The sequence below is a fragment of the Melitaea cinxia genome, chromosome 12 (assembly GCF_905220565.1).
Source record: "Melitaea cinxia chromosome 12, ilMelCinx1.1, whole genome shotgun sequence".
Classification (NCBI taxonomy): Eukaryota; Metazoa; Arthropoda; class Insecta; order Lepidoptera; family Nymphalidae; genus Melitaea; species Melitaea cinxia.
In genome coordinates, this window is record NC_059405.1 from 2,050,125 (window position 1) to 2,122,213 (window position 72,089).

Below are 72,089 nucleotides of genomic sequence, written 5' to 3' on the forward strand. Positions count from 1 at the left end.
TATTCGTTCAAGATTATATCGATACGTGGGTTGAAGCGCTGTATTTTTTGTAGTCAAACGCTGTAGTTTTGCAAATTGAAAATTGTATGCGGAACATTGTACAATCAAACATATTTAGAACCTTATAACATACGTATACCTGAATCAGCGGATTCGATCCCCGAAAATGACAAACTTTGGTATTGGCCATACAGATGTTGATCTCCCTACAGTGCTTCGGAGAGCAGAGCCTTTACTCATAGCAGGGAATATATCCACCAACCCGCATTGGAGCAGCATGGTGGATTAAGCTCTGATCCTTCTCCTTCCTTCCTTCACGAGGAAAGAGGCCTATGACCAGCAGTGGGATATTACAGGCTGAAGCCTACCTTAATCTAGTAACGAAGTGTACGGAGTTACGATTATATCATAACATTCGCAACGTACAATATTTGCAAGAAATTCTAACAAAATAAACACTATCTTTCTAGTTTTTGTAAATCTAAAACGCTTAATACCGAGCGTTTTAACATAAATAAATATGATGTGGATGTATTTTTGCTTTTATTAACAAAACCTTTGCCTGAAGCAGCTTAATTTTTAATAAGTACGGTCTTACATGATCATCATCTTCTATTTGAAGGACATCTAATATATAAAATTCTCGTGTCGCGATGTTTGTTGCCAAACTCCTCTAAAACGGCTGGACCGATTTTTATGAAATTTTGTATGCATATCGGGTAGGTCTAGGAATCGGCCAACATCTATTTTTCATTAATTAATTAAGGATTAATTATTTAAGGGATTAACGCCGAGTTGCAAGAAAAAAAATTAAAATTTAAGTAGAAATTAAACTAATTTAATCACAAGAAATTCATACAATTCTTGCGATTAAATTAGTTAATCACTACTTAAATTTTAATTTCTTTTTGTGCAACTCGGCGTAAGTGATTAAGGGATTAAAGGATTAAGGGAGTTAATTGTATAAATGGCAAAACAATGTTTGCTGGGTCAGCTAGTATATTTATATATTTTATAATAAAAGGTTTTTTTTTAAAGAGTAACTGACTAACATTAAATATAATAATCATTTAATCAACTACGACTAATACTTTAAGAGTTCTTTATGAATAAATTAATTTACTATTTTGATTATAAAGATAATTGCTTTTTAACCCACTCTAAAATAGGAGAAGGTAGTCAATTCGACTGTATTTTTCATGTATGTTGTATGTATGTTACCTCAGAACTTTTGACTGGGTGGATCGATTTCGAATTTTTTTAAACGAAATGTGGTTCCATTAAAATTTGATCGAGATCTGACTAGTTCTTTAGGAGTTATTTCTAATAATGCGCATTTACTTGACTATGTTTAACCAACTTTAAAAAAATGATGAGGTTCTCAATTTCGAAGTTGTATGATCCATGTAAATTGAAGTCGATTTTTTCTTTCACAAGCAAACATATAGCTGATACTGGGCAAACCGAACGCTTTATAATTTAACAAGTACAATTTTTTAACAACCGAAGACCAAGTAAATCAAAGCGACCACAAAACATAAATTCCACGTGAATTCCACAACAATAACAATTGCAAAATAATTGGCACGATGTCTCTATCTAACGAATTTCTAATTTATTGCCTCAGATAGCACGCACCGTGCATAAATTACGCCTCATCTAATCGACGCGGGCGCTATCTCGCGGCGCCTTTGCACACTCAGATGCTAAGGAGACCGACACTCGCCGTAATTCTATTTGCATTCTCTATTATCTAGTGTAGTGCTAGGTGGCGATAATGGTATTAATTGTACTCTCTATGGTAGCGGGGTATCTGATCGGTATGATGGTGCTTATTGGTTGGTGGATAATTAGGAAGGTTTAATTTTTTATAAAGAATAATCTAGCTTAATTGTTTTGAGGTTCTTTTTATTTTAATTTTTTTTCTTTGATTTAGAAGGTATTGTGTGTTGGCTGGATATTGCGGAAATGGCTGTTTACGTACTATTTATTACAGTTAAGATTCAAATACTTACTTGAAGTCTATTTTTTTTAAGTTTTGAGGCTTTTAGTAACTATTAAAAATGGGTTTGAAATTTTGATAAGTCAAACAACAGATTGTAATTTTACTAAAACATATACATACTGCTGGCTTTGACACAGGTCGAAGACGGGCAGCAGCGTCTTCTGTGCGACAAAGCCAGCCATGCGGTCACCAACCCGCCTGCCCAGCGTGGTGACTATGGGCAAAATACATGAGTTCAAGCCATTTTTGGATATATATATTTACGGAAAGGTGAATATAAATAAATCGAAAATTCTGATTTGAACACGGAAACACCTAATGGTTATTCTTGTATATTACTTGGACATCTCATAGTAAAAAAGTTACTTAAGCCAAAACAGTCCCGGTTGTTATCATGTATACCTAATAGCGATCGTTACTTATAGTAGAGAATATATCCGCCAACCCGCATTGGAACAGCGTAGTGGATTAAGTTCTGATCCCTCTCCTACATAGGGAAAGAAGCCTATGCCCAGCAGTGGGATATTGTAGGCTGCAGCGTTAGCGTAGCGTTAAGCGAAAAATGTTTTGTTGTCTGTTTAGTAATTATTCAGTATATTTTTACAAACACATTATTACGCTCTATTGTGTTCAATATAAATAGCTTATAATTATATTTCAAGGCTCATAAATCACTGAAATCGCCTTCTGCGGTAAAAGGTCACGGATTAGATTTCTAGTGACACACACTTATAGAGAGGTGTAACAAGCTGTGACTGCAATGTAAATGCTTTCTTAGGAGCAAACTATATTTAGGACTTGCTCAAACGCCATTTTGGATCATTTTACAGAACAGTACTAAGTAAACAAATATCTTAATAAATAAAAATTATTTCCAAACACCAGCATTAAATAAAATAATTATTTTTTTTTCGTTCGTAATTATCAGAGGAAGCTATAATTATCTGCTAGTAATAATAATTTGACACTATTCAACAACCGCTAATACAATATAAATTTCTTCTTGAGAGCCTAAAAACATAGATAACATAATCGCTGAAACAAAGGGAAATACTGGTCACGTGTGGAGATCGAAACCGCGACGGCTAGCGCATCAGCCAGTAACTGTAGCCACAGCGCCAAAGCATGTCAGACACAATGACACGAAGCGTGAAACTTTCTATTTTATACATCACACTGTCTGAAATGTTTTATGTTGTACTTAATTTTATGTAATGATCATCTTACTTAATTTTTTTTTTTTATACAACTAGATCGGCAAACAAGCGTACGGCTCACCTGATGGTAAGCGATTACCGTAACTTATAGACACCTGCAACACCAGAAGCATCGCAAGCGCGTTGCCGACCTAATTCCCAATACCCCCAGGAGCTCTGGTCACCTTACTGACCAACAGGAACACAATACTGCTTGAAAACAGTATTATTTAGCTGTGATCTTCTGTAAGGTCGAGGTACTACCCCAGTCGGGCTGCTCCATATTTTGAGCAGGAAATTCCTACTGTGCCCTAGCTCAGTTAAAAGTCTCAGTAAGCGATTACCGTAGCTTATAAGCGCCTGCAACACAGAAACATCGTAAGCTGGTTGCCGACCTTACCCCCAATCCCTCCCAGGACTCTAGCCATCTAATCACCACGGGAACACAACCTTGCTTGAAATTGTATTATTTATCTGTGATCTTCTGTAAGATCGAGGTACTTCCCCAGTCGGGCTGCTTCAGATTGAGCAGAATATTTTCTGCTGTACCCTACCTCTATTATTTATTCATAGGCACATACTTTCACACTAATGACTTCATCAAGCAAACTGCGTATAACGTAAATATATTTCTGCAATAGGTCTTGGTGTTCATAAAATACGCATTCTGTTTAACCACGGCTTTGTTTGTGCTCTAAACACAAAACATATATTATTATATATTTAAACAACCTTTTTTTATAGTAAAATAACTTTAGCGTAATTTATTTACAGTTCCATATTTTTAAGTTAATATAAACTAAATAAACAATTTAAATGATAATTATTTAAACAAAAAAATACATCGGTCACAAGCCATTTCCTACGCATTAACTAATTGATAAAACATTTTCATAAATATTACTTATTTACCTTAAATGTCACGACATTTGAGGAGATAACTTTACATTATTTACTTAATGAATGTTAAATAAATTTATTTATTAAATAAGTAAGTACAAAATGAAATATTCACAACGAATTCCACAAAAGCTTATAATAAGATAGATCCGAAAATATTCATACGATAGTAGCGTAAAATAGTGATGCGCAGCGCATGATTTAGCGTGTCGATATCGATAACTTTGTCGGATAGTCGATAAATCGCTGTACGCGCCCGTGCACCTAACGAAGCGACGCGTACATACCCTTTCATTAGCGATTCGATTACGTCCTCCCGTATATTAATGACTTTTATAAACAACTTACAAATATTGATTGTTTGTGTTAAATTAAAAACATCGAATGATGGTTTTGGGGTTTGTCTGGAATGATATATGTACACACAAATTTGTATGGAGACGACAGTTTTATTTATTGCGATTTTGGTACGAAATGGTTCATAATAATTAGGTTAAGATTGCATTTAATTTTTTAATTTTTATTGATTTTAGTAATGACATGTATGTCTCTCTCTTTTTCTCTCTTATGAGGAAGAAAAAAGGACAAAAATGAGATAAGAAGTTTTATTAAAAGCTATTTACTGTTATGTATTATATGTTTATGTTATTGATATAAGTAACGTAGCTTGAAAAAACATACTATTTTTATTGACATGTCAGTGCTATCGTCACGACTAGTTGTTGAGATTTTTTTTTTGTATAGGTCATGGATATGTTTGTCATGGTTTGGTCTTGACACAAGATAATACACCCTACTGGAGGCCGTTGACTCTGAAGAGCTTACGTAAAAATAACAAAAAAATAATTTAAACCGTTGCCTTAGTCCAGTTCCAGGTCAAAAGCGTTTAAATAATAATAATATCAGTTACCTCAGCGGGCCGAAGTAGTTAAATTTGGCACTATCGCGGCGGGCGGCGTCTTTGATATTCACGTAAAGTAAACGTGACGCTCATCGCATGGTAATTGTATCGCGTAGTGAGGGGAGATTTGTTTATCGATAGTGTACGAGTTTCCTAGTTAATGTCGTACGAAAGATCAAACATATTGTGACATAGATTGACGTGAAGATGACTGTGAACTGTCACGAAAGATATGGAATGTTTTTTTTTTTTTTTTTTAAATACAAAACAGTTGATAAATAAGAATTAAAACCGCCTGATGGTAAGCACATACCGTATATGGACGCCTACAATACCAGGGGTATTGAAAGTACGTTTCTGACCCAATTTCCGATCATCCCAAAGAGCTTTGGTTACGTCACTCACTACAGAAACACGACACCACTTCAGAAAAGTGTTATTTAGCTATGATTTTCTGAAAGTTGAGGTGCTCCAAATTTTGTGCAAGATATTCCTTACTTTGCTGTACCTCAATGTTTATATGTGATTTGTGTTGTGTGGGTATAGTAGTCGTTAGCTTTCATGCAAGACATATGACAGTACTGTTTACAGATATGATGGTAGGTATTTGTGGTTGTTAAGGTTTTTTACCATTGTTTTAATATGGAGTACAATGTAAGGCAAAAAAATAAATTTTAATTTTGTGATGATAATTTAAAGGGCTTTGATATTAAGAGCCATTTCACAAAAATCGGTAACAATCCGCGAAATTGTAATAATTTGACGTCGTTAATCTCAGTGTTGGATGCAATAATGTAATTTATATTCTTGAAATATAATAGAGCAACCTTTGTTGTAGTCCATAGTCAGATCAGAATTTTGATTTATATTATGTGTATAAAATTATTAACCTTTTCATCAGCCTCCTCCCTGGGTAAACGGTCGCAATGTATACTTTGAAGTCCTACTTTTCAATAACCTCTACGTTGAAACCATTTTAAAAAAATATCATAATATGTGGAATATAATTTTGTTGTCCACTATCATAGATTTTTATTCCATTTGTATCTCTATTAAACGATAAAAAAAATTTAAAGTTACGAATATTTTCCAAATAAGTACAATTTTAAAAGCGATATTTCTCTTAGAAAACTAAGAAATTTTAACAAACTATCTTCATCAAAGTAAACTTACATCATTAAGGAATACAAAAAAAATAATTAAAAGATGTAATTATTTTTAATACATTTTATATTAAATAATAAAAAGATAGTATATATTGCCACGCATCAAGCCCGGTAAATCAGTCGAGCGCTAGCGCTCTTAGAGGTAATGTCCACGCCAAATTCTGCGCAGCCGTCTCTTTCGCTCACACGCGCCAAGCGCCTGTTGTTATAGCGGATAAAACGCATTTGATACTTTCATAATAAAATATAAATAAAATAAACATATTACGAAAATGAATGTAAAATAATATAATGATAATTTCTGTAAACAAATGTATAATTTAATTTTCTTTTCTCACACTATCAATACAAATAGGCATTTCAATCTGTTTGTCTTGTTATTTGTTAATTAATATGTTTGTCGGTGTCGATGTCATTAAATGCTTTTTTATTCATATCGTAAATATTAGATTCATTCGTAAACTGAAAAAACTAAATCAATTTAAAAAAATTGTTTCATAAAATTGATTTTTTTAATTTTATTTTAAATTTATTGACTGTTGTTATATAACATACTTGAAATTTTTAACAAATTAATTATGTAAAAAACATTTTATACCATAGTTATAATTTTTATTATACATCAGAAAATGATCACGATGGTCTTTTGGTTGTCACACTATACGTACTAGCACAAAGATCGCGCGGCTCGTACGACTCGCGCGATGCGACCAAATTTACCTAAACTTGCAGAGCGTAAAATTGTGAAATGGCTCTTAAAAATTTTAACTGTGAGAATGTATTGAAGTACGTACATTTAACAGTTTCCTCATATTCTTACACATTTCGCTATCTTTGAAACATCTTTAATACAGTAAATACCACTTAAAAGTCGCGTCACCACTCTTCCCAAACATAAAATATAAAAAAACACCTTAAAAATTGCAATTAACACACGTTTTAAACAAGTGCTGGTACATAATCATTATCGATAATCGTCACAACAGCCAATAAAGTCATCAAATTATCGATACAATCGCATCACTAGCTCGATAATTACGCGTAGTATTTCGTTACATCGCGGTCGCCTCGGGCGTTACTCGTAATTCTCTTTATTTCCACGACATTACTTTCTTTTCGTATCGTCTTCGTGAAAGTACGAACGATAAATTGATTAAAAAAAAAAACCATCTCAAGACGCGAGGCGTATTGTTTATAAGGGTTCTTTATTATGGCGAGTTTGAGGATAGTTTACGTCAGTGATTCTTTTTTATTATAACTGTATATTTTCGTTTTAATTTGTTTTATGCGAGATTTTCAATAAACCGTACGCCTTTTATTGGATGTCGGGAGGGTATTTATTGAATGAACCAAGGATAACTGATTACGTTGTAGTATTTATTGAACATGTCCGTCCTGGCACTTGCGGCTATATACCTCTAAATTACTACTATACATACGTAGATGTAGGGTAAGCAAGTACATATTATAATTTATTACTGACAGATCACTTCAAGCAGTAGGCACTGATTTTATTTCTGTCTGTACTTTCAATTGTTAAAGGTTTATAAAAAAATATTTACTTAGTCAATATTTTCCTCACTCAAATTTAAAGCAACAACATTGTTAGAAATTTGCAAGTGAAAACTTGTAAAACTATACATATTTTTTGGCCTCTATTCCCTCATAAAATCTGAACCAATAAAAAACACAAAACGACATACACAACATTTTAATCTATATTTTTCTTTTTACCAATTGGGCATTAGCTAGAATTATTACAATAATATCTAAATTTCCTAAAGAATATACATTTTACAATCAAATATCACTGATATAAATAGTGTAACGTGAGCAGTTAAAACCGGTTATTACTAGTTCAGACTAGTTTAAACTCAAATCGCATCATTAGTACACACTCAATGGAAGTGTTAAATATAAAACTATAAAAAGTATCATCTTATCGTGTGTAAGACTTATCATTATTCAAATTATAACCTCCGGAATACTGTTTAATGGTATTTTTTACTGACGCCCAGCGCCGAGGCGTATAACAATGTTTGTTTAAAACTATTTAGTTTATAAGACCATTAGCATGGTGCAAGTGACGAGCGAGTTAACTAGAAAATAGAAACCACGCTGTTTATTATTTACTGCTGTTTTCAACTACGTTATATCCAATATCTTACATTTAAAAATACAAATTATACAAACTAATACAAATTCATTTAGTGACTGCAAAAGTGAAAGTAAATTAAAATATTAGTATTTCATATGCATCACGTTTTTTTGGAAATTGTGTTTACTACATTTTAACTCAAGGAACAAGACATAAAATGTTAAAAGGGACTGTTCAAATTCAACAAAAAAAAAAAAAATTTTTTTTAGAATATCCATATAAACAAACTTTACTAACTAGTTTTTCCCTATTAATAAAAACAAAATTATGGTTTCATTTGCAATAATGAAATGTAAAAATAATGTTCGTGTTCTTTTGTGTAATACACACACACATATGAGGAAATTATAAACATTTAACCAATACAGTGAGTCGGTGGTGCAGGTACGATCCCCGCTGGAACGGTCGGTATTTTCGATATTAAAAATGTGAAAAGTTATAATTTATAGACCTTCTATAACTTAGACCACACGGTAACAATTTTTACGAATGAGTAATAAGAATCACTAACTACTTGACGGATCATTAACGTGTAATTTTATCGACAGATTTATCGATACGTAATCACATCACTAGAGGCGTATCGAAAGCATTGGGAGATAGTGTTGATAGTATAAACACTGTTATTAGTGTTGTTATCATCGATATATTAGTTGAGCCTTTATTATATAACGGTATGTATTATATGCATGTATATATTATATGAACATTTATATTATTTTTATTAATTATTTTTTATTTATTTATTTTATTTATTTATTTATTATAATAATTAAAGCGGTTTACACCAGTTACATTAATTACTAATTTTATACATAAAACAAAGTTTTGACAAATGTTAAGGTAACAAGCTGCACATGACAAATATTTGTATATGTTTATCGTTTTCTGGGATGTCGAAGCCTCAAAACGAAATTTTTATTTAACAGATTGAAGTTTTAAAGGGAATAAAAGTTTTATTTAGTTCTTTACTAAACAATTTAACTTCACGCTTCATTACTACTATTTCAACGAAATCAATTAACTTTAATATTTATTTATTTATTTATTCTTAATTTACGCCAAAATACAGATACATATAAAGAAAGATACAATACAAGATGTACAAAGGCGATCTTATCGCTAAAAAGCGATTTCTTCCACATAACCTTTGGGTACTGGACGCGATACAGTAGCAGCAGTTAGAATTGTGCACATATTAAGGAGGAAAAATCAATAATAAATAACGTCAAACAAATTGTTTACATGTTTAATACTAAAATATTATCAGTATTATTGCGTGATAACTTTATATTATCTTATTCATCACTTCATCATCATCATCATCTTCACTTCAGCCTATCGCAACCCACTACTAGACATAGACCTCCACAAGCACTAAAAATGGCGTGAACTCATATGTGTTGCCCATAGTTACAACGCTGGACAGCGCGTTGGTGACCACAGGGCTGGCTTATCTTATTATATTTATATTTTGTGTATTTAAGCGCAATAGAAATGGTACAAATATCATAGGACCAATAGAAATAAAGTGAAACTTGACAGTATACTGCAAAAGAAAAATGTCTCAAAACAGAAAATTCTAGAAAAGTAGTCATAATAGTCAGCATTATAATTAATTATAACGTTACGGATCGGTTAAAATAAAGTGGTATCGATTAGCTAATATCTTGAGCAGATTTTATCTAGACAGAAAATAACTGGATGCTGGAGCTATCTTACTTTATGAGCCCTATATAAGTGCTCAGATGAGCTAATATATACTTATCTATCTATATATATAAACAAAAACTGGGCGTCGAAATGTATGTACGCGCATAACTTCCGACAAACTGCACTAATTTGGATGATTAAATATCAAAATAAATCAATATCTTATAACGCACATAAGCAACTGAATGATTGTGTTATAGGTAACAGCCGACTATTATAATAAAATTTTCTTTGGTATACATGCATAGAAATAATACAAACATTACACCCAGACTCAGGAGGGAATTGAAGCCGCATCCCGCCATAGGGAAAGCAGGGCCACTACAATCTGCGCAAACGGGCTAGTCGATTCTTTTGTGTATTCTTTATTGTCCGAATGAGTATGGTATAAAGAAAAATTCAAATAATCGATATAAGTACCAAAACAGCTAGTCTATCTATGAACATAAAAAAATAAGGCGCCAAAATGTATGTACGCGCATAACTCTTTTGTGTGTTTGTTATTGTCAGGATAAATCAGCTTTCTATATATATATATATATATATATATATATATATATATATATATATATATATAAATTGTTATCAATTATTATTAATCACTTCAGCCTATCGCAGTCCACTGCTGGACATAGGCCTCCACAAGTTAGCGCCAAAAATGGCGTGAACTCATGTGTTTTTTCCATGGTCACCACGCTGGGCTGGCTGGTTGGTGACCGCGGCTGGCTTTGTCGCAACGAAGACTGCTGCCCGCCTTCCGTGATTTATTATTTAATACAAATTTATTATTTTCATCAAAGCTTTCGAAATTTAAAGGAAAACCGTTCCTTATCAAAGTAGAGAATAATAGATTAGAAAGTCTAAAGTGAAAAGTTTTGTTTGTTTGTTGATAAACTTGGTAACTATTTAATATTAAATAATATATTAATAATTCACAGTTTAAAAGCCACATTACTGCCAGTGAAATATATGTAAATCAATTATAAGTATTTGTGATTACTGATGGTTGACAAGATAATTACTTTTAAATGTCGGCCAATCAAAAGCGCATTAAAAATTTAAGCAGTTCATTGATAATTTAATCCATAATTTTATATATTTATTTTTATAAAACCAGGTCGACAAACAAGCGTACGGCTCAATTGACGGTAATCGCTTATAGAAGTTTGCAACAACAGACGCATAACAAACGCGTTGTTGACCTTACTCCCAAGTCGCAACACTCCCTTGCAGCTCTGGTCACCTTACTCACCATAGAAACGCTGCTTGAAATGAGTATTATTTAGCTTTAGGTATTTCTTTTCCTAAGGCTTTGCTTAATGTGTTATAGGTAACTGCCGATTGATACACATGTTTTGTAAGAAACGGATATAAATATAAATGATACAATTTCAATTTTATAACTCATCCAGACTTTGGAGGAGAATCGCCAGCTTATATACCAGAGTGCCAACTTTGCGTCAAAATTCATAGTCATAGGGGATCTTATAATCTCGTACGTCAAATGTACGCGAAAAACAAACAAACATCCCAACTAAACTAGAACGAGAAAATACAAAAAAAAAAAACAAAACTCATAACAAAAGCGTAAACGTTTAAAAAATTCAAAACTTTAAGAGCCGTTTTTACGAATCAAAAAACAACGTTTCCGAACGAAATAAATTCGTAACTCTGTTTTCAAACGTAAAACTTTATCAATATTTAATTAGCTTGAGAAGGGAGAGGTTCTTTCGTTTGAAAATATTATATCAAATAACTTAAAAACAAAAAAAAAAACAGTGTGTAAGCATCGTGTAAGAATGTACACATACGAACGTTTCTTTACTCGAGCTTCTTGTGAAACTGTAAGCGTGTGTATTTCGTGTAAAAACTCGTATGAATTAAGTGTAACTTGCAGCGGGCGCCCGCTGAGTTTGACGTGTCATCGGGATACTTATTCTGTAAAATGGAATTGGAATCGTATTACGATGGTTGATCAGTGGACATCAGTTGTGGCTTGTTTGGATACTTTTTAAATAATTAGTAAATACTCTGGTTAAAAGTTGTGATACGATAATGTTAGTAAATTTGATGCTCAGGTATTAAGTTTACCGTGGCTAGCAGTAGCTCAATATTCGTCTTTTAGCAGACGCCGTACAAATATACGTAATGTTATATTATTTGTATATGTATATAGCTTTTATTGTTTTATTATTATTTTTTACTATAATCATCATCAATCACAAAAGTCAACGTACAGAGAACGGCAAGGATAATCCATTCCGATTTAAAGAATTGCTATATTTTGCAACTATTTCGAAGTCTAGTAAGTTACAGAATAATTGGCGTGTAATCCACCACACCGCTTCAACATTATTTCTTACTATATTCATGCAATAGGATGGAGGATATCGCAGATTTCATATTTAATTTAACTGTATCTCTGTGATTGAATTGATAGCAATTCATAACTATATACTAACATATGTATCCTGCATTCAAAAGCCTGTACTTGATTTTACACAACTTTCTTTATACCTAATGGATTATATAAAGTCCGTTGTTTATTTTGACAGTTCAGTATTTTTAATTAATAATAGTTTAATTTTTCTAATAACTTAATAACGAACTAAGTTCCAGAATAACTCCGTTCCTACCCGGTGGTCCGCGATCGTACGCATAAGCTAAGTCAATACCGTCGCAAAATTATTTTATACTGCACGCAGCTTTATTAGATACAACCTTTAAATATTAAGCTTCGATAACTGATTAAAAGGACTTTAAATTGAATTAAGAAAGTAATATTTTACTATCATAGTTCCAAGTTTTTTGTTACGATACTTTGCAAGAAATATGCTACGCTTATCGCGTTTGTTATAATTCATAAAGCACAGAATCTATTAAGGGGACATCCATTCATTACGTTAGTTATTTTTCGATCAGTTTAGACCCTTCGCCTCCCTTAGGTGAGATTTAGTGAAATTTGCCTGGACCCCCCGTCCCCTTAAGTGAGATTGACGCTGAATATAATAGAAATTGACGGGAAATAATTAACTGTTCAAGTATATACTTAGTTAATTTATTTAAATAAAATAAAATTCAAAGCATTGCCTAGATTGATTTTAGCGACCAAAATGAACACTCAAAATATTTTTATTTTTTTTAATAACTGTAATATTATACATTTTGAAGTTGATGTGAGATTTTCGATTTAATCCCCATTTTCGATTTATGAGCCCTCGGCTTAAATGAGATTTGGTGAGATTTCATTGGATCCCTCTGAGCCACCTCTGGACCATTCTGAGCTTACGTAATTAATAGATGTCCCCCAATTCAGTTTAAAAAAAAATATTTTCATAAGTCCGTTTAGTAAGTAACGTCGTAGACTATTTTACATTATGCTATGACCTGTTGAATCTGAGTAAGCATGGGTTGTCTGGAAAAAATGGCTAATTAGCCATAAGTCCGCCCATTGTACTTCACTGTCTGTAACTATCTTTATGCTTTGTTTGTAATATATTTGTGGTGTACAAAAAAGTATAAAATAAATAATAAATAAAAATAAACTTAGATTGAAGCAAACAAGTCATCAATTTCTGTATAACTTATTATATTCAACACTTCCGGCTGAGAATCGAACTTACAAATGAATTAAATTATAACCGGTAAAATAATTTCCATCCCTTCTTAAGCAATGCTTGTGTAAACAAAAAGTCCAATTAGATGAATCATCGTGTCACAATAGTAATAGTCGTAATCGCGGTGACGTCACGTAATAGCGCTCCAGATTGCGCAGGAGTGCCTCCCGATATGGTCCTCGAGGTGGTTGCAAGCATAGCTACAGATGTAGATACTAATTGTTGTTGTCATTGTCTAAGCTTTGTTTTACTTAAGGGAAGTTTAGACTGGATATTTAGGTTGATTTTTCATTAAAATTTTGAATTTTTTAACCGACTTAAAAAAAGAAGGCGTATTCTGTTGTTTCAATAAATGTCTTTCTTTCTTCTTTCTTTCTTTCTATTCTCAAATCGACAGTATATATGTATATTTTTTTGTGTGTTCGCGGATAGCTATGTCATTTATAAGCCGATTTTTATGATTCTTTTTTTATTGAAAAGGAGATATTCCAAGGGTGTTACCGTTATAAGGAAACCAGGATCTGATGATGGCCTCCCAGAGATATCGGGGGGAACCTTCGAAAATCGTAGTGGCGACTAGGGCTTTTGTTAATTTTTTTCGTCTACTTACGTTGTATCACTTGGCAATGTAATTGAAGTCAGTTTTTTTCGTTTGTTAGGAAACACAATTGTTTTATAAATTTTCGTTGTTGTTATTGACGAACATACACATCTAATTCAATATCTTTATCTACTGACTAACTATTATAAAAAGTAATGTTTGTATTCTTCTGAAAAGTTTCACAGCAATTAATTCATTGTTTCTAAGTAAAGCAATAACAAAAAGTAGTCCAGTGTTGTCATGAAGAATAGTTCTTCTGCAAATAAGTAAGTAAGTTAGCGAGAGTTTTTGGTGCTATGTTAAATTCACAACGGGGCACAGTTGGCAACATTGTAATGTTTCTGGTGCTGCAGGCATCTGTAGGCTACGATGACCATTTATCATCAGTTGAACCTTTGGCTTGATTTTCACAGTAGAAAAGAAAAAAATCCACATATCTGCATTCACAAACTACGTTATTAATTGTATTACTAGTTGAACCGTGTGTATAAGTCCTAACAATTTGTAAACTTAAAAGGAAATGGATATTTGAAAATTTTACTAATGGCCACAATATCTAATTGGAAATAAACAATAAACAATGTTAATCTATTTTTTTTTGTAGGTATATGTATAATTTGTGTAATAAATATAAAAGAAAAAAGAAGAAAGATTAAAGTGAAGTAAAATAAAAAAAATTCTATTAAGAGTAATGATTGCTGTCAGGGTTTATCTTTTATTTTCTTTAACTAAGTTGGCAAACAAGTGTACGGCTCACCTGATAGTAAGCAATGACCGTAACCTATAGACGCCTGTAACACCAGAAGCATCGCAAGCGCGTTGCCGACCTACTCCCAATTCCCCCCAGGAGCTCGGGTCACCTTACTCACCAACAGGAATACAACACTGCTTGAAAGCAGTATTATTTTGCTGTGATTTTCTGTAAGGTCGTACAGTACTACCGTACCCCAGTACTACCGTACCCCAGTACTACCCCAGTCGAGCTGCTCCATTTTTTGAGCAAGAAATTTCCGGCTGTGCCCTACCTCAGTTATAATAACAACCGACTCTAAACGTGGTCTTCGAAGCGCTGTGGTGTGACACAAAAATCCAGACCAGGCACAAATATTTGCATCAACATAAATATTACTTCCGAGATTAAACCCACGACAAATTTGTTCGTTTTTAAATTTATATGACATAAATTTACATGGCAGCGGGGTTTTTTTTTTTATCAAAATGATTTCACTGCTTACTTTATATTTCAAATAACACTTCGAAAGTCGGTAACGTACCTGTAACAAGAAAAAGATACCAATTAAAATGTATTTAATTATAAATGTTCAATATTTTTGTGATACAAGATAAATTTGAAAAAAAAAGTATGACGCTTCATTCAGACCAAGTATAATAATGACAAGCCCCAGAATTTTAATAAATAAAGAATCATCAAAATCGAGATGTACTGACTAAAAAGTTATTAGATATAGGCGTTAAGGCAAATTAGCAACTTCCTCATTTTTTAACTTGGTTAAAAAAAAACTGGGTCACATTTTTCACATGGGGCAGAATTTTAATTTCGCAACACAATCAGTGTTGAAGTAAATTGTCCGATAAATCAATCGATGGCCGAGAAATTGGTTATTAAAACTGTTACCTTACGAAATTACAATGTAGCGAATTAACACTTGAATATTTTAATTACTACCCTCCATTATACAGCTATCGACATACTTTTGAACGTATAATTTGTGTCTTTTCTTGAAATTTATAACTAGTTATCATATCATGCGGTTTCACCTGTGTTTAATTTTGGCACTTATACTAGCAAACTTTTGTTATGTTTGTTATTATAATAAGCAGTATATTCATCATAATATTTATCGTATAATATCTTCAAATTCACTTTTTTTTTTGATTTCTTCCCAGTTTGGCGCGCCGTCCGAGGATCTACGTAAGATTGGCGATGGTGACAGGATGAAGATTGCGGGAAACCGGGATGTTTGGCGCGAACTTGGGAGGCCTAAGTCCAGCAGTGGACTGCGATAGGTTGAAGTCTTTTGATTAAGATTTTTTTATGCAATAAAATGGCAAAAAGCTTACGGTCCGCCAGATGGTAAGCGGGTACTGTCGCCTGAAATGTCATGCGAGTGCGCGAGCAAGCGCGTCGCCGACCCTAACCCTTTCCTCACCATAGGATCACAGGAAAACAACTTCTGTGAGATTTCGCTAATGTCACGTAGAATGAAGAATATGCAATCGATGTTGAACATCGCGGAGGAACGTTTTTAAATGAAAAAAAAAATGAAAGGACAGTAATTTTGTTTAAAGTCTTTCATCTAAAACAATACAAAGCTTGACATTTTACGGGCGACAACCTCCTTAGATAACAGAAAATTAATCTATTAAAAGGGTTATACAACACCAAAAAAATACCTTATTAAGTTTCGATTCAAAATAACTATCACGTGAAATGAGGCGAATTAGAGACTAATTCCACACATTCTATTTTACTTATCTCCACAGTAGAATACAGTAAGTACCAGTGTTAGTGCAGACCCGTCTACTTGCGCTAACCAAAACTTCCCCGCCGAACAAAGGCGAATTAAAATTTATCGTTCTTTAAGGTTTACACTGAAGCGAGCTTAAACTTTTTACTTTAAAGCTTTTGAAGTATAAAGTTTAGTGCTTTGCTAGAACGTAGAAGTATGAAAATTCTAGGAAAATTTCACGTGAAACCGGTTTTAACTAATTTTTACTCAAGTTTTTTTTTCTTATGATCGTACAAAAGACATCGAGAAAACATGTTTTTTGTACGTAGTTCGATTTTTAGCTTTATTTTATTTTATATTTGTCGGCATAACCATGATAGTATAATATTCTGAGAAAATGGAAAGCCTACTACAGCTCATTATTCTATTGACTTTTGGTACGGTATCTTAAAAATAATTAAATCATTAATAAAGAAATTTGTTATAAAAGGCGACATCCATTAATTACGTGAGCTCAGAATGGGGTGGGGAGACGTGTCCAATGAAATCTCACCAAATCTAATTTAAACCGAGGGGGGATAATCGGAAATCTTACATCAACTTCAAAAAGTATAAAATATTACAAATAATAAAAAATAATAATTTTGAGTGTTCATTTTGCCCGCTAAAATAAATCTCATGGCTATTAAAATTATTTAATTGTTGTTGTGAAGTTTATTTAATTTAAATAAATTAACTATAGTATACTTGAACAGTTTATTATTTCCCGTCAATGCATGTAATGAGGAGGGATGAACGCTATGTTGGTAAAAGAATGTTAGGGATGAATGTCGAAGGACGAAGAGCGAGCGGGAGACCGAAAAAGCGATGGATGGATTGTGTGAGTGAGGATATGAGAAAGAAAGGAGTAAGCACTGAAGTGACGAATAATAGAGAGGAATGGAAGAGGAAAACATGTTGTGTCGAAGTGGGATAAGGGCAGGAAGATGATGATGAATCTTTATTAAATTCAGCGTCAATCTTACGTAAGGGGAGGGGGGTTCAGGCAAACCTCACTAAATATCACCTAAGGGGTCTAAACTGATCGAAAAATAGCTCGCGTAATTAATTTTTTTTTAATATATAAACTAGCGCTTGACTGCAATCTCACCTGTTGGTAAGTGAAGATGCAGCCTAAGATGGTGCGCGCTTGCCTAGGAATGGATGCCGCATAACTTAGTAGTGTTTTAGCGGCATTTAATATCTTAGGCACCTACAGCACACATTGACAGAACACGACTGAAGACACTCTACTAAACAATTATTCCTCACTTTAAATCTATAATTATTCATTCACAACACACACTTTTGACTACATCGAATAATTTACCACACTAATAACTTATACGCCACTTATCGAGCAGCAACGTTAGCTGCGCAGTAATTAAACAATTATTTTTTTTCGCTTACACATTATTATATTCATAGGACAACAATCCCAACAATATATGACTAAGATGGCGACAGACCAATCAGAAAATTAGTATTAACTATTAGAAACATGGTGTCACCATCTTTATGCTCTTCCGGTACTTCAACAAATAATAATCACACTAATAACACTACAATCTAATGAAATTACAATCAATACAATCTATTAAAATTATTAGAAGCATAAATTTGAAGGATAACAGTATTTATTGGGCAACTACCCTACAAAACAGACAATAAAGATGGCGACTGACTAATCGTAAATTAATATTAACCATTCGGAAGATGGTGTCGACATCTTTGTACTGTTTCGGTATTAAACAAATAAATCAATTGTTAGAATTACAAATTTAAAAGCTAACACATTAATCTTAAAGGTCGTTCAACTAATCGTTGTATACTGCTGTATAAATGTGTGCGTGTACTTGTAAATACGGAACTTTTATTTGATTGACAGTGACGTAGCAACCGTGGCCCGAGCAACACGTCTTATTGTTTGATGTGCTGATATAATAGAAAATATTTCTTATTTTAAATTTGGAAACAACATAGAATGTACATATCTTATTACATTCACATACCGCTCTTACATAATATTGACAATCAATTTGAAATTTAATTTGTGTTTTTATCACCTTTGTTTCCAAATACCCGCAAAATCTGATTTGGATAAAGGTATGAAGAGTCAATGGTAAAATTCTTTCGTCTTCAAATTATAATTTTATGTTGCCTGTGTTTCTAGATAGCACAAAATAAATAGTACAATAAATAAGAACTAAGCGAAACAACCGTGGTATTCAAACATACAACATACATTCATACATACAACATACCGGCTAATCCGACCACACAGACAAGTTAATTATATTTTCCACCATGAGATAATTAATAATTATAAATAATGCCAGCTCCCCACTGTTTTACAGATTCCTTGAATTTTCTCGTTCGACTTGGATAAATCTTGAAGTGGTAAGAAGCACATTATACGTTTAATTTACTAGTTCGCAGGTGTTTCCGGTTCTTGTTGATATTTTTAATGTGTTTGTTTATTATTGATATTACTCTCTTTTGATTTAATTTATTTCTGGCAGATTTTATTTTATTTATTTGAATTAATAGATTCTAATGCAGCTGGTGCCAGAACATCACGAAAGATTATAAAAAAAATGTGGTTTAGAGACTTCGAAATGTGTGTACGATGATCTTCTAACATCCCACTGCTGGGTATAGACATCTTTCTCCATGAAGGAGAAGAATCGAAGCTTTATCCACTACGCTGCTCAACTGCGGGTTGGCGGAATATAACTATAGATAAAAAATATCCGTAAGATATAAATCGATGAAAAATAAAGGTAATTTCGTAACATAAGCTTCTTAAATCTATTCACATGGGGAACCCTGCCAGGATTCTGACCTAAAAGCTTTTTTTCACTACAAAAGTAGCAAAATAACGTATGATTTGCCTGATATACCATATGCCTGCAATACCATAAGCATTGCAAGCGCGATGCAAACCCCAACTACCTTTCCCCGGAAGTCTGGCAAACTTTTTTTTTTTAATATAAGTTTTAACATCCATGGGCTCTTAAGTGCCCATGCCTTTTTATTTACATTTTAATTTTTAAAAACGTTGAGGCGTATTATTTCCAACACTACATGCTTCAAATTGCGAACTAAAGCTTATTTTCTCTAATTCGATGGTGAGTCCAAAACTGACCGTGAAAGATATATATCACTCTGGCTAACTTAACACAGAAACACAACCGTAAACTTCTGATCAAAATCATCACAAAACATCTTTCATTTTTCATGGAGAAGACGCTAAGGAGATCAATCGATGGGGTCGAGATTACAACCTTAATAGAATTATGAGGACTGTAGTATGTATACTCTATTCCTTTAAATGTAGATGTAAATATACTAGTATTAAAGGAGATACGCTATCTTGTCTTTCTTTATCTGTTACTTTTTCAACTTTGTACTTACACAATACTTTTAGTTGTAAAATTTTTAACTTTAAATATAGATACAGATATAAGGTTTTTAATATGTCTCGTCTGTCATGTATATGTCTCGAATAAAAAAAAAATGTATCGATGATTTTTAAATATTTTTATACGAGAAAGCACTGCGAGGAATGTATTGACCAACGAAAATATTATCAACTCACGATCTTATTACGTAAATTTGTCACTTAATTACTTTTACGCAATGGTTTTTTTATAATTGGAGTTTTTTTTTTAAATATAATTTAAATCCCTTGACGAGAACTCGTTCCTTTGATTTGAATAAGGTGGAGTTGTAGAAATTATGAATTAAATTTATTACTTAGTAAAAATGCTTAACTTGTACTTACATATTTCAGGGTTATGTTATCTCCTTGGTTATTTATCTATTGGATATTTATTGCAGTTTGATTTTTTAGTATCTTTCAATATACATATTATCGGTATCTAGGCAACGATCCTTGCTGGATCCATAGAAAATAATTTTAAAATGTTAGCCAGAATCACTGGTTTTCTGGGATCAAGGCAGTGTAAGAGTTGTAAGCAGAAAGCCATAGTCCAGCAATTAAAGACAATTGACTAAAGTGTATTTCGCAATTAACAGAGCAATCTCGTTTTAATATATCTTTAATACTCCCGTTAAGTTCCCAATAATTTAAACATATACTAGTTAAAATGAAAATAATTGTTATGTCCTACATCGCACATACACTGCAAAATAACAAAGGCTGATAAAGGAACGCTTTAGCCTGTAGTATCCCACTACTGGGCATAGTCCTCTTTTCTCCATGCAGGAGAAGGATCAGAGCTTAATCCACCACGCTGCTCCAATGCGGGTAGGCGGATATATTCGCTGCTGTGAGTAACGATCGCTATCAGGTGTACATGATAACAATTGGGACCGACAGCTTAACGTGCTCTCTGAGGCACGGTGGGGAGACCCACAAAGACTAACAACCATACTGGGAATAAATATTTGACGACGCGTTGGCGCAGCGTTCACAGCAGTGTCTGTTGCACTGCCCGCCACGGGTTCGATCCCCGCTCACTACAAATATTTGTATAGCCATTTAGATGTTTGTCTTGGTCTGGGCGTTTGTGCATGTGTATTGTGTGTTATCAGATCCCACTGTAAAAATCCTACTGGGGGCCGTTGAGTGTGAAGCGTTTATTTATTTATTATTTATTTAAATATTTGTATAAACACAATCCGAGCGGGAATAGAACCCGCGACCGTCGGTGTTGAGGTGCCGCTGACACAGCACACGACTATTACACTAGAGTGGTCGTCATAATATCGTCACTACTTTGTTATTACTTTAGGCGGCTTTTAAACATTATGTTCATATTTTATACAACTGGTCTTTAAAAGGACGAAAAAAATCACATATAAATACAATGTAATATGCTAAGATTGAGCTTTAATGTTGCGCAATTGGCGACCTTATCGCTAAGTCGCGATCTCTACCACGCAATCATGATGAAATGGATATGTTAACGAAAAATAAGGTCTTGGGTGACTTTCATTACTTCTAACATGGATATGTATGTAACCAGTGATGTATATGGTTTAAACAGTGACTGCTACTGTCAATATCACTTAACATATTATATATAGCAGAACCTAATATTGCTGACAAAAGTTCCAGCACACTGATAACAATCAAGGACGTCATCTAATTATAATTGTCTAGTTCCAACTTCCTTTCCTCCTTTTTTATTATTATATAAACTGTTAATACTTATTCGTTCTACACAGACAGGCCAGTCCCATTCTAACTTTTAGAATGATTACTAGCGACCCGCCCCGGTTTCGCACAGTTGCAAAAACTACCAGTATTCCTCTTCTATATTATGCATGTATTATACATATAAACCTTTCTCTTTAATCACTCTATCTATTAAAAAAAACCGCATCAAAATCCGTTGCGTAGTTTTAAAGATTTAAGCATACATAGGGACAGAGAAAACTACTTTGTTTTCTACTATGTAGTGATGATTCACAACACCTAAAAGAAAAGAAAAAACTTTTCATCCTTGAATTTGATACAATTTTGTACTATCACTATGTATTAGAAAACTTTTATTTAGGACATTTAGAGGAGTGTAATACTTGTAGATAAATGTAAGTTATTTTATAAAACTGAACGCATTCAGCCCGTAACATCCCATTGTTGGTCATAACCCTCTTTCTCCATGTAGGAGAAGGATTGAAGCTTAATCCACCACGCTGCTCCGGGTATTCGGATATATTCCCTACTATGAGGAATGATCGCTATATATATATATGTGATAACGACGGCTTCACGTGTTCTCTGAGGCACGGAGCCCCACAAGGACAGACACTAAAACCGGAAAGAAATATTTTTACAAATACAAATATCCATCCCGAGCGTGAATCGAACCCGAAACCCATCGGTGTTTGAGGCGACTACGCGCACTATACCACAACTGTTGGTATAAAACTGAAACTGTAATATTTTATTCCTGTCTCTACATTTATTAAGACTGTATACTTCTTGATTGTGGACTAAGACGAAATTGATAAATTAAATTAAGTGGATATGGCATTTTTGAGTTCACACTGTGAACTAGTATAACGGAGATTTTTTTTTCAGTACAGGCGATATGTAGCGGCGAAATAAGTTAAATGTATAAAATGCAAGTGAAGTGAAGATTGATTTGATTGATTCAAGCTGTAATATCCCTCAGCTGGGCATAAGCCTCTTTCGCCATGTAGGGATAGGTTAGGAGCTTGATCTAATATCATCTATCTAATTTAGGAGCTTGATCTAATATCATCTATCTTGATCTAATTCTCTGCGTTTTTTGCAGAATGAAGTTATAAGTTAGGTATTTATAGTGATAAGTAACTTTTTACTAAATTAGTTTTCTTTTGGAGTTTACTCCTCAAGAATCGATTTTCATTTTCGATATAAGTAGTAAAATGTATAAAGGTATGACCTCGTTACATTTTTTGGTAACGACATTTAATAAGCCGATAGATGGCGTTAGTTGATATTTACCATTTGATATGGTATTAATCTTTTTCTTAGACTAGTAAGCCTTGTTTGTGCCTAGTTAGACAGTCGATCTGAAGGAGTAAACTCCAGTCGTGCGTCGGCGCTGATACACAAACTTATTTGTATTCTTTATAAGATCAAAGTCGAGAGAAAAGTATAGTTTAAAATAAAGAAAGTACAATTTTAATAAGCCTTTATTACACGTGGAGTAATTAAAATTTAATTATACTTAAGGTACGATAACAATTTTGTTTTTATACTACTCCGGTATTATAAAGAAAACCTTAATTTATATAAATATCGCATTTTAAGGTTAAAATTTTAAAGTGTTGAATTAATTAACATTACAGGGCAATAAAATTGTTTTTAATTGATTTTGATAATTTAAAATGTCAAAATTCTGTCACATTACCTTATTGGTAAAGGGATACAAGATTGTAAGCTAATAAAATAAAACTAAGCAAAATGCTTACAGTCAGATAAATTGTATATTGTGTAATCGAGTCATATTTTCGTTTTTTTTTTATTTATTTATTCGAACGTCTTTCTCCTACACAAAGGCAGCCTCGTAAAAGTCCCAAATAGAATTTAATTTTTTTATAGCTGACTAAGCAATGAGACATAAGTAGTAAACATATTTGTATGCAAAATTGCGCGAAGCGTATATTCACTTTTCCTTATGTATACAGGAGCAATAAAAAGCTGTACCATTTCATTACTCACTCTACGTGTATATAAAGAAAATAACAAAATTGTTACGCTATTGTCGCTCTTTTTATATCATATTGCCTTATTTGCTAGGGAACTAGGGGAAGGGGGATATTTGATCCTGTAGCGTAAATAAATAAATATAAATATCTTATAACATTCACTCACAGTCTGTTCCTAAGCAGTAGTTATAAAAAAAAATTAACAGTAGTTATAATGCTCAACCCCGTCATCATTATTTCGAATTTTCTTCAATTTTGCTATTTGTAGAATAATTTGACGAAGAATACAAGCAAAGCCATTGGATTTCCAAACAAATTTTTTTAACTTTTAAGCATTTTCCCAAACCACCGCTCTCGAATCTCGAGACTACTTATTACTCTATTAAATGTTATTTTTTGTTTCTCATTTAAGTATTTATTGAACTGAACAGATAAGTGATACTATATAACCTACCTACTACTGGGTACTTAGTTCGATAAATACTAGTAGGTTAATTAACTTAAAGGTATTCTTCCTTTCGATTGATAACAGATAAAATAAACAACGTTAAAAGCGCTGTTCGTTGTCTTTATATCATGCACGACCGTTCAAAACAAACGCGTGCATAATGCGGCCCGTCGCACACATAAATAAAATGAGTAACCAAAACACAAGGAAATTTGACGTAAAAATACATCGTGGAATTTATTATTTTTGCAATTGTTGTGTAAAATTTTTATTGATTGACTATTTTAGCCAGTAACATCGTACTGCTGGGTATAGATATCTTTCTCCATGTAGAATAAAGGTTGCAGCTGAATACATTATACTGCTCGACTGCAAGTTGGCGGATTTATAATAGAATAACGAGTAACGATCACTATTAGGAGTTCTTGATAACAACCCGAAACGACAGCTCAACGTGCTCATCAAGGAATGGTGGGGATAACCGCAATCAATGGCAAATATTTTAAAACAAATGTTTATTCAACGATCGACACACGTTAATTTATTTCCCTCGTAATTTCGTATTCGAGTAATTTTGTACGATTACAAAATGGCGGACCGCGTCGCGAGGCGGGAAAGCGTTGTGTTGCCACTTTCGACAGGTTCATTACATTGTAGTATAGTTTTATAATATTGGTAATTGTCATCAAATTTTCATATCTAAGCTTAAATATTTTATAGAGAAAATTAAACTCTAAAGTTCATACGTTTCTTGTGCATACAATTTCATTATTTATTTTTTATTATATCAGAGAAAATGATCAGCACCACAGAAACCTCAACATCACAGAAGCTACAAATACGTACGTGACTCTCGTAATGAAGTGCAGTAGCAAAACTAAATTAAGAAAAAACTTGAATTTTATTTAAAAAAAATATAATGGATTTAAGTATATTTTTACTAACGATTTTAACCCTACAAAATAATGTAATATGTGATTTTACATAAATGTGTGTTACATAATAATTTATTAGATTTTTATATTTCAGTATTATTAGGTATTATTACCTTACCTTTAAAACCTTTTTTATAAGTAAATTTTTGTAGATATTTATTATCAGGTAAACTATTTAACAATCCCAAGGACCATTGCAAGGTGTGACGACTAAACGTCAATCACGAACGTCGCCAGTACAAAATCACCGTAACTGGTAACTTTGGCACATTAATTGATTATTACGGGAAGTCACCGCGTGAATAAAAAACGATACATCTTCATAAATCATGCTGTGCAGTAAAAAGTTTGTAATTCATGTGAAAAGTGAAAATAGTAATTTATAGGATAATATAGTGTTGAAAATTATTATTATTTTAAATGACCCGATGGCGCAGTGTGCAGTGATCCTGCTTTCTGTTCCTATAAAAATATATATTTTATTTAACTATATTAACTATTTGTAAGAAAGTTTATCCAAAAAAAAATAGCTTTATCGGTCGGCAGTTACCTATTTAACACAAGCATTAACCTACCTTAGGAACAGACGACCGTGCGTGTACGTCAAAGATATGTAATTATTTATATTTATATGTATATTATTTTTACTTTAAAAAACTAAGAATTTTGTTGATTGTCTGTGTATATAGGCTATCATGAACACAGCAACAAAAGATAGCAATAATAATGAAATTCTATAAATAATCTCCAAGATCTAAACATTTCAATCACCTCGAAAAAAAAATCTTTTTACTTATATACTTATTCAAATAAAGAATAATATTCTTTATTTATCCATATTGTCGTCAAAATTGAAATAAAATACCAAAACAACATATACTTATTTAATTCTAACAATCAATAATACACTAATTCAAAAGTAAATAATCATAAAAAACGCATAACTTTTTCTCAAAACCGCTTGCCAGATCCAAGCAGATAATTTGCTTACAATATAATCGTACAGAGATTGTCGGTCTCAACTTAAGGGGCAAAAAGCGAACCATAGGAAATGGCTATTATATTCAAATTCGGCTCGGTAAAGGCAATTTATATGGATTTTATTGACAAGACCAAGGGCCGGCGCGAAATTCCGAAAGAAAATATCTTTACCTCCGTTTCTCTTTAATTGAGCGGGGACAATATCGTTAAACTACTACTGCGATCCCTCTCAGCCATAGATACGGAGTTCGAAATTTAAACTTAATTTTTTTATTAAACGTTGACAAGTACGAAACTTTTTTGTCGAAAACTTTTTTGTTTCTTTAAAACGATATCGGCGAAGAGTTCCGCCATAGATACGGCATTCGAAATTCAAATTTACAACTTTTTTAAAACATTGACAAGTAACTGACCTTTTTTGGAAAACTTTTTTTTTTTGTTTCTTTTAAAACGCTGTCGGCTAAGAGTCGGTGTTTTCGTAAATGCTCAGATAAAAGTAGACACAATGCGGGATTTCTTATGACAGATTACAGGGGAGCGCATTAATAAAATGAAGTTTATAGTATACGATACCCTTTCAGATATCTGATACTACATAATATATTTGTACATGTACATAGTTAATATGTACTTAAATGTTTACAAAACTGTACTATATATCTTTTAATGTCATGTACATTCTTTCTTTGTTTATAATAAAGACTCTATAACTGTCATTTCATTTTCTGCCTTTTTTACTTGTATATCAATTGAGGTTCTAAATATTGGAAGTACAACCTCTTTTATAAAAACATATAAATAAAAATAAACGGTATATTAAAATTAATATCTATGCTAACGATCATGTAACTAATTATCACGAAAAATAAATAAAAATATATTTATTTTTAGCAATATTTTAAGATCGTATTTTATTGAAACTTATATAAAAGTCACTATCGCTGCAATTATGCAAATATAATGTTAATGTCAATCATTAAATAACAAATTTTAATTGATTTTAAAACTTATCTCATTTTAATGTTAAATTTACATAAATAATTACACATCGTTTTAAAATTATTGTTGCTTTTAACGTATTTTAACAAATTAATCGTTGACGTTTATCGATAATTTCCAAAGATATTCATCTTATTTTATTATATATTAATTATTATTTCGTAATATTTGACTAATTTTAATTTATACTTGTGTTGATTTATTTTATAGATCTATAATAAATTATTTATTACTGATCAATGATTAATAGTGTTGTTTAATTAATTTATATATCACGTGTTTTTCAGGTAAAGTTTCTAACTTTGTTTGTTTGTAGGGGGTAATCTTCGCAAAAACTGATCCGATCATGAAAATTTTATTACTCACAGAAAGCTACGCTATTTAGGAGTGATATAAGCTATATTTATTATTATATATTTTATTGTTATTGAACAAAAATTCAATGAAAAATAATAGTATATGTAAATCAAGTCGGGTAAATGCGAGCGAGATGAAAACTTTACTATATATTTGCAACACAAAAATAATAATTAACGCCCAAAGAAATGGGCACGGGTCGGCTAGTCTTATATATATAATTTTCGTGTCACAATGCTAGTTACAATACTCCTCCGAAACGGCTGGACCAGCTGGATTTTATGAAATTTTGTGTGCCTATCGGGTAGGTCTGAGAATCGGCCAACATCTATTTTTCATACCCCTAAGTTATAGGGAGGAGATTAAGGGGGTTAATAATATATATAGCAAAACAACGTTTACGGTGTCAGCTCAGCAGTAGTTGTATAGAATAAATGCGTTTTTATTTGACAAACTAAGATAGGGATAACTACACGATGTTGTTTGACGATGATGGTAAATATCAATAGCGCGGTGGGTTAAGCTAGCCCTTTACCAACACGGAGAAGAGGCCTTTGTCCAACAGTTGAGGCTAATTCAATTCCATGGTTATGCATGGTGTGTATCATAAAAACTACTAAAATAAGTCTATAAGAAACTCTTTTTTAACACTTTTTCTAGATTTATAAAATAAATATATATAATAATATATAATTACATACAGAAACCGGGATGTCTGGCGCCAACTTGGGAGGCTTATGTCAAGCAGTGGACTGCAATAGGTTGAACTGATTGACTGACTATATAATTACGTTTAATACACACGATTGTCTGTCCTTGAGAAATATTTTCAATTTTTTAGTACTTCTATATAAAAAACACCTAAATGTTGCACCAAAACTCGATGTGTGAATCGAACCCTAACCGGTTAAGAATTAAAGCAAAATTTAAAAATATTACCTTATAACACAAGTATTAAGTTGTTTACATTAGGAACAGATGACCGTGTGTGAACATTATAATATATTTATTTATTTATTATTACATTTTATTATTTTAACCCTTTCAAATACTTTACATAGGTAAATCAAAATTTATATCAACAGAATTATACAAACAATTGATTATTTACAATGTTAGTAGTAAGCCTTTATAATATAAGAAATGTCGTGTGGTCTGAAAATGTCGTGATGTGCAAATGATCCGACACGGCGTGTCCGATCACGAGATAAGATCGTAATCTTTTCGGATATTGCTCGCTGTAATCGTATGCGGTTTTTATTTTATCTTTTATTCGTATATCGTACCGGACAAAGGCATGATTAAGACTACTAAGTTCGTTCGATTGCTCTTGCGGAATATGATGATCATTTTCGAAATAAAATTCGTGGTAGAAATGTTAGCCTTCAGTTCCCGGTAGTTCCACTATTCCCGGCTGCCTGTGAGGGCTGGATGAGAATTGCGGGAAACCATGATGTCCAGCTGTGGACTGCGATTGGCTGAAGCGATACTGATAATTTCTAAATACACTTTTAAGTTATATTAAAGAAATAAACGTATCACCAAATCACTTTACAATTTTGCAAAAAATAATATTTTTTTTTTTTTTGGCTAAAATTAACATAAAACTTGTTCTACACTAAAACAGACATCCATTCTTACATAAATCATAATTAATTATTGAGGATACATTCGCGAATGAAGACTGCAGTTAAAATTATCGACATAATGAATGATTCAATTGAACGAATGGGTTGGAGGAGTAATATGTTATTACGTTTATGTATGATTTAATAATAAAAATGGTTTCAATGATAATTGTACTCGTGATGTTACATTAAAATACTTAAGATGTAAACTTACTTACTAAATTGTAAGTACAGTAACATACGGGTGAAACAACGGTGGAATCTTAGTCACATTTATTAATCCACTTCTATATATGTGTGTGTGTGTGTGTTCGCGGATAACTCCGTCGCTTATGAGGCGATTGTGATGGTTTTTTTTTGTTTTTCGTTGGACAGGATATATCCCAAAGTTGATACCATGATAAAAAAAAACCAGGATCTTATGATGGAATCCCAAAGAAATCAAGAAGAACCTTCGAAAACCGTAGTGGCGACTAGTGTGTTTATCAATTTTTTTCGTTTTCTTACGTTGTATTTATTACTTGTCGATGTAATTGAAGTAGTTTTTTTTCGTTTGCTAGCAACCACAATTATGTATCTCCATCAGTTTTGAATTCAACAAAACGTTTTGAGGTTGAAAATAATATTTTAATATCCAATTTACGATTCTGTCTGTAAGATTCCACTGCTGGACTCAGGTCTCTTTGCCTACTACGGTTCTAAGGATTTACCACGTGGTAGTGGAGCAGCCACTACAGGTTTACTCTCAGTATACGTTTGAAAGTTCACAATAAAGGACAACGTCCTTCGGGTTAGCTGATACTGTAATAAATTTTGGCTACTAAAATCTTTCTATCTCCAATTTTCCTAGCTTTCAGGTTCACCATTAAATGTTAATATCAGTATGTATACATGAGAGAAGTTAGTAAAGTGGGAAATTACAGTTCCGCTGATAACGACAGTTACAATTCGAAGCGGATAGGAAGGGGCGCGAATTACGAGCGAGCAGCGCCCTCCGGCGCGCACGCGCACCGATTTACGCGCATCACTATTCGACTAGTGGTGTGCTGTTTATCGATATGCATTTATGAATCGATAATTTTCAATTTTCAATCAATTATTTTTATTAGATGTATTTGATATTGAGAAATTTCGAGATTTTTTTTGGGACAAAAGAATATTATTTTAATGATTGCTTTAAAAACGAAAATATTTTAAAAAATATTTTATTTAACTATAAAAAATTTATTGTATAAAGTAGCGGTATATCAATAATCGATAAAAAAATGTAAAACTATCGTAACGAAGCACAACACTACCCGCCGCGAGCAACCACGCGCTATATCGATCCGCTAAAAACCACCGTGACCCCGACACTAACCAAATTATTCTCGGTGTAGCGGCTTCGATTTCCGACCGATGCAAGATGACAGGCGATACTGCGGGCGGACAATTAATCAAAGATATTCTTATTTGAAGTACTTAGTACTTCAAATAAGAATATCTAGGTCGTTGTAACTTTATTACTTTTGTGTGTTATGAAATGTGGTTAATTTATTGGTTTTATCATTACAATAGTTTATAATTACTGATTAGAACTTCAACCTTACAGAAGATCATAGCTAAACACTGTTCACAAGCATTTTTGTTCCTGCGATGATTAAGGTGGCGAGAGTTTCTGAGAAGGGTCTGGGTTGGGGTCGGCAAAGAGCTAGCAATGATTCTGGTGTTGCAGACGTCTAAAGGCTAAGATAATTCTAATCATCAGGTGAACAAAACGTTTGCTTACCACCTTGCTGGTACAGAGAAACAGACATAGCTTAGATTTAGTTGAAGTTTATACGCAGTTCAAGTATAAACATATGAAATCAAACATTAACAATTTTTACACCAACATTTTTAATTACAAAACAACCTTGTCCCATTAACCCGTTAAAAATTAAAACAATATCAATTTCATACTAAATATTTAAGCAATTAAAACTCGACATAAGCAATAAGTGTATTAAAACAAAAAAAAAATGCGTAAATAACTACATTCATATGTTATGGTTAAATATTTAATAGCGACACCTGTTATCTAAAGACTTGTTATAAAGTAAATTTTATTAAAAAACGGATCGAATGCAGAGCACCTCTTGTTTTTCATTAGCTGAATTTTGATACAGTTTAAATTTCAATTTTTTTGTTAATTAAAATCGTTAATTGTAACGAAACGGTGCTTTCGTGAGGCCGTTTTGCCGACTGGGTGTGCCGCAATTCACGAGTGAAAGCGAAAATTTGTAACTAATGTATTAATTAATTAACTATATAGAATAATATATTTTAAAAGAAAGCTCAAAATATTTTGTACCAACCATCCGTCTACCAGACTATTCCTTAACGAATAACAGTTAAGTACACATTTTGCTTTTCATGCTGTCATCCATAGAAACGTTGCTTAAAGCTTGCATGAACTCTACTAGGTTTAGGTATTTTTAGCTCAAAGCTCAACCAAAATTCATGCAGAGAGACGACAATAATAATAGTGCAATTTTGATCCTCAAAAGAATATTTAAAAAATCTTCAATAGGAGAGTTCCATTATACATACAAGTAAGTATAGATTCATGAAATAAAAAGTAAAAACGTAACCAAATCTTTTTAACCATCAATAGTTTAGTTGCAATTGGTGATAAAAAGATTTCTTTTCGACCTGAATATAAATAAATACTCGAACTTATCATTTTTGTTAATATTATTCAGAGGAATATGCTATTATCTCGTATTCAGACACATCTCGCTGCTGTGTATAGGTCTCTTTCTCAATGTCATGAAATTGGAGCATAATTCAGAACGGTTATCCACTGCGGATTGGCGGATATGTTCGCTGTTATGAGTAACGATAGTTATCAGGAATTTATGACAACGACCGAGACGGCTTAACGTGCTCTTCGAGGCACGGTGGGGAGACCCACAAGGACTATATATATATTATATATTATCTACTCTAAGAATTAAGTAAAATATTCCTTTCTTGATACTAATTTGAAAACAAAAATTAATTGATAATATTTAAGATATTTATTATTTGTCCGCTGAACGTTCATCACTTAAGCACAGACTTTACGGAGAAATGGCGAATTATATTAAAAACCAGACACATACGAAAACTGTTTTATTTCGCATAAATGTATAAAAAAAAATTATACACAACTTTCACTTTGGATTAGCCGCTATTGATGAGGTTATCTATCGAGTTTAATGATACAGATATATTTTTTTAATTAAATTTACTTTTGAATATAAATGTAACTTTGTAACTTAAAATCAGCTATTTTATATTTTGGGGGCGTTCATAAAATACGTGAGATGTTTAGGGGGGGGGGGGGGGGGTCGAGTCAAATCTTATCTAATCTTACGTTGGAGAGAGGAGCCTCGGCTAATATCACGCAATTTTTTTTCTGATTGAAACAAAAAAAAAGTTATACTATTTTGGTCCATATAACCCAGATTGTACATGCTTAAGATTTAATTTTAAGCGTAATCGTAAAACGATTAAGATCATTCACTAATTCGTTCGAAAGAAAATAATTTCAAAAACAATCCAAAGCGTGTACGTATGAAACCCACATTTTGAAAAATCTCTCGTGTGATTGGGGGATGGGATGGGAGGGGGTTGAATAAAATATCATGACATCTCAAAATGGGGGGGCGGGAGGTACAGAAAATTTAAAAAACACCCCACGTAATTTTTGGACACCCCCTTTGCTAGAATAACTAGAAATTTCTTTTTCTCTTGGCTTTGTAGAGTACAGTTCTAACCTTTCGTGCTATAGATATTTTATTTAACCTTATGTTCACATCATTTTAAATTCGTATTAGAAAAAATAAAAATTAGATACTGAACTAGCATGTCTATGTTGTGCTAGCAGTGGCGGTAATCATATGAAATGGTTGTAAACGTTATGAAATGGTTAAAACCTTAAAGATGTTTGTCACTCAACAGAAATTTTTCTTACATAAACTATCGAATGTTAAATATTTAAATAAAGTATTTTTTTTTTTAATTTCGAAATAAAAAAGTGTTGTATAAAAAAATTAAATTGTCTACTTAATTTTTCAGGTTGCCGTTCTCCAAGCAGTAGCAATGCGTTCTCTCCACATACATGTATTATTACAAAATTGTGGTAATTTTTTATTTTTTATATATATATTTGTGGTCATTAATATTCCCTATATTTATCAGTAATTTATTTTTTACTTTCTCTTAAATATAATTATAAGTAAACAGTATATATGTTTATTGATGACTGATTTTGATTATAGCGATAAAATCAAAACTGTAACAGGTCAAATTCTGTACGCTTCTCCCCGTAATATTCCACTGCTGGGCAAAGGCCTCTTTGCCCGTGTAGGAGAAGGATCAAACCTTAATCAACCACGCTGCTCCAATGCGGGTTGGCGGATATTACCTACTATGAGTAACAATCGCTATCAGGTGTACATGATAACAACCGGGACCGACGACTTAACGTGCTCTCCGAGGCACGGTGGGGAGACCCACAAGGACTGCACAAACACCCAGACCACGGCAAACATCTGTATCTGTATGGCCAGTACAAATATTTGTCATGTGCGGTGATTGAACCTGCAACCGCCAGCGCAACAGCCACAAACCAGTGCTGTGACCGTTGCGCCAACGCGTCGTCATTCAATTCTGTTCAATTCAATTCTGTACATTGAATGTAATTTGAAAAAAAAAATTTGAAGAGCTCTTTGTAATCGATAATAAAGCAAAACTGTACATCGTTCATTTTTATTAGTTTATCAGTTTTTATGTGACTCACGTCGAACTACTCAAATATAATGAAACTTATCATAATTTTGATATGGGCTAGGGCAGTTTGTGATATAAGCTTGGCAAGCAATATCAGATACTTTTTAATTAAAAATTAATTATCTTGGGAGAGATGATATAAGTTAAAATATTTAAGAGCGAATTATATCACAGGAAAAAGTTATTAAAAACGAGGAAAAATCCATAGAAGAAGTATGTATTTAGTTACTGGACGAAACCCTTACACAAAACTTAACTAAGTAATTTTTTATAAAAGTTATTATGTGTAGTTACAGATATTTTTTTAAAACATTTTATTTAACAAAGTAAATAAAGCATACTCATAAATAAAGTATACTCATATATAATGTTTCTCGGTCGTAACGTTCGAGATAATTGAGCACGACAGTACCGTAGCCAAGTTAAAGTTATAATTATAATTAAATTACTTTAATAAAACACGCAGTATTTCGCCTTAAGGCAGGCGCGACGCGGGACGGGCGCGGGCCGGCCACGACATCGCGGACTCCGGTAAATATTGTATCAATGTGTACCGATTGGATTTCAAAATTTCATATAAATGTTATATTGGGCCTACAAATTGATTCAGTCCCTTTTTGGTATAAAAAATGTGTTAATTTGAAAACATTGTAAATAAACAGATTAATCGAAGTACTTTCAAACGAAAGCGAAAATTACTACTAATTTTTTTACTACTAATTTTACTTTTTACTACTAATTTTTTTTAAATTCAATTTCGAAAAATATGCCACGTGTTAAGGTCATCCAAATTTCAATAGTTTTTACAGTTTTTTAGAATAAAAAAGAACTAGAGGTGTCAAATTATGTTGTATTTATCATCAACATCAAAAAACAGGCCACAACGACCTAAATATTTTCTGCCAGCATTTTCTATATCAATAACTTAAGTCCTAGATAAACTTATGCAGCAAAAGTAAACTGGCCCTTCAAAAGCGTTACTTCTAAAACAGTGCCTATTGCATATAGACTAAATTGAAAATAGAAAGGTAGTACCAAAATCGATAGAAAATAGGTTTCGTCATCAAAAAAATAATTCGACTTAACATGATCTCAAACAGTTATCTCGATACAGATTAGCATATCGATGCTGACCGTACACAATCGGAGTACATCTGAGATTAAAAACAATCGCAACGCAAAAGTAACAAAACCGTCGCACGACTATCGCTCGCTTATTATTTTATTGTCGTATTCAACCATTGTGTTTCATTTGTTGTCCGGTCATGTGGCTGCGGGGATTATTGTTAATGGACGTTGTGGGATAAAGTTATTAAGGTTAGTAGTTGTAGCTAACACGTGTGCTACCTTTTTGGTATATGATATAACTATATATTGTATAAACGAATTATTTGAAATTTACTACTCAAATTATAGAGCAGCCCGACTGTGGTAGTACCTCGACCTTATAGATCACAGCTAAATAATACTGTTTTCAAGCAGTATTGTGTTCCTTTTGTTGATTAAGGTAACCAGAGCTCCTGGGGGAATTAGTGATAGGCTAGGCAACGCGCTTGCGATGCTACGGTAGTCGCTTACCATCAGGTGAGCTGTACGCTTGTTTGCCGACTGAGTTATATAAAAAAATCATTCAAAAAGTAGGACTTATTAAATTAAAATTTAAAGATAACGATAACGTAGTAACCACACCGACCATCCAACTGCTGGTTTTGAAATACACAGGCCGAAGACGGGCAGCAGCGACTTCGGTGCGACAAAGCCAAATCTGCTTCGTTCCTTGCGGTCACCAACCCGCTTGCCAAGCGTGGTGACTATGGGCAAAACACATGAGTTCACGCTATTTTTGGCGTAAACTTGTGGAGGCCTATGTCAAGTAGTGGACTGTAAAGGCTGTAATGATGAGTAACCACACGTTTTCTTTTTACTTTCTTTTTTATAATAAAGCTGTGCAAATATTTTTTAAAACATAATTTTTCATTTTTTTATATCTATTTTTTCCGTGTGTGACCGTTTGTGATGCTGAAAATACTGAATGAATTGGAATTTAGCCTAGCACTATTCAAATTCATACTATGAAGTATGGATACTAAATAATATTGTTACCCCTAAATTTAGTTTAGTTCTCTTATAGAGCGTGAAAGACGACATGTAGGAAATGGTGTCGCGGCTACAGTTTTTTATAATAAACCACACTAACTTGACATTTCAGTTAAAACTCAAAACAATCGTCACAGACGAAATGAAAATTTTCTAATTTTTTTTTTTCAAAACTCAAGATAGTGGTGATTTCGAGACAGATGATAAATAAAAGTAAGTATTCAAGTCGTTGCGGCTTGCGGGTCGCAAAAACGTGCACGCGCGGGAATGCGCTGGTCTGAGACCCGGCGTAGGGCAAAGAATAGGGAACAGAGTGGACAGAGGTGGCGTTTAAAATGTAAACTGTAACTTGCTTTTACTTGGCCATTGTTTCTCCTCCTTAATCCTTAGTGAAGCAGTAAAAATTAATGGTATTTGTGAGGGTAGTCACAAATTATTACAAGTGGGTACAGTAAACTAAATACGCACGTACATATATATGTACGTATATGTATACAAATACATGTCACTGAAGTATCAATTGAGGTAGCAAAGCTGAGGTTAATTGAGGTGCAGCAAATATTTGTATACTTCCTAACCATTTAGTTTCGTATTCCTGTTCTCGAATTCAGAAAACATTCAGAAAGAAATAGGCTATGTGGTGTCATCCAATACATAAAGGTTGTCAGAAATAGATTGTCCTTCTAGAAAAACGATGAGAATGAATACCTTTGCATATCTTTCTTTGATTGTTAGTATTTTTATCTTTTTATAGTCGCGTAAGTACAATAAAGAGTATAATAAATAAAATGAAATAACAGCTCAAAATTTGAAGCATCCCGACTGGAGAACTACCTCAATGTTACAGAAGAATACCGCTAAATAATACTGCTCTCAAGTAATTTTGTGTCCCCGTGGTGGGTAAGTCAGTCAAAACTCAGTATCAGCTTCCCATTTGGAGGCTAGTACGCTTGTTTCTCACCTTTATGGTAAAATAAATATAAACATTTTTGAATATCATATCAAAAATTGACCGTTCCAGCGGAGATCGAACCCGCGTCTCCGACTGACCGTGTCGGCGCTCTAGCCAATTAAGCTATGGAACGATGTAACCGCTAGATCGAAATTTTTTATATGATGATTTTATTTTCGGTTTAAGCGAACCTTGGACAAACAATGAAACAATTTTTGATATGATATTCAAAAATGTTTGGAATTCTTAATGTGTGGTTAACACAAAAATAAAATCGTACATATTAAAATAAATATGTCTGTACGTAATAACTGCTGAGTTACACGATGTTTATTCTTTGTCGTTACGTGGAAGTGTCCCCCAGTCCACGGTTTTCTCACATCAAAGTGATTACAAAGTATATTGACATTCAGTTTTCCTAATTAAAATCAACTATAGCATGCCATTATGATTGTTTCCTGGGAAATCCATCCTATACCATATTGCTATATATAGGGAGTTATTAATGCAGAACCCTTCGTAATTTGCTAATTTGCAGCGGGGAAACATTGCTGATTAAGCTCTAACCGTCCTCCTATATGAAAATAACAAAAGGAGCTTTCGTCCAACAATGAAACATTTCAGGAAGGCTTTTTTTGAATTTGGATGCAGGACTTCACTAAAAATTCTTAACCTAGTTTTTTTTTTCTTGTTTTAAAGAATTGTTGTAGTTTCCGTGCTTTAATTTATCGTGTGTTTAATTAATATAAGTAAGAAAAAATATTGTTATAAAGTATTATTATTTTATTTATTTAATAAAGAAACAATATGTACAAATTCACAATTATAAGTAGCAAAAGAAAACCACTAAGGTTTATACAATGCTACAGTTTATATTATGTACAAACTTTTATTGAAAAATTGTCAGACTCTTAACCTCGTAGAAAATGGAGTTAAGCGTATTTTGATTGCAATAGTATTTTTATTTCAGGCTTATAATGTCCGTGCTTTTTTTATTCCAATTTTTAGTTTTATTACTGATCGTTTACTTGTTACACTACTGCAGCTTACATTAAGAGAACTAACTAATCATTCTATCTTAGTATCCCTAATGCAGACATGACTCCACCGATCAAAATTATGCTAACTTAATTGATATCTTACATGCAAAAAGACATTGACTTTTTTCTATTTTTTTTTTTTTTTAATTATATTGAGCCTTACTTTAATTATTATTGTCACAGTTGGACAATCAGAATAGTATTAGAAAATATGTCCAACAAGTTATTGAAGTTCGTTGAGCTTTACTCGAAAAAAAAAAAGTAACAATTTTAACATTTTCAACGGAAAATCGTAGACAAACTGAGACTTATGTCTTGACCTCTATAGAAGCTAGCGATTCCGCTTGTTCCTGGAAAGGCGCCCTCCCGTCTAACTTGCCGGATGCCTGCACCACATTATTACCGACTTTCCCACGTACTACGTAATTTTATTGAGCCTTTTCAATGTGTGTTTTTATTGTAACATATTTGTATATTAATTAGTCTATCAATAAACAAACGCCTGATAATTACACCTATTGTTTCACACAGAGGCTCCAAGCAGTCTGCTACGGTCTTAGACATGTACTTTCTTATACTGACATATTTGAAAATTCTGGAATTGTTATCATACAATAATGCATTAACAATTAATATTGTTGTTTAAAATTCAATGAAAATTGTCGGAAATAATTTCACTACGCTTGGGTTATTTCCATTTATTTACACTTAGGTTTTTTTAATATATGCTAAGTATGTAGTTAGTTATCATGAATTTACTTCAAGTGTTAGAATTTATTTCAAGCATTCGAATTATAATAAAATAGATATGCGCCCGTATGACGCAACTGACCACTCATGGTTTGACAGATATGGAAGCGGGTAGAGCTGAAACCAAAGAGGATCTATAGAGCATAAAATAATAACAGATTTATTTTCTAGAGTGAAAAATTACGATAAAGCACAAGTCATTGAACCCAACAATAAATAATTCAATGGCTTCATCGAACTTTATTAATTTCGGGCACGTTATAATTAAATCAATTTGAAGTATAAACAAATACAATTTGCTCGTAAGCGAAAGCTCCGAAGCTCTAAAAAAGCGCGTTCGCAGCCGTGTCGCGCGCCGCATCCCAATGACTCATACTCGCTTTTTGTCGTACGACAGCGTGAGACCGAGCTTACAACTGTTGTTTACGCTGTTGCGTTGTTGTAACGATGTTGTATTCCTAGTTTAATACTGGCCTTTATCTATAATTTTTTAATCGAATTTAAAAAAAGAACGAGATTCAAATTCGATTTTATTTTAATTTTTGTTTTGTGTATGTATGCGTTGCCTCATAATTTTTATTGGTACTAGCTTCGCTTGAGATATGATGAGTAGGTTTTGCGGGATACTTAATAATGTGTGTTCAAAATAGTTTTTTTTTATTTTGTTTAAGAACAAACAAAATTATTAAATACTTCATAATCGAGTTTCCATCGTCATATTTTTTATAACTTTTCTGATATATATATATATATTTTTTGTTAAACCTCACAAATATTTTTATATTATCTGTATTATTAATATGTTTTATTGTACCGTTTGTGCTGCCTAACCAACGATTGTCGAATTAGTCACTCGAAATCAAGACCACATATTTAAAACTACACGTACACGAATCAAAAATGAGGAGAGTGAACAATTAACAGTAGAAATATTAATATACACAGCTACGCTACTTAGTGAGTGAAAGAGTCAGGAGTAAACTTAACACCTTTTCTTAGTTTTCTTTCTACCCTTCTTCTTGACTCTTAGAATTATTTTTTCTCCTACTGATCCTTACTCGTTTTAAGTTGAAAAACATTATTTAATTTATCCTATTAACTATTATTTTTCTGGTTCTAAGGTATTTAAGGCGAGGAGTACTAGTGTATGCATGTATGTATGTGTATATGTATGATATAAAACCACGAGCTAATTTATTGATTTTTTTTTTATAAAATAGTAACACAGTAAAAAGAATCAAATATACTTCCCTCGAGTATCACGCTAGAGTGCTTCTCCAATCAAGCACATACATGAATTCCATGTTCCAGTGACTACAATAATGGGATATTAAGTGCATGGTTACAAAACATGGTTTTAAAAAAAATAATCTGATATAATTTGTATTAAGATTTATTTAATAAATAATTAGATAAAACGAAAAGTTCTCTTTTACAAAAAAAACTTTACTACATAGGTATTTTATAAACACATATAAACGAAAAAACTGGTATTTTTATTTCTATTTAACTTAACGTAAATATGTGTTCTTACTTCCTTAGAACTACTAAACTTGATAACTAATTTTGAATCATATTTCGAATAGTGTATCCATATATTTAGGTTACGTTACAAATTACATACAATTATACAAACAAAAATGCCAATAATGTGCGATCAGAGCTTATAATCCAATTACTTATAACCTTGTAAAAGTCCACGAACAACTTAATACTAGTCTTATTCTTTAATGCAATTAATTTCTTATAATTTGTTAATAGTTACAAGCTAAATTATCCATTTTCATATACGTTTATATTTTTCAATTCCAATGAATGAATGATTCGAACGCAGTACAGAACGAATTCGACGAAACAGATTACAAAATATTGTTTCGATTTTCGAATATGAATAACAATCGTTAAGGAATTAGCATAACAAAACAAAATCCAATTTCAATTCGATTTTCAATATTTCTTTCCATTCCATTTTTTTATTTCGGAATATTGGACGGTATATTTTATCCCATTTTCCATTTAGTTTCAAAAATCCGTGAGCGTCAGCTATTTTTTTATTTGTCAAATAACACGTGCCGCGTCAAGAGTTGTATCGGCTGTTTTTTTTTTTTTGCGAACGATTCGTTTCCATTCGGAATTAGGTGGACTCTACGCTTGTTACAAAACCAATATTACTGAAGAGAAATTTGTTCGATCAACGGTATAGCTCAGTGTTTCCAGTATTTGCTGTCAAGTTATTAGTAAGTCTATTTAAAAAAAGAAAGTAATTCAAAATAGTAATTTAGAATATACATAAAATATGGTATATGGACTATTGTAAATATTTTGAGAATTAATTAACAAAAACTGACGAAGCGTTGTTACTGTGGTCACATCATACAATTATTTAGACCGTATTGATGTTTGAATAGATAGGCTGTTATTGGATTTGTGTATTCTGACCGCGCAAGAAAATATATATAATATATTAAAGCCATCAATAATTGCGGGATTCTGGTCCCCTCTTGACCTCGTAGAAGACCTGGCTCCACACAACCATATCAGTCAAGTTCCCAAACATAACGTATTGGAAACTTCCAGTGATACCCAATCTTTATGAATCGATAATTATGTTATTTTAAAAATACTTTCTCACCTATCCACGTGAAACAAAATAAAAATACCTTCCAATTTAGCAAGCGCAGGGCGTGCGTCCCTTATCTCGTCGCTGCAAAACCTACTCCACTCTGAACTTTTTTTCGACAACATCTTTATCTGTTTCAATAGGTCGTAACGCAGAGCTCTGGACGTGAGGTGCGAATTTTATTGCTTTTTAGCAAAACGTGAAAACTGTCAAGCTTTCATTCCAACTGATGGATATTTTAATTGTGAAAAAAATAACGCAATGCCGGTTCAATTTTAGAGGCATTGTTTGTTGGAAGGTGTTTGTTTTAATCGTTTTTGGTCACGAATAAGATTAGAGGAAATTATTTTAAAAATATTTGACGCCGATTTAATTTTATAGTAAGGTCAAAATCTTTTTTTACCTTGTTCTTTTTTGTCATCAAAAGAATGAAAAGGTAATTATTATACATGATAAAAAACGCTAAAATGAAAATTAAATATAATTGACGTATGGTTAGTTTTAGAGATAGGTAATCATTACGTCTACTGTCTAAAAACTTTTGGGTCCTTAGGATCTCACTCTACGTTTTTCACATTTAGTAACCCTATAGTAGTACAACAATAAGTACACCATAGGTTTATTTATAACAAATAACTAAAATGTATATTAAATATTATTAAAACGATACAAAACAATAAACAAAACAAACGAAGGTAATTTCATCGAATATGGCGTTTGCGCGATTCGTTAATAATAATTATTCAAAATCCGGCGTCTATTAAAGGTGAATTCTAGCGTTAATAGTGCGGACAAGAGCACAATGCTACCGCCGCCGGCGAGTATGGCGGCATCCGCGTGCGACACGACTCAGGAATTGTGCCTTTGTTTTATTAAATAATAGGATTTTGTTTACGTATTTAAAAATAGTAATAAAAAATGTTTTAGTTTTCAATTTTAGTAAATAGGATAAGTGAGTAAGTAAGTAAAAAGGATAAATATTTGATACTAAATATGATGTAATTTTATTAGTCTCTTAAAATATCATAATTTTCGGACTAATCCTTTTTAATTGACAAGATTTCAGAGATCGTTCCCCCAATATCACGCAGAACGGAGAAGATTCGAACGCAAAAATTTCATCAAAGCGTAGCAAACTTAACTATAAACAGTCAAATTTAAAATGATACATCCATTCAATCCTATAAGAAACGTCATCAATGCAACTCATTTTTAAATTTACATAATAAGGCATTCAGTAGCCCTAAACACTTAGGGCAAAGTTTGTAAGCTGAAGTTAAAAGTTTATAATACCAAGTCGCCACGGCTCTTGAACCGCACAGCTTGTTTACGGGTATAAAGGGCCGACTCTATCGTAAATAGAGCAGTGTCACGCGCAAACATTGTACAAGCCACCCCGGGAGTCACAACTAGCTCTTTGATACATGCCCTTACCAGATACGACCAAGGCACTCTAAAATATACCTTAATATCCAATTTTTAAAGTCTAAAATTTATTGAACATAACAATCGTTATGCACTTCTGGTATCTCGAATATTTAGAGGCAATCCTAACTACTTAGTGTGAGTAAAGTACATGCATCCTATGGTAAAGCGTTAAGGCTCAGTTTTGCGTGTAATGTTATTACAAAATAAAGTAATTTAATTGACATTATGAATGTACGGAGTTCAGATGAGTCACATTATATAAGGAACCCGACCTCTTGTTTTGGTGTAGCCTCGTTTAACTACTATAATTATCGATATTTCGTTTTTATGTCAAAAGTGAAGAGTACTCGTCATAAAGTTTGTAAGCAGTCTTTTTTTTAATGTAAAACTACGATGTCAAATACACAATCGATCCGACAATGGTAAGTGGTTACCGTAGCCTATGGAAACTTACAACAACAGGAGCATCGCAAGCGCATTAACAGCAGGGCAGCAAAATTGAAAAGCAACGGACTGCAGCAGCAACAGAAACTGGCAGCGTTTGGTGGACTTCGTCAAGTCTTCACTGCGAAGATTCCGCAATGCATGAAGACAAAAGTCTTCGAGAAATGCGTCCTGTCTGTTAACATAACGTTGTGATGTATTTTTGAAATGTTATTAATAAGTAAATCAGTAAAATCAACAAAATTTTAGACGTGAATCCAGCAAATAATTCACGTCTACATATTTACTCTCTATATTCACTAGAACGACACAACAAAATATACTACTCACTATTTAAACATTTAACCTACTTACTAATACCAACAGTACTCATCGATCGAAAATAAAAATATCGATACGTCGACATTAAAAAAAAAAAAGAAAAGATCGTCCAATTATCGTACAAATACTGACCAACTGTGTTCAGATTTCAGTCGACCAAAAAAAAGTAATATGATGGAAATGTACTCGATACCACAAAGTATCGATATTTTTTTCGTGTCCCTATAAACATTACTAATCGCTAAATGCACTTTGTTCGTAACTAATCCGTATCGAGCCTGAAACGTCTGTTAGCAATTAATGAGATGTAAACGAATTAAACATTAAATAACATAAAATTAATAATAACAAGATGTATTATAAAGTGCAGATTTTATTGGCGCTATAGAGTTATGGTCGCCGCGGACATTGTGCCCTGGACTGGTGAAATATGTAATGACCTGCGGTGTTCTTTGTGCCACGGAGCTAGTAGGTCGGATATGATATCGACTATGATCAGTTATTAAGCTTTAACTTCATGAAATAAGTGAATATAAGTGTTTAAGATAGTTTTTTAATAACTAGCAAAAATATGAAGGTAATTACCTGCCCTACCTGCATTTGTTTGATTTTTTTTTTTTGATTTGATTTTGTTTGATTTTTTAAATGTTTTTTTTTAAAGGAAAAAAAGTTTCGTTGCAATTATTTTACAATATTTTTCAAAAAAGAGTATAAAACACCCATCCAAGATTTCGCCTTTATTGAGCTTGTCACTTAAAATGGTCTTCCTTTTTGATATGTAAATGGAAACAAAATTGACAAGGAATACTGTATAAATATTTATAAAAAATGCTAAATTTGTGGTTCTTACACTTTATATATATATAAAAAAAAAAACGTAAATGTAAAGCAGATTCCACTTTCATTATAACATACTCTATGTTAAATTGTAATACGTGATTTAGTTGCATGGCCCCGACAATATATTCATATACAAAGTTTACTGCTGGCTATGTACCAAGAATGATAGTGATTAAAGTTCATTACGGGCAGTGTATAGTGAAGTTTGTTAGTGAATTGAAATATATGTTCGTTTTAGGGTAGAAACAAACATGGCTTGTAAAACGATGCTTACTTTTGCATTCAAATGACATAAAATATAATTAGTAAGTTTAAGAAGGACTAGTAATTGAGGCAGAGCACAGCAGGAAATATGCTGCTCATAATTTGGAGCAACTCGACTGGGGAAGTACCTCAACCTTATATAAGATCACAGGAACTGCTTATAGCTTGGAAAGCTTAATCTATACTATTATTATAAAGCTGAAGAGGTTGCTTGAACGCACTAATCTCAGAAACTGCTGGTCCGATTTGAAAAATTCTTTCAGTGTTAGATAGCCCATTTATTGTGAAAGGCTAAAGGCTGTATATCATCACGCTAAGACTAATAGGAGCAGAGCACTAATGAAGGATGTTTCAAAATCAGTTTTTTTTCCTTTTGAGAGCTTCCTCAGTTAGCCCAAAATAACTATTCCACGCGGACGAAGTCGCGGGCAGAAGCTAGTAATATATGTTTATGTAAAAGACCACAACTTAAATTATGAATAAAATACCAGAAGGTCTTGCTAATATCTCTATTTCCTTAGTGGAAACTTAGGTCTACGAAATAATCGCTCTCTGCATTAGATGCCTTAGCAGGCGTGTGACCACTTATAAATCGTCAGCGGCCGGGTGGCTCGGCTAGACCGCACCGGACCACACCTTGTGATTCGCCTTGCTTTATAACTTTAACTTACGTTAAATATAATTATATTAATTTAAGGTTCATGCTTAAGGACTAATCGAAGTTAATGCTCCGTCATAATTTCGCAATTTTTTTTTAAAGCAAGTACATAACTTTTTTTACGCACGCTTGAGTTGGGTAGCTGATGAATGCGTAACGAGAGCGTTACGAAAAGCGTGATCGGACGAGGCAAACGGAAGTTGAGAGGTATAGTTAAGTATGTCAGTGAAAATAGAAAAAGAGAGAGATACGTTTCGTTAGTTTTACTTCAGTCGTGTGGTCTAAAGCACGCTCGTTTATTTTTGTAAATATTTGAAAGATTATCTGTAACTTAAATGCAATAAAATCAAATAAACTACTACAGGTCTTAGAATGTACACAAAAACGAAATTAAGAGGCAGACCTTAAATCCGCAATGCTCATGCTGTGCTTGATATAGCGCCAAGAGTGCTTTGTCCGTTGATCAGTGTCCAACTATCTGCGATAATCCTCTATTTTACTTAAAACAAGATTTATCTGCGACTTCGTATGCGTAATTTGGAATTACCACCTTCGAAGTCGGTATTAATTTAAACCAGGGTTCGCCAAACCGATTCATAAAGGTAAACGTTTGAAACGGTTACCGTATGAATCGGTTACCGATTGAAAAGGTTACCGTTTTATTTCGGTTCCAAAACCGTAATAAAACGGTTACCGATTAAACTGTAATACCGAAATATAACGTTATGTATTTCGGTTTTAAATGATTCGGAGAAGTAACAGAGGGTGACAAAATCTGTGAGCCATCGTTTGAAATGAAGAATCTGTAATGTTCCTTTGCTTTTATTGATAATGCTTGGTTTTTCATAAGATTGGCTTCTTTAACTATGAAAGTAATTAAGTTTTTTGTTTTGAATTATTCGTTATATGCAATGTAAACATTAACGAAAAAGAAATGAAAACTTGCTCGCGCCACGCCCGGGGCCTGTCGTCTATCACAAATAAATAAGTTTTAAGAGGAAAGGGTACCGGGTCTTTCTCCATACAAACGTAGTCGACTGTTTTCTCCCTGGATAATGACACTAGATCAAATATTTTTGTGACATAGAACTCTTTGCTGCCATGACCATGCCCCTATGTTTTGATTTTTTTCATATTCTTATTATCATAGGAATTAGGAGACTTCAAAAACTCGAAATATTGCATAATTTTTTGTACATTTTCAGACACTCATTAAAAAAAATATATGCATATTTTCAAAAAAATGAAAACATAGGGGCATAGCCGAAGTCTTCTTTTATTTTCTAAAAAAAAATTTTTTAAAAAATTGCCATGTTTTGAGGAGAAAACAGTCGACTACGAAACACTGTTTTGGTCAAAAATTATATACCTAAAACGGTCTGAGCTGCAGTTGTCCCTTTCTTGCTTTTTGGGGGATAGGTCTGGGGGAGGGAAGGGTCAAAGCAATACGTATATACGCCAGCGAAGTGATGCCTCATAGTCGACAATTATATCGATACACTAGTGATGTTATTTTTAGTCGATATTTTCTAAAATTCGTATTAACAGAATTAAATAATTTCTTTTTTCATAACTACAATGAAACCGTATTTGTATATACGGTTTTTATTGTAACACTGTGCAAACCTGGGCTAACGAAGGGTTTCGCTAACAAATAACAATGATAATTATGGTAAATAACTGTGTTGTTTGTTTTTGGTATCAAATGAAAGGGCTCAATACAAGGATTTCAAAAAAGTATATTATGATTATTATTACCGTAATACTAATAAAAAATACAATAAGAAAGTTTAAAAAATTAGGACTGCTCTTTCCCATGCCTGTGCCAAGCAAGCTGCGAGCCGCGCTTCTTCCTCGCCTCCTAGGCGAAAAACAACTTCGGGGTTTACTCTTTCCAATATATTTTTTTATCAATTTCGGAATACTCTGTAAAAAGCTATGCATGGTCAAACATAAATAAATATAGGGACGTAGCGACTTTAGACCCTCCTCTGTTTTTTTTCATCGGTAAAAAATTGCTTAGCTGTTATCTTGACATTACTGAGGAGCAGATTATTAAATTTGGTCGAATCTATGTACCTATGCGATTCGTATTTGGACTTCGCAAATAGAATCATATTTCTGAATTGCGTAAAAAACTCAAGTGGCCCCACTAGCGTAGCATTCCTTGGAACCCCGGGAACCTTGGGGCCCTGTATCAAAATTAGTGGGGGGGCAGGCAAATGATGGGTAAAGATTTCTCACAAAAAATGCTTTGCTTTGAATTAAAATAAATATTTATTGATTATAAGTTATAACTTCCTCCTAGAATAGACAATAGTGAGTGTAGTCTGCTGTAGCTGTTCCTGTTCCATCGAAATCCTTAGGTAATTTTTTATCAGTTTTAGTTTTGAAAAACATCAAGTTGGAAAATTGGATGCAAGGCTATTGAATTTTATCAGTAATAATTCCATGAGTTCTTTAATGGAATGAATGTTTTGAATTTCGGATTTTAAGCTAATTTAAAGAGCTTGTAGTTCCAAGCTGGAGAGTTATTAGCCTTGATCTGCAGCAATAGATGCGGGGGATCGTTCGCTTCAGCCTGTGAGGCCAATACTATTAGTGAATTCCTATGAATCTTCCGCATCTATATGGGGGATTCACAGGCGCATAACCTGAAGAAGAGATTCAATGCCTCCAGGTCTTACAGGTAGTAAATCGCTAGGGCAAAGTTCAAACACAGCAGAATTGGCGAGAGACTATTGGGCTTTCCAAATGGAACCCATGCCTTTTGTTTTTTACAAAAGCTGTCGAAGGTAACTTTTTTTAGTCTAAACTTCCATCATTGCGCGAACCTGAAGGCTCTCTGGCATATTATGCGAAAAAGTAAGCGAAATTCTTTGCACTCTTTTTGCGTCGAATTCAACTCTTGACGATGAGGGAAAAGCACCACCGAGCATTCCACGGTGCGAACACGCGATGCGTAATGTGCTCTATGAGCAGTGTCGTTTGTCGTGTTCTGCATTCTTTCGATGTCAAGAAGTCTAGTGGTGCTAATTGTATCCACCAGTGGTTTGCAACCAATGTGCGAGCTTCGTGCGCAATGTTTCCACGTACATTCAAAGTGTGGAATGACCTTGCTAAAATTTGGGGGTTTTAAAGCGTCTAGTGTCTACATCTTTTCTCTAGAGGCCATGGGCGACGGTAGCCGTTATAAATCAGATGGCTTCGTCTGCTTGTGGGCCCCATTCTTATATAAAAAAGATTAATTGATTGTTCATAATGATCAACTGAATCCCGAAATAAACGATACAGAATGTTATCAACAATTGGGCGCACGCTTGACTCGGATAAAAGGGGACTGCTTTTCAGACTTCAGTCATTTCTGAAGTTAAAACTCTATAGGTATGTATGACAGTTTTTTTATTCTTTTTTCCAGGAAGCACAAGATTAAGTGACATTGTGGATAACATTTTACTAATTTTTGCTTACACACCTTAGGGGCCCTGTAAATAGAGGGCCCCGTATCATTGATACGGCTGATACGGCAGTAGTTACGCCCTGAGTGGCACCCAATTTCCTACTTCGGGAATACGTATATTCTCAACTTACTTTACTCTATTCTTTTTAATCCTGTTGTACCTGCTTATCTAAAACGACGATTTAAATTTCTTAGTGATTCCAATGAACGCAGTTTTCGTTCTGAGGAAAGCTTACTTCTTGAATTTCCCTCTCACTCCTCTTTCGTTTATACTAAATCTTTCACTGTTCAAGCTTGTCGACTTAGGAATTCTATAGACGTGTAAAATCGGTTTCTATTTTTAACCGACTTCCAAAAAAGGAGGAAGCTCTCAATTTAACTGTATTTTTTATGTATGTTACTTCAGAACTTTTGACTGAGTGGACCGATTTCTACAATTTTTATTTTAATCGGAAGGTGGTGTGTGTCATTTGGTCTCACTTGAGTTTATTTGAGATCTAACAACAACTTTTCGAGTAATATAAATAATACGTTTTTACTTGACTATTTTCGTCGACCTACGTTGTATTATACCGCATAACTTTTTACTAGGTGTACCGATTTTGATGATTTTAAATTTAATCGAAAGCTGATGTTTATCGTGTAGTCATATTTAAATTTCATCGAGATCTGATAACAAGTTTTTGAGTAATCTTTAACAACGCGTATTTACTTAACTATATTGTCGTCTCACTTTGTTGTATTACATGACGATGTAATTGAAGTCGGCTTTTTTTCCTTTGCGTACAAGTCGAACTCGGTCCACCCACTCAAAAGTTCTGAAGTAACATATATACAAAAAAAAAGAAAAATACAGTCGAATTAAGAACCTCCTCCTTTTTTGGAAGTCGGTTAAAAATCAATCTGATACGTATTATTATTTTCTGTTGGTGTTCAATAAAGTGTATTGTTATGTTATGTCATGTTAATCAACCACTCTTTAAAAAAATTCAATCGATTACGTAATTTGCCTAACTAAAAAAATATAAATAAAATAATAATTGAAAAAGTCGCCTTCATGATTTTTGTAAGTGTACAGTACATAATGTTTGAAATTGGTGTGATTTATTTAGCTATCTTTGTGTAATTATTGAATTTTTATCTTGTTCCAGCTTTTTCAATTGACTTTCTCATAGTTGTTCTTCACGCAGGCGGCTTTTCTTGTTTTTTTTTTTTATTTATAATATTATTTTTAACCATTGTTATATCGCCGCAATTATATGTTAATTAATATATATAACCTATACCTATGTATTAATAACTGCGACAAACATGAGACATTACAAACTATATAGGTACTAAGGCAAACATTTTATACTGTGTATGTACTACATTACATATATATACTATACTTACACTTATACTATGTACTACATGTATACACTATAATTATGTATGTATTTCATTACCCATTCTTACACACACCTCAACCATGTAATTACATACCTAATTCATAAATAAAGTACCTAGGTATTTCGATAATTACCCACAAAAATATAGACATGTATCAAGTCACAAAGAGTATCCAAGTCAAAATAATAAAACATAATATTATGTAGTTTACGAAATTCAATAATAGTAAGCCTAGTCACAGCAATACGATGCAGAACAAATTCAATAAAACAAACCAAATTCAGAAAAATAGCACTATGCGCTATATGTACTCGTAGTCAATCACAAACGAAAGATGCGAATACTAAAATATCGTCAACAATTAATAGCTGAATAGCCGGCGCACGCACACTAACAACACGACAGTCACACATAGAAAAAACGGGGCGGAGATGGCGCGGGGCGCGGTAGCGGCATGCAGCGCGACAGAAACATTTTATTCAAATACCTATTTTTGAAAAGTCTCTTCGGTACCCTTTCCTCTTAAGTAAAATCACGCAACACACGGGAGCGAATGAGATAGAGATATGGTGTACGTTCGGACCGCAATCCGAGCTAGCGCAGCGCAGCTAGAAGAACGGGAATTGCCCGCTTAAACTTACGACGCAAAAGTTATGCCTACTACCGGTTTATTTCGATACTGTATTACCGATATGATTCGGTTACCGAATGATTCTCTTACCGTTATTTTGATTCGATAAATACCGTTTTATAAAGGTAAATAACCCATACCGGAATATCCCTGATTTAAACATTGTAATTTGACATTGGTACCAGGATAAAAATACAGACGTATTTTTTTTTTATACATTTAGGTTGACAAACGAGCGTACGTATCACTTGATGATAAGCGATTAACGTAGCCTTTAGATGCCTGCAACACCAGAAGTATCGCAGCGCGTTGGCAACCGTAGGGTCGTAACGCGCTCGTCCTCGCCGTTGGGGCTAGCCATAACCCAATCACTTTCACATTTACAGTATATCAGGATGGATTTAAGTGCCCAATTATATGCTTTTTCTTTTGGTTCCTATAATTTCAATTTAACGTTAAAATGAAACGCATAAAATCATCCCAAACACATCCTGGCATGAATATAAAAGTGAAATAATGCGAACTAATATTTGATTATAGCAGGCTACTTGCTATTGCTTTGATATAGACCAAAGATATGTTTTTTTAAGTAAATGTCATGTAAAAGAGCTTGGTTAGTTGCAGTTTTAGTCCATTGTCGTGTATTTCGACAACACTTTACAGAATTTTGTTCTTAACACACAAGCCGTAGTAAAATTGATAGAAGGTAAATCAAAAGAAATCTTAGAAGATATTAATTTATCAAAATACGCCTCAATACATTTTTATTGTATTTCTGTTATTATTATTATTATTATTATTATTTTGTAAATTATTTTTTTTTTTTGTAATTTGTAAATTAAAATTTACACATCTCCGTCTTACGCCTAAGGATGTAAACATAACGTCTAAAGAACTTTTCCCTACATGCTGACAGGAGAATATTTCACTGTAATCCTTTAATAAGACAAAAATCACCTCAGAAAACGTTACAAAACACCCGGACACAAACCGGCCACTACGATAACAACAACGCATGTAAAATATTTACTTAGTAACATAAAGGCTGGTACAGATCGCGGCGAGAACAAACCAGCGGTACCTTTGCGACAATCGCACGATCGCACGAGCGACGGATAAGAAGCGATAGGATCGCTTTCTCTGGCCCCTTGGTGAACGGGTGCCTTTATCTTGAGTGTGCGCTGCATTGTTGAACACGATGAGACGTTGAAATGTTATTAAAAGTTTTAGGTTGTATGTGACTGGGGTTGTTTTTTTTTTTTAATTTTAAGCTTGAGGATATAGCGTTAGATTCGTATGTTGAATAAAAATACTATGCTGCCATTTCCCACCATTTTGCTGTTTCAAACGTGTCTTTGATATTTTAAACAGTAAATTATTTGATAAACCCAATCCAAAGTAATAGATTTTTAGTTTAATTTTGAACAGTTTCGCAAAAACTAATCGACAGAAATGTGTTATTATAAATAACTATACTTTCACATATCTTATTAATTCTTATTCTTGAACAATGAAAAACGTTTAAAATGCAATTTTAACAACTTTAGAAGTGTAACAGTTTGTAGTTTGTTTTCATAATTTAGGTTGTCAGAACTCAGAACGTAAGTGAAATAAATTAAATTTTATATTTTAGTTGAGATAACCCAGTGGATTAAAATGTCTTTAATGGCCTAAGCGTACTGTTCAGTACAAGATTATATATAGGTTTAATAATGCTGGCTATCATACAGGAAATGTGACGAAGTTCTTTAAATAATGTGTGAGGTATTAACGCATATACAAACTTTTTATATCATAATAATAATCAAACCTCACTGTATGCTTTAATTTTTTTTTATTTTTTTTATTTTTTTGATATATCTATCGTCAATATGTATATATATAATATCTATATCAATAATTTATATTTATTGATTCTTCTTTATAACTTTTTTTTTACATTGTATTATATACATATTTAGCCACGTGTACGTTGTTTTTGATTTTATTATTCTTTATTAAAAATTCGGTGAAAATATCGATGATTTTATTATTATGTCCTTTATTCGTTTAATAGCTCATTTGCTCACAGTGTATTTCAAGTTTTAATAGAATAACTATTGAGATATATGCCGGTTCTCCTAAGCAGAATCTACATTTTGAAACAGTAGATATCTTCGCATAAAGTATAGTTAATTAATCAAATAATAAATAAATTTTATTAAATCCTGATAGAAACGCTTGTTTGAAGCCTATTAGAGATGTTAATATAAAAGTACAATATTCAATCCTAATCTAGACTAATATTGATAACAGCAAAGATTTCTTTGTTTGTCTGTAAATGATAATGTACTAGAACGATTTTGAAAAGTTCTAGCACCAGGACGAATACAGCGCTATTGCTGAATAACATGGGCTATAATATTATAGCCGTCAAAATATTTTAACGGGAGCAAATGTAACAGCAACAAATTTAATACCTCACGCTGACAAAGGTATGGACGGAAAACTAGTACTTCCTACTAATATTTTTTTTAATGTCACTAGATCGGCAAACAAGCGTACGGCTCACCTGATGGTAAGCGATTACCGTAGCTTATAGACGCCTGCAACACCAGAAGCATCGCAAGCGCGTTGCCGACCCAATCCCCAATCCCCCCAGGAGCTCTGGTCACCTTACTCACCAACAGGAACACAATACTGCTTGAAAACAGTATTATTTAGCTGTGGTCTTCTATAAGGTCGAGGTACTACCCCAGTCGGGCTGCTCCATATTTTGAGCAGGAAATTCCTGCTGTGCCCTACCTCAGTTAAAATAATACGAAAGTTTGTGAGGATAGATGTATATTTTTTACTCTTTCGATGATTATTGACCGTAAATTTATATTGAAATTAAATTGGAATTAAACTTGGTACGTAGATCTGGAGCTGGAGATCGTCAGCTCACATACTACTTTTTCTCCGGATTTGCATGGGATTGGAAATTCTGCGGGTAAAATCACGAAGCGTAGCTAGCATACAATAAAATTATAGGTATATAACATATAGATATAAATAGTTAAGCCTAGTCGTCTGTACATCGCGCTGGTAAAACACATGAGTAAGAGGATGTATGCCGGGAAGAGCGACGGATGTCAAATATTTGCGCGCCGGCGCGGGCGCAGCGCTTGACTTGTAGCGTTTGAAACATTTTTTAAATACATCGTGATTGTTTTAAAAGAAGGTTTTTACAGTATATATTCGTACATACCGTATATATGTAGGTACATTTAAATTATTCTAAATATTAAGGGTTAACTATTAAAAATTATATTTCTAAGGTCATCAAAATTCTATTAGGTTCGTCGACTGCACTGATCCTGTTTGTTTTCTACATTCAACGTAAAATTTGTATGTGTGTAGCATGAACGATAACAATCTTTTTTATGGTTCTTTTGAAATGTAATATTAATTTTACTGTTTATAAAAATAATTGTGTTTGCAGGCAAACGAAGAGAAACCGCCTTCAATTATATCGACAAGTAATACAACGTAGGTAGACAAAAAAATTGTCGAGTAAATACGCATTGTCAAAGATTACTCCAAAAATTGTAATCAGATCAGTAAAAAGTTATGCGGCTTTTCGAGAGTTTCCCTCGATTTCTCTGGGATCACATCATCAGATCCTGGTTTCCTTATCATGAAACCAAACTAGAGATATCTCCTTTCCAACGAAACAAGAATTTTCAAAATCGGTTCATAAACGACGAAGAACATACATTAATATATATATATACGGTCGAATTGAGTAACCCCCTCCTTTTTTTGAAGTCGGTTAATAAATGTCATCACGATTCAGCCTGTAACATCCCACTATGTATAGGCCTTTGCCTATTTACTATAGAAGAAGGATCAGAGCAATAAATAGTCTGTGCTTTATTTTTTTTATTTTATTATGTTTTTGACAAATGTTTATAACTTCTGTATTGTTATAGTTTTAGTATATTTAAATTATTTCAATTCTTTATCATTGAAAAGAATTAAAACGGGTGTAAAGTTCACAAATGTCAAACAATAAACACATGTTGGTTTAACAATACAGCGATAGTATCCACAGAAGTATTAATAACTTGAAGACTACCGCAATACCTATGCTTCATAAGCAAATAGACGGAAGTGGAAATTATTAAAAAATATTTATTTCCGGCCATTTATTTTTAATGCAATCAAAAAAGTCAAGGAGTCTTTATTAAGTTGGATTTACATTGTATTATGTGCATTGATTATTACTGTACAAATAAATAAAATTGAAGTGTATGCTTGTAATATTAAAATAGCCGCAATTTTACTAAATGCATATGCATACACGGTACATATACCAAAATAACATTTTTTTACAATTGTAGTCTGTCAGTCTGTCTGTTTGTTCCTGCTAAGCTCTAAGACAGCTAGACCGATTTTGACAGGACTTTCACTGGTAGATAGCTGATGTAATGAGGAGTGACTTAGACTAATTTTTTATAGCTCTGTAAATTGAACAAGCTAACGGGCAAAGCTAGTATAACAAATGTTTTTGAAATTCGAAGCAATACTATTTTACTAAATTAGGTACTTTTTGTGCTCTGAATGTAATATATTATAATTTTCGTGTGCTAAGGCGGATTTATCTCTAAACGAAATCTCTGCCAGTCAATTGTACCATCGGTAGTGAAAATTGTGTTATAAATCGTAATATTTAAATAAAAATCTCATTGAAATATTTAATAATTTTTATTTTCAGATAGTAACTTACTATCACTATTTCCTTAAATAAAAAAAACCCAAGATGTAAAAGAATCAAAACATACGTGTGTAAAAATTACACATACAACCTTCTTCGCTTTAGTTCAGCCCACGCGCTGTAATACCGGCTCTAATATGACGTTATTTATTAGCTCAGTGTGAGGTGGGCCTTATCTGACGTTCTTTTGTTGTCACTCTTTATTTTATATGAATTATTAAGTGAATTAGTTAATATGAAATCGTGATAGATTTATACCTTGACTTAAAAAAAATCTTTTTTTTTATATTTTGTCCTTTTTTATACAACTAGATCGGCAAACAAGCGTACGGCTCACCTGATGGTATGCGATAACCGTAGCTTATAGACGTCTGCAACACCTGGAGCATCGCAAGCACGTTGCTGACCCTAACCCCAATTCCCCCCAAGAGCTCTGGTCACCTTACTCACCAAGAGGAACACAACACTGCTTGAAAACAGTATTATTTAACTGTGATCGACCTGCTGGGAACCGTCGAGTGTGAAGCGGTTAGCGTTTAACTTCCAAACCAGTGTATTATATTGGATGATAATTTCTTTGTAACCCTTTTTATCAGGACATTGGAGATAGATGATTAAAAAGTAAACGTTACACGCTTACTTTTTATCACACACCCCATTAACTGAGGTAGGGCACAACAGGAAATTTCCTGCTCAAAATCTGGAGCAGCCCGACTGGGGTAGTACCTCGACCTTACAGAAGATCACAGCTAAATAATACTGCTTTCAAGCAGTTTTGTGTTTCTGTGATAATGAAGATGGTTAGATCAGAATCAGGGTCGGCAATTAAAGCGATAGCGATTGTATTACAAAAAAAAAAAACTCTCTCTATCTACGAATATTTTTAAAATTACACAATAATTCATTACTCATATCATCTAATCAGCTAATTCAGTATTTTTTAAACATTACCTTATATGCCAAGTTGTTTAATGAAGCGGTATCCTAATCAATAATTTGCGTCGAGCACAATGAATATGATTCATCTTTAATCACGTCTAAGCATGTTTGAATAAATGTACTCTTTATATATAATTAAAGGTATGTGTATAATTTGTTTATTTAAGGAGCTAATAATTGCAGAATATATCGAGATCTTTAAGAAAATATGATTTGAAAAATATTTCATGTGAATACGCTATGACATGCACCGTAAAGAAATTCTTATAATTTATAGCGAGAACAGGGAAACGGTCCTAAGGGCTTCAACGTGAAGCTTACGATACTTCTGGTGTTATAGACTTCATAGACGTAACCCTTTACCATCAGGAGGACCCTACGGTTGCTAGCCAGCCTCATAATATAAAAAAAGAAAATAAAAATCATTACATTTTCTTGGTACTGACTATCATCAATAAAAATAAAACAAAGTTAACAATAATTATTCATCAGTAACATATGCGAAATATGTCTCATAATAAAACTTATCACACTATAGCAAAACAAAACTACATAAAAATTAATAGATACCGACGACGACCGCAACGGTGCGTGTGCCGTGTCGACGGCATCTAAACACCGACGGTCGTGGGTTTGATTCCCGCTCGGAGTGATTTGTATTTATACAAATATGTAATTCGGTCTGGTTATTAGTCCTTGTGGGTTTCCCCACAGTGTCTCGGAAAGCACGTTAAGCTGTCGGTCCCGGTTGTTACCAGGTACATCTGATAGCGATCGTTTCTCATTGTAGGGAATATATCAACCCGCATTGGAGCAGCGTGGTGGATTAAGTTTTGATCCTTCTCCTACATGGGGAAAGAAGCATATGCCCAGTAGTAGGATGTTACAGGCTGAAGCGATACAAATTAATAACTGATAACTGAAAATTGTAAGTTTGTTCATAAGAAAGATTAATTGAGTTTACCAAATTACTTCAAACATATTTTGATGTCAATGTTATCTTTATCAAAGACACTTTCGAAGAAATTTAAGCTTTTTAGCATTACGAATCCGGGTACTTACGAATCTAAATATAAAACTTTAATACGCATACGGAATGAGTCTTTGATAAATAACAAAAACAGTAATTTAAGATCTTGTACCTTTTCGCGTGACACACCTACGCCGCCTACGCGACGTTTTAACTTTAACAATGTCCAAAAAAACTGGTTTAGCTTGGGTTTAGCGATATGATTTTACTCGGTTGCATTATTTAATTTAAAACGATTTATTTTCACTTTCACGAAGTGCCAAAATAAATGTAAATTCATGCATATTTTATTCAGATAATCGGAACTATAGTATTATCGATTTATTTCTTACAACACTACTACATTAATTTAAAATAAGTTACTTAATACTAATATTATCTAAATGTACGCGCTAAGTTTTTTGTAAAAACACCTGACAATCGATTGGTAATTTTATTTTCATTTCTTGTCTTTTTGTAACTCTAGTAAACATACAAACAAAAATATTTCTAAATAATTTAATTGCAGCTTGTATCACTACGAGTACATAATATAAAATCAAGTCGCTTCCCGCTGTCTGTATGCTTATATCTTTAAAACTACGCAACGGATTTTGATGCAGTTTTCTTTAGTAAATAGGGAAGATTCCAGAGGAAGGTTTATATGTAAAAGACATGCCTAATATAGTAGAGGAACACTGATAGTTTTAGAGGTTTCTAATGTGATGTCGTAAATAAACACATTTTTTGGGCATATATTATATACTATACTATATTTTATATTTAGTATCAGCATTGCACCCATATGAAACCGGGGCGGGTCGCTAGTAAAAAAATAAAATATAAAAAACAGCACAAATACAAAAGATTTCATTGTTTTTTTTTTATATTTGTAATTTAGCTGTAAGTTTTCGAAATATAAAAAAAAAAAATTCGTTTTAGGTTTTTGTGATATTTATAAACGTCACATCTTTATAACTAAATGTATATTTACACGTATTTCTGTACTGAATGTACATAATATTACGAGTATATAAATTAAAAATATTGTCACGATCTTTGGACCTTTGGAGAGATAAAAATATGTATTTGAACTAAAACTTATTTACGCACGCTTGAATGGGGAGTAAGCTGGTGAATACGTGACGAGAGTTACTAAAAGTGTGATCTGGCGAGGCGAACGGGAGTTGAGAGAGAGATATAAGTTAGTGACGATTGAAAGAGAGAGGGTTACGTTTCGTATATTACTGTAGGAGCTAAAGAATTTTTACTTCAGACGTGTGGTCTAAGGCGCACTCGTTTGTTTTCGACGTTGATTTATTGATTTTAAACATAAGTGTTATGCTAAAATAAAATAAAAAGCTCCATTTTGATTATTTGTCTAGATCTAGTATATACCTAGTTATTCTATTCATATTCGTACATTTTAGACTAAAACCAATATTCTGTGACTCGTATTACGACCAGCCAATGTGCCAATCAATTTGAGAAAATTTCTGAACTTCAGTTAAACTACAATTTTTCTAATCTATACAAATACAAGCAACACTTAACAAAACGAAATTACTTCTTATAAAATGTCATGCATAAGGAAACCTATCACACTGCTTAATACATTATTTGTAAATTGAATTAACGATAAAATCATTATAAAATATATTGACATGATATAAAACGCGACAATTGTTCAGGTTGTCCGCTCGTTACACCCAGAAACAAATGTATAGGTGTCGTCGGGGGCGTATTGTACTGTCATAACAATTATCTCAACCCCTACCATGAGTTACGAACTCGTTAAAGGTCCACAAGAAACAAAAGCCTATATAAACTACTTAACATAACATTCGAATTGTTTGAGAATTTCGTGAGCCAAGTGAGTTTACACGACCGTAAGTAGGGGATTAGAATCAGAAAATAAAAACAGGCTTCAATTTACATCGAGGAGTATAGTAAAATACACATTTATTATTTTATTATAACTAAAAACTACGCATTATAATGAAAATGATAAAATACGAAAAAGTTATTTCATTATGTTATATTATGAGTGAAATTCTTTTAAACATTAGAAAAAATATAAAAACTAATCGTCAAAACTCGGTCAAATTTAAATTAGACAAAATGACAAGCATTAGCGCTTCATGAAAAAAAAAAATCATCAGAATCGGTACACCCAGTTAAAAGTTATAGGTAACACATAAAAGATTCGAATTGAGAAACTACTTTTTGAAGTCGTTAAAAACGAACAGCTGCGACGTCACGGGTGTGATATAAATTTTCATTTTATGTTTATGTGCAATATTTTATAATATCATAGATAAATTAATTATTTTATAATTTATCGCGTTTATGTTTGTCATATGACATGCTGATAGAAGTTATTCCTCGAGATTAGCAATACAGATGGCGGCCATGAAGCGCTACAGCTGCATATTTTAATTTTTTTTTTTTTAATATATAGACTAGCGCTTGACTGCGATCAGTTTTATGACGATAATTTTATCGTAACAATTTAGATAAATTATAATGAAAATTTTGTAATATAATATTTAGATATGAGTATACGTTATTACATAAGATCTAAATCAAAAATTTATTTTATTCAAAAAAACTTCAAAGCACATTTGAGTCGTCATTTTACAAATTAAAATTATATTAGTCTTAATCATTTATATGTAGTTAAAAGTGAGTGAAAAATGAAGAATCGAAAAGAAACTCCGCAGTCGCTATAAAAAAAGTGTATTGATAAAATTACTTAGTACTCCGCTCAGAAATACTTTCATTTTATTTTCAACCTTTATTTTCTACAATACTTATCAAGTTGAAAGCGTAAAAGTAATTTGTTCGAACATATTAACTTAAGTGAAAAAGTATTTCTAAGAAAATACTATTTTATTTAAGAGAATCGAAGTTAAAGCAGAAAACCGTAATGAATAATTTTAATAATTGCAAGAAAATATCAATTACAAGCCCTTCAACGTGGAGAAAGAGTCCTATATCCAGCAGGATGTTACAGGCCGAATAATTGCAACAAGATATCAATTACAAGTCCTTCAACGTGGAGAAAGAGTCCTATATCCAGCAGGATGATACAGGCCGAATCAATCAATTAAAACAAAAAATTTAATTTGTTTGTAGTATGTTCACTTTTTTCGGGTCACAAATAGCGCCATCTATCGTCTGAAGCTAAAATTAAAATATTACAAATTAAAGAATATTATCTCAAATGAAATCTCAAATCTCAGAGAGATCAGTAGATCGGGCAGACTTCTGACACAAATAACATTTACCGCAGCGATTTATCTCTATCGTATCTTCTCTATTCTACGTGACTGTCGAAATCTTATTTTCCATTTTCGCACTATGGAAAGCCATAATCTATATGAATAAATACGAATCCACAAAATATAGCGCGTAACTTACGCCGTACCAACCAAGATATGTAAAAAACAATGTGTATTTATGTACGCACGTAAGAAGTTATACTTCATTAGCTAGCTAACTTCACGTTGCTAACTTCTTCTTCGTTGACTAGCTGACGTTTTTTTGTGACGGTCTGCGCGCATCGTAAAAATTTCCTCTCATAATTCTTCCCTAACACGCCAAAAGAACTATAACTTCAAACATTTGTGTTCGTCATTGTCAGGATAAGTTTAGCATAAAATATTAAACAGCTTCAATTCCTATCACAGTTGAAAAGTGACATATTTGCAAGTAAATGCTCAACGTAGTAACAAACACAAAGAAAAATATAAGAACTCGCGGAGGCCAAACCCATCCACATAACACCTCTGGCGAACGAGTTGACACAGGTCGTCTTTGACCCAGAAGGCGCGACATTTTGATTTTTTTGTAAATTTCTTCTCGTCTCCGAGATATAAATCATCTTGGTCCGTGATGATTCAGCCAAAGGTCAAGGGTGCCTTGACTGATTCAATTAAATTGTGTCATGATGGCTGTAATGAGTTTGAAAAATGAATTCGTTGATAGTAATTTGAATTTCGAAAAAACAAACGGTGTATTTTTAATTTTAAAATAATTTTTACGTATGCAATTTAATAGATGTAGACTGTATTAGGATTGCGGAAAACCAGGATGTCTGGCGCGATTTTGAGGAGGCCTACGTCCAGCAGTGGACTGCAATAGACTGAACTGACTGACTACATAATTACGTTTAATATACACGGTCGTCTGTCCTTGAGAAACATTTTCAATTTTTTAGTAATTCTATATAATAAAGACACCTAAATGTTACACCAAAACTCGATATGTGACTGACTGATACAATTTAATAACAACACAGTTTAAGTCAAATGTAAAATTGTATTATGCTTACTACTTACTTTAAAGATTTATATGGAAACACTAGCTGACTCGACAAACGTTGCCTTGCCGCTAAACGCTATTTAAAAATAGGGGTTGGTGGTAGAAGAGTGAAAATTTAGGGTTGTATGTATTTTTCAACGCCAAATCATAATAAAATAAAGAATAAATAATTTATCTTAAAATTAAAAAAAAATTAAGTGTGGACTACCCTTAATATTTAGGGGGGATGAAAAATAGATGATGTTCGATTGTTTCTCAGACCTACCCAATATGCACACAAAATTTCATGAGAATCGGTCCAGCCGTTTCGGTGGAGTTTAACTACAAACAACGCGACACGAGAATTTTATATATTAAATATTACTAATTGCTCTTTTGCACTTACTTTGCAAAACGTGGCAGATTAATTAATTAATCTATTTATTTATTTTTATCAACTAGTGGAAAACTTAACACTAATTATAAAAATACCAAAAGCCACAAAAAAATAAACTTAACGATTGAAGATTGAGATTTTTTAGACAAAATTCTTACAAAAACGAGAATAAAAGGAAATGTTGTTATAGTCTTCCACTATTGACTATCAATCTCTCCTTTGAAAGATTAGTACATTAGAAAACTTAGAAACTTTTGCTGATAACTATATCATCCGTAGATATCACTTAATTTTATAAGTAAAACCATATTATTAATTTAGAGAATTTAGGCATACCCTGATCCCGTTAGAGGGGGCTTCTTCCTGTAGTTGCCTATTCAATCCACTCAACAAAAACCTTTTTGATACAAACAAACCTCATAGGCTAGAAATGTATTTCAAGGATATTTTTTTTTTTTTCAATATATGTAATTCGATATCTTCTAGAAGAGAAAGAAAAGCGTTCTTGCCCAATTTACTTAAAATTAAACGTCAGCCACTTCTGGCAAGATAATGGCCAAGCACAAAACTATAAAAAATTAAGAAAGCATATTTTGAGTCATATTAACACAGTAGGTCTACAGTGTGAATGTATGTCCATAACAAGTGAGCACAAAGAGCGAGAGGTCCACACAGTTGAGGTTCAAAGTGCTAACAAATTAACCTGGGTGTTAAAGGTTTTAACAGTTTGTAAGACAATTACGTCGCGTTTACCAGCTGATTAGAGAAGATTGTTTGTGGTACAAGTCATATGCTAGTAACGATTTTTTAACTTTGTTTATTGTGGATTTTATTTTATAATACAATCTTCTGTAGATTGAGAATTTAAGGATTATATTCAGATTGTATTATGTAATATTATTTTCTCAACCAAATAGTTAGTACATAACAAAAAAGTTGTTAGCTTTTGCCCACGTTTCGTTATAATTGCTGAGACATTAGTCGCGGTCTAACATACCAAAATGAAGTTTTACGCAAATGTATAATTACCATTTATCGAGATAAAATTACAGTCGAATTTTTGAAAAAAAAAAATGTAGCTATATACCAGTTGGCTGTTACCTATAAAACAAGCATTAAGTTGCTTACTTTAGGAACAGACGACCGTGTGTGTATTGTGTAGATATTTATTTATTTATTTATAAATTTTTAACTAAATATATTACTGATTTGAACATCTAATGGCAAAGTGTTAAATATATTTCAAGTATTTATAGCAAGTTCTTAGTCATGACATATGTTTTCATTACTTGTTACAAAAACTATGCACTTTTTCAGCACACTACTATAATACTTACCGATTAACGTTCTTTTACTCTAAGCGTTAGCATACTTAAGTACTTATTACCTTAATAACGTCTACGTAAGTTGAATCCGCTGTCGCTCTTACATCGCACCAAACACAACATTTTAATAACCCGTGTTACTGTTTACTTATTCACATAGATATTTCTCGTGCCCGGGTTCCCATGCCCCGCCCACATTTGATTGTGTGCCGGAGCGATTAGAGGTAACCGTCGGCAGACGTCGGTAACCAATCACTGACCGCTGGTTATCGTATGTTAGGTTAAGCTCAAATTGATGCATATTACCTATGTCTATATGATTTCAATTGATCAGAAGTTACGCAAGTAAACCCACATGACACAAGTAGTTCTGATGTAAAAAGGTGTGATAGTATTACCAACTCATAGAATGATAAATAACTTCTTCGTAAAGTACGCTCATATTACTCACCGACCACATCCTTAACATCTTCAATATTGACTGAGGAAATTGACACAACGACTCAGAATATAAACTTTCTTATGGTTCTGACTGCCTGGTACTTATGCTAAGAATCTGGAGTAATAATAGTACTATATACATTTATATATAAGAAATTACTTTTAGGAAACCTTCTGATTTTTGATAATTCTAAGGAAACATTTTTTGGAAAAGTTCCGAGAAAAGTTTATTTGTTAAAGGTTAAAAAAACTGCATGACCTTATATACTCATAGCTACAAGTAAAACAGCCTTTTAGCCTTGTCACAGCTCATAATTAGATTATCAATCACTTAATATCACACGTGATGAGAACTAAATGCATTCTCAGATAAAGAGAATCATATTACAGCTTTCTAGAAACTCTTTCAAGTCTCGCGTTTCATCGTTTGATTAAATTAGGAATTGCAATATGCTTTTGTATGAAATAGTAACTATTTCTTTTTAATTTAATTTAGTAACAAAAGTCAAATAGCTTAAATGAATTAAAAAATGGTGATATGGTTAATTGTAATTACGTTAACTAAAATACGCAGCTATTACAAAGTAGCCCGCTTCGTGTCTGTATGACAAACGGATGGACGCCTGCGGTTTCATGAATTACTCAGGCTTTTAATTCGTCTCCGTGAAACTGTACGGATGGCGTCAACAATGGAAATGGACAAAAAGTACTATTTTATTTACAATGTGCAGCCAGCCTTATCCGTATGGATGTTTTGCTTTTTATAAATAAAAATATTACGTTCATCAAAAAACTTGTGATAGTAAATATGTATTACTTACCTACGTAAGCATGAAAATAAAATTAAAAAATTAGGAAATTTAATCATATTTTCAATCTCATGTTACTCTTGTACTTATGAAATATTACGTCGCTTCAGCCTGTCATATCCCACTACTGGGCATAGGCCTCTTTCCCCATGTAGGAGAAGGATCAGAGCTTAATCCACCACGCTGCTCCAATGCGGGTTGGCGGATATATTCCCTACTATGTAAGTAACGATCGCTATCAGGTGTACATGATACAACCGGGACCGACGGCTTAACGTGCTCTCCGAGGAACGGTGTGGAGGCCCACAAGGACTGCACAAACACCCAGACCACGGCAAACACCTGTATGGCCAATACAAATGTTTGTCATGTTCGGGGATCGAACCCGCAACCGCCAGCGCAACAAGTACAATCCATGGCTGTAACCGTTGCGCCACCGCGGCGTCAAATATTACGTAAATTTTAAAAATATTCAGCTGTACTTAAAGTTTGAATTAGACAATTTGTTTGATAGCGGTTGAATTTAAGCTAATATTGTAATCTGTTAATGTTTTAATTATCAAAACAATTAAAAGACATTTTAATTTTGCTACAGTTCGTTAATTTGTTTTGAAGATCCTCAAAAGCCATCTCCTAGCACTATGCAATCACATATCATATTTTCCAGATATCTTGAACTTCTGCAGGTTTACAACACCATTTATTAACCATTCAATCGAAGAAGGCTTCAAAAGCGCACAAGTGACACGAAAGATGCTTCATAATCCTATTCAAGCTCCATTCACACGATACAAGCGACTTGCACTCTTAAAACAAACAATAACTCATACGAACTCTTTTTCCCCTTTTAAATCCTGCCCACGGCTCTTAACGTTTATTTAAGGATATCAATAATGCATCGTATAGAAATTACTGGAACAAATAGTTGTACATTACATTCGTCAATTAAATGCGATACAAGAAATCGACGGGCGGGTGTCCTGCTGGGGCGCATCGATATTAACAAATTTTTAATTGGCTATTTAATTTTTTGTCATAGAAATTCTTGTGATGTATCGCGAATGGTATTTTTTATGACACGGTTCGCCTTGACTTTGACGTTTAATCCCATCGTCGATTTATTGGATGTACATATTACAGTGAGAGTTAGCTTATATATGGAGGGTAGTCGTATTATTTTATCCTCCAAAGCATTCCTCCATTGGAGCAGCGTGGTGGATTAAGCTCTGATCCTTCTCCTACACGGAGAAAGAGGTATATGCCCATTAGTGGGATATTACAGGCTAAAGCTCATTATTTTAGGTTGAAATATTTTAAAAAATATAGCCGAAGACTATAATGTCACCTAATTTAGGATGAAGGTAACATTCAAAACGTGCGTACCCATGTGAGGTCAAATGTGTTATAAATGAGTCCTTTTCAATTTAAATTACAAAGTAATATGTAGATACACACTGCATATTATATAGACTCAAATTTGCGATTTTATTATAGTTTTATAATAGATATGAATTAAATTAGTGCAAGCAATTACAGTAAAAATAAAAAGATATTTGATTTCAATCAATATAGTATATGTGTAACTTTATAAAAAAAGCCTGTTGATTCCCCCTTATTTCTTTTTCATTTCTTCAAAACGTATGTAACGAAAAAAATTTTATTTTAAGCAAATAGCATTTTAACTTAACAGCCTAAGGATATCCTGCATCCGGAGTCGGAAAACTCGCAGAAATACCTAAACGACTATACAAATATTCGTCACCTGCGACGAAGCGAGTTCACGACATTTTGTACAAAAATTATTCAGTGTCACTAATTATGCAACTGTTCTTCGACATTATAATGTGACAATACATATAATTGTATATTAATAAAAAAATATTCACAATATTACTCACAATAATTTTAAAAAGTTCCAAAAAGGAATTTAAAATTAAAAACAATAATAATATTTTTAGAACGATTTAAATAAGAAACAAAAACAAAATAATTGAAAATAGAACAATGATAATATGTTGCAATGTTATCTATATTTGTGTAATAAAACCTGATAATTATTTAAAATATTTTAATCCAATTGAGTAAATTGACAATTGACAACCCTTTTTAGTCAGTACTCTCGAGGTCTTTATAGTATCGTGAATTGAAAGAACATGAATTAAAGTAATCATAACAGCTTATAGTTGCACAACTTAAGTAGAATACCCTAAGTTCTAATATTATCAAATCTGTGTATTTATTTAATCTTTAGTAGCTATGCTCTGCAGTTTCACCCGCGTTCATTTGAGGAGAAAACTAACTGAAATATTTTTAATCCATTATATTAATAATCCATTACTGTGTGTGTGGTTTTATTTGATTTTACACTATCTACTAAATTATGCGTCAAATTAAACGTTATAAAGACGAAGTTTATCTTCATAAAATTGTCTTGTTGTTGACGAATTTAATTCGTGGGGATTCTTTATGCCTGGCAATGAAATCAGTTTTAATTTTTTGTGATCTGTAGTTCGTTGCAGTTATTTTAAAACTACGATATCTTTAAAAAAATCATTGAAATCAAATGATGTCAAGGACAATTTCATTCAAAAATAAATACTTGTGACGAATTATTTATTTATTTGGAAAAGGCTTTATATCATGACTCTAAAACCACCTTCGCATATATTGCATTATTTTAGAATAAACTTGATTACCTTAATAAAAGGTTATAATGAGTTAACCTTAAGAGATAGACATATGCTGTCGCGGATTTTTTTTTAGAACTTATAATGGCAACCAATTCCGTCATACCTAGTTTTTGGGTAGGCTTAATTGTTTACGCAGCGGTACCGGTCCTCGGTTAATGTACTATTCAACACAAACAGATTCTTTTTAAACAAACAAACAAACAAACTCTTCAGCTGTATAACATTAGTATATATAACTTAGATATTAGACGATTCTATCCTTTAATTTAATACATTGACTATTGTTTACATAAACTGCTATCAAAATCGCAACATATAGGACACTCATGAAAATCTAGATCATTTTGTTAACGGATTGACGAGTTTGCCATCAATGTTCGTTTTAAACGTTTTAGACGTCACTGTCACATTTGAGTTTTTTTTTGTATGAGCATTTATGAAAAACAGAACTTCGCAGAGATGTTTAAAACTTTGTTAATATTTTAACGGGGGTAAGGCTCGACTCTACATTTAACGTAACTAAAACATTGTTTTCAGACATAGATACTGAATGTATACACTGGTGTATCGTATCTAGCCCTTTTGATTTTTAACCCTTTCCCACATACTCCAGACACCATAACAATAAATTTCTTTAAAACGAGAAACGAAACAACTTATATTTTTTTACAACGCACATTATCCAAACAAAATTTTACGAAGTAGTCGTATTTGAACGTCGATTAAATATTAATAAGATCCTACATATCTTTTTATACCTCATCGTATTTATTATAAGCGGATTGAATACCCACTGTTATATGTAAAGGAGCACTCGGTAGCTAGAGGCGTTCGGGCGAAAAATTTCAATAAGGTTTTTTATTCGCGTACAGAACAATGCCGTCGAGGAGGGCTAACGACGCAATTAAAACTTTCGGAGATACGGACGACAAAAATGTATTGAAACTTGCTATGCCTTATGCCTTATGCCTTATGCATATTTATATACACGATTTCTACCTTAACCCGATAATAGCCCATTGACGTTTAGTTCAATATACATTTTATTTCGATCAAGGTTTTGCGTTTAATGTAAATAGTTAACGTTTGAAATGAGTGCAAAAATGTATGTTTTATTCTGAATTATTTCTAGTGTTGGCGCCGTTGACTGTGACATATTTGTTGCGTCGGTTCGACTCGGTAATGATTACAAATTGATTTTTTTGTTTTCGTGAAAAGGTAAAACCACAATACTTATTGGACTTCAATACAACCTTATTCGTTTGAAATTTAAAACCAATTTATTGAAAATGTATTATAAATAGCACTTAAGAATCGGTAAGCTTATTTGAAGTAAGAATTTTTAGAAACATAATAAAAACAGCGAAAAATCAATGTTTAAAGAATTATTTGGAAATTATTTATAACACTCTTAATAAATAATTATATCATTCATACCCATTTTTTTATTAAAAAAAATATCGAAAATAACATAAAAATACTATTATTTTCGTAAATACGCTTATAACCAGTAAATGCTCCACGGCTGGACTGGTCATATATTATCCACCAGGCCATCTCAACTCTACACAGTATGATACAGACATATAGTACCATAATTGCATTTGGTTTAAAATCTCGGAACGTCCCGTTATAAAGATCCACGCGAGCACACCCACAATGCGTTCGCTAGTGTTATTATAATTTAACAGTAATCTTATCGATTCAATTCGGCGTAACGAGTACCTCACGAAAAGTATTCGGAAATGCGGTAAATATATTGTATAACACAGACTATGTGTTACAGTTCGACTAAAACTGTCTTTTTGTTTTTTTTTCGTAATTACTTTTCTACCTTTAGCGAAGGACGATTCATCACAAGTATTTACAAAGTTAAAAAATATATAACCTCATATAGTAGATGGTTTTTGCCGCGTTTGTCATTACTTATTTTTGAGTTTGGGCGTACTTTTGTCTTCCTGTACTGTCATGTACTTTTGTATTTTTTGTAATATTACAATTAACTTATTTTACAAAAAATAGGTATAATATAGGTAGGTACTCGTACATTATTTCAAATGATAAATGATCAAAGCCTTATATGTAGAAATATCGAAACACATGGCATGTAAAACTGTGAACGATATTTAGTACAGCAGACCTTAATTTTATTTAAACACAAACTGTGCCCGCGACTTCGTCCGCGTGGAATTTAACAAAAAAGTTATTGTTCAGTTCGCAGAGTTAATATAAATAAATATAAATAAATTTCTAAAATAAAAGTAACCTAAGTTACTCCTTACTATATCAGCTATCTGCCAGTGAAAATCCCGTCGACGTCGGTCCAGTTCAGAGTCGGTCCGTTTCAGAAATTAGCCGGAACAAACAGACAGACAGACAGACAAAAATTGTAAAAAATGTTATTTTGGTATATGTACCGTGTATACATCCGTATGCATTTAGTAAGAAGCGGTTATTTTAATATTACAAATACTTCAATTTTATTTATTTGTATAGATTTAAGAACTACTTTTTGAGTTATATCTCATAATGCGTTTTTGTTTGACTATGTTTTCGTCTACCTACGTTGTATTACTTGTCGATGTAATTAAAGTCGGTTTTTTTTTCGTTTGCGAGCAAACACTATTATATACCACATAGTAATCGAGATGCTCAAAGCGTGGCTCTATAATTTTTGTGGTAGTGTAATTAAAATATTCAATGTTATATCCATATGCATTTAGTAAAAAGCGTTTATTTTAATATTACAAACGGTTCATGTAACAAAAAGTAAATCCAGTGAAGTGCGAAAGCATTTGCAAAAGATTTAAATTCTCGTATCGTTGTGTCCAACGGTGACATGGCGGAATTTTTTCTCTCCGTTAAAAGGAATTTCGGAATTGCTGCTAGCATTTCTACTACACTTCCAAACGATCGTGATTAATTTTGATTTGTTTCGTGTGTTATTTGTAACAGACGTCGCACTATTTCACTCGCTTTTGTTTACGATATTTTTAGATTACATGGTTTTGTAATCGCTTCGCTTCAACCTGTAATATCCCACTGCTGGGCGTAGGCCCCTTTCCTCGTGTAGGAGAAGGATCAGAGATTAATCCATCATACATACAGATGTATTTAATTATTTGTTTGTATAATATGCGTATAAAAACAAATAATTAAACACATAATATAAATGTCAATAAATACGGTAGTTATTGGATTTTAAGACAGACGGTAATATTTAAAACAAATTAATAAGAACACTTATTATTGTTGATATTAAAACGAATAGGTGTTTCATTAAATGCTGATTTATTTTAATCAAGACAATCACTTCCACACGCTAACACTTCTGGTATCCGAGCGCAAGAGACAAGAGAAAAAACATAGATAATAAATAATGTACCTATATGGTACATTATTTGATGTTGCCATATATTTCTAACAATTGACTTGTCTTTGACTACATATTTTTAACACAAAATCGTTTTCTTAAAGCCGATTTTAATATTTCACTCAATTTTTATTTGATCGCAAAAAAAACGTTCTGTTTTCGGTTGCTTTCTTTTATTCTGTGGTCAAAAACTTAATAAGCCGAGCTGTCAAGGAGAAAGCGCAGATATACGGCGCTGTGCCATCCTTATGTAATGCTTAATGTAATTTATGAACTGACAGCCATCACGTCAAAAGTCCTGCGACACCGCGGATGAACAATCTCATTATCAAATACTTAATTTATGAAAAAGTGTGTGTGTGTGTGTGTGTGCAATTCACAAACGGCAGAAGTGAAACTTCTGAACAGTAGCCTATGAGAGATTTTTTTTCACCGAGAACTGTGTAATGTATTCTATCTCATTCTCTCCTTAACATTTATGTGTTTATTTCTTTATCGTGACGTATTTCCGTTTTATAGAATTTCAAATCACAGCGATTCTTAAGAAGTTTTACTTCAAAGATATTCCAATATTTTGTAGAGAAAGAACCATTTCAAATCTGCTTTTATCTAAATTTCCAAAGCTGCCAACAACAATCAACCAACATAATTGTATTGCTCACAATACGAAAAAAACCGACACATTACAAATAAAACAACGAAGGTAGACAAAAATTTAGTCACGTAAATACGCGTTATCAAAGATTACTCAAAAAATACTCATCAGATCTGAAACAAATTTAAATAGGACTACAAAACAGATTTAAATAAGAATTGTCAAAATTGGTACACCCAGTAAAAAGTTATGAGGTATACAAAGTAGTCCGCGTAAAAATTGTCAACTAAATACACATAAAGTGCTCGAAAAGTACCTACTTGTCATAGAGATTAAATTCAAATGGGACCACATAACATGCACCGCACCACCTTTCAATTCAAAAAAGAATCATTAAAATCGGTCGACCCAGTACAAAAGTTCAGAGGTAACATTCATTAAAAAAAATACACTCGAATTGAGAACATTCTCCTTTTTTAGAAGTCGGTT

The 72,089-nt window shown here is 32.8% G+C and overlaps 1 long non-coding RNA gene across 1 annotated transcript; it reads right to left on the reverse strand.

Annotated features, from left to right (window-relative positions):
• Window positions 1-14,284: 14,284 nt before the first annotated feature.
• Window positions 14,285-32,856, reverse strand: LOC123658360. The gene is made up of 3 exons (XR_006743862.1): window positions 32,847-32,856; window positions 25,222-25,237; window positions 14,285-14,397 (listed from the first exon to the last, which is right to left on the reverse strand). It is a non-coding gene; the product is annotated as an uncharacterized LOC123658360 (long non-coding RNA).
• Window positions 32,857-72,089: the final 39,233 nt, after the last annotated feature.